Source organism: Panthera tigris, chromosome B1 (assembly GCF_018350195.1).
Source record: "Panthera tigris isolate Pti1 chromosome B1, P.tigris_Pti1_mat1.1, whole genome shotgun sequence".
Taxonomy (NCBI): Eukaryota; Metazoa; Chordata; class Mammalia; order Carnivora; family Felidae; genus Panthera; species Panthera tigris.
In genome coordinates, this window is record NC_056663.1 from 93509687 (window position 1) to 93581775 (window position 72089).

Consider the following 72089-nt stretch of genomic DNA (forward strand, 5'->3'; position numbering starts at 1 on the left):
CAAGCCTTAAGAATTGCTACTGTGAAGGCATTCAATAAGGGAAGTTAAGGCAATCCATTCACTAATCATAAATCTTTTACAGCTTGTATTCAGGGGATGTGTATCAGGAATGTAGACAGAAGCATAAAATATGTAGGCTTTTAATGTATGTATGCTGAGAACAAACACTGAGGGCTTATAAGGGGTTTTCTCGTAAGGACAATGTGTGAAGTAGACCTACAAAAAGAACAATTTATGATGATAGTATAAAGCAGATACAGGAAAAGAGGAGAATCTGGTCTAGATTGGGTTGAATATCATTTATTATAGTCTAGGGCCTAACAAAACCTCACAATTAAAATTAAACATTTTAAATGATGTTAACCTAACATTTTATGCATTGTTCCAGTAAGTATACTTTATGCAAATACCAGATTAATCTAGCAGATAGGATGAAATGACCAGCGCCTTGAACATCTAGATCTGTAGTATATTAGTTTCCTAGGGCTGCTGTAAGGCATCACACACACACACACACACACACACACACACACACACACACAGTAGCTTAAAGCAAAAGCCATTTGTTTTCTCGAAGTTCTAGAGACTTAAAGTCTGAAATCAAGGTCTCAACAGTGTTGATTCCTTCTGAGTGCTCTGAGAGAGAATCTACTCCATGCCTCTCTCTTAGCCTTTGATAATGGCAGCTAATCCTTGGCATTCCTTGGCTGGTAGATGCATAATTTCAATCTCAACTTCTGTCTTCACATGGAGTGTGCCTGGTATTTCTGTGTCTTCACATAGCTACCTTCTTGTAAGGACACCAATTATATGGGATTAGGGTCCATATTAATGGCCTCATCTTACACTTGATTAATTCTGCAAAGATTCTGTTCCCAAATAAGGTCACATTCCACATTCTCAGTACTAAGGATCATGACTTTCACATATCATTGGTTGAAAGAATTTGTTATTCATATAAAATTGTGTTGTTAGAAATAAATTCCAGTTCTCTATTATTCATGCCATCAAAAGTGTGCATTTTCTTATTTCTAAAATGGAAAAGTGGAAAATACAATGTCACTTTCTATGTAACCAAGTGATTTATCTGTAAGTCTCACAGCTTCCTATACATTACTTGGATATAAACTATCAGCTTTTTAAGTATTAAAGACTTTTCTTTGGGGCGCCTGGGTGGCTCAGTCGGTTAAGCGTCCGACTTCAGCTCAGGTCATGATCTTATGGTTCGTGGGTTCGAGCCCCGCATCGGGCTCTGTGCTGACAGCTCAGAGCCTGGAGCTTGTTTCAGATTCTGTGTCTCCCTCTCTTTCTGCCCCTCCGCCACTTGCGCTCTGTCTCTTTCTGTCTCAAAAATGAATAAACGTTAAAAAAAATTAAAAAAAAATAGACTTTTCTTTGTCATCATTTCATACTTTATTTACACAAATAATTACAAACACTGTATTTGTTTTTCCACTAGCTTCCTTCCTCTTAACTTCAATAAAGCTACTGAATTACAACTAAGAGAATAACTAGCATAACTGAGGTACAGCTCACATAGAATCACGGCAATGAATACTCATAGTCTTAAGTGGTCCTTATAATACAACTGATTTATCACTCAGTAAGAACACCACAACAAACAGGTGAAAAGGAAGAAAACTGATTATTTCAAGCACTTAAAAATTCCTTTCTAAAGGTCTTATCAATGGACAGTGCTACATTATTGTGATATTTTTCAGATTTGGCATTTATTCTTTCAAAATTGACCCAATTCTTCTATAATTTCCTAGGATTACTCTTTCATTTTCTTAGCCCTGAAGTACATTGTTAAAATGGATCTTTAAACACTCAACTATGATCAGATGCACATAGTTCCAAAATATAGATCAGTCACAAAAATTAAAAGATACCTAATCAGCCCTTGGCATAAACAAAATCAGATTATAAGCCAGTCAAATGCAAATGTAGTAAAACTAGATTTATACATTATAAGAATAATTCTCAAATAGACAATGCATAGTTTAAGAAACATGCCATATTTTTTCACTAACATTCATTTTTATTATTTTTGCTGGAAAATTGACAAGCTAGTTATTTTCCCTCTAAAATGCTGTTAAAATCAGGGTTAATTTGTGACCACATGCTTTGTATAAGAGAAAAACAGAAGCAAAGTGAAGACACAAATCTTTTATTTTATTAAAGCTTTAATGTGAAATCCTACAATTGCCAAATTTATTCTAATTTAGTTGATCATGTAAATATCAATTATTGAAAATTACTTAAACCATTAGTTTTTTAATAAAAATTTAGATATATCTTATCTCCTGATATTCAAGATATTATTATTTATTTCCAAGGTATTATTTTTAAGGCTATGTATTCTAGGAAAAAGCTTAGAATTTCTTATAGGTAAGTACAATTTATTCATGATGATTTTTCAAAATGCAGATTTCCTGTATTGCTTGGTTAGAAGCCATCTTATACTCAGGAGTCACTAACGGTTTAACATTTTTCTTGCTTGGGTTGTCATTAATGCACCACAGAAACTACTAAAAGCCAGAAACTCTTTTGGAAGGGCTGAGTACTTTCATTTGCAGCAGTTTGTAAGGAACCTACAATATTAACTGCTTTTCTGTGTATGCTGGGCTAATTGGAATCCAGGCTCGGCATTATAGTCTGTATGCCTTAACAAACAATGAATTTCTGGTTAGCCTCCAATGCACATTCCTTTCACATTGCTCTAGCTGCCAGTTGAATGTGTTTATTTTCTCATTTGGACTTCCATAGTAGCATTGACTCCTGCATTATAATCTTACTGTATCTCTTAATGACAACATAATCTGCTGGAGAGAATGCAAAACTCCTACAGAAATTACTTCTTATGTTAGGTAGAAAGAAGAGAGGTGGTGAGTAGCTAATATGTAGCTGGCATGAATCAGGTTAATGACAAAGAAAGAGGTTTGCAAAGAAAAAAATTGGAAGGAGGGAGACACAAAATTGCCTCATTACAAAATGAAAAATAGAACTACCAATTATTGTGCTGCTAAATCAAACCAGCTTGTGGGTGGGTGTGTGTACACATGGACAATATGTTTACTTGCATATTCTTATCCATGTTCTTTTTAATTGATTGTATAATAGGATGCAGTCCCATATCCTGCGATGCTTCTAAAATTGATTTGTAATGCAAGGTTTAGATAATAAGTAATATAACGACACTAAGTATTTTTTAAATAAGCAAATATTATCCAAATGCTAAAGTGCATATTTACAGGGCAGCAACAACTGATGAAACACCTTGAATAAAGAAAAGATTTCTGGGTTTTTGAATATAGTAACTTACAGTATTTCAGTTATCAATAAATCATATTGGAAATGTATTGAATATTTTAACATCTTAGATTTTAAACAGGCTATAGCTTGTCAAAACAAGTTCTTGAAAATTTTCATGAGGTAACAGTATCCATGTGCTTACTGGATTATATGAACACTGTGTATGTAACTGAATCAGTGATATTTTGGCATTCAGGGATTACATTAGCATTGCATAGGCAGAGACTTATTGAAATTTTATTTAAGTTATGTGAATTTTACCAAGCCTTGTGATTGAACATAAAACATCCTAATTTGTCATTAATCTTTTTTTCTAAATCAACCCTTGAAAATTAATTTCAAGAATATTCCCATATAATTTTAAGAAACAAAATTGATGAAAAATTGAAGAAACTCCACAGGGAGAGAGCATAGTGCAATAGTATATATTATTTTTGTTGTTTATCCACCATAGAACCATTGCTGAAAATTCACTGTTACTTTAAAACAAAACAAAAATCTTACCCCCTGAATTTGCATTTGGTCTTGATTATGCCATTATAACTTAAATGACATTTAATAGAAGGCTTAGCAATTGATGTTAATAATGCTCTGTTAACGTCCTAAGTATTCACAGAATTTATAAATAAAGTCATAGTAATTTAACGAAGGGAATTAACAAATTATTTACCTCCTTTTTTCTCTAGGTCTCAACTTGATATTTTAAAACCTATGATTTTAAAATAGAAGCAACAATGAAACAGAAAATATATCCTTCACTGCAATTTGATCAAGATTCATTTTACCTTTGTATTTCTAAGGATTAGCAAGCACAAAGACTGGCACTAAAAGCTGCCCCAGGGATGTAAAATAGCTTACAAAACACCAAACTGAATAGATAACATATACTTTTTAAAACTGCTTTTGAGATTCTTCATATATGGATGCTGGGAGTCAGGAATCCACACCAAAAGTTGTTTCCATTAAATCAAATGAAATGATCTTTTGACCTTTTCTTCAGAAATGATAATCTACCTCAGAAACAGAAAATCCACTCCTTGCTCTGAGACTTTTTTGCTTATTTTCCTCTCATAATTTATCCTAATAATAAGTGCATATCATCATATCATTCTTCTTATCACCTTGTTTAGATATTTGTAATAAACTTGGATTTATTTTGTATGTTTTTCAAGTATATTTAGAATGATAATTGGCTAATTAAAAATAAATAACTTTTGGAGTGCCTAGGTGGCTCAGCCCATTAACCATCTGGCTCTTGGTTTCAGCTCAGGTCATGATCTCCCAGTTTGTGAGTTCGAGCATTGGCTCCTCACTGACAATGTGGGGCCTGCCTGGGATTCTCTCTTGTTCCCTCTCTCGCCCTTCCTCTACTGACACACTCTTTTTCTCTCTTAAAATAAATAAATTAAAACAACAACAACAACAACAACTAAACAATAACTTTTAATATTGCGTTTTGTGTTTTCTTTCTTCTTCCTTTTTTTTTTTTTTAATAGTTCTCATTTCCTGGAAGATAACTTCTTTGGTACAATTTCTTCTTCTGAGCTTCCCCAGTGTTGTCCAGCATAAACACCCGATAAATATCTCTCCTTATCTTAATCCAGACTAGAGAGCCAGCAATTTTTTGACAGAAAAATGTGAGTATTTGATCACAGGTTCTGTGTATTAAGACTTTTAATAAAAGAAAGGAATTGACATGTTTCCTTTTTTTCCTTTCCCTTGTTATGTTAATGTGAGCTTCTCTAAGCTGAATCTTATATTTAATATCATAATTGAAGTAATTATTGTCTGAAAAACAGTTGAAATATATTTTACAATATTCATTACTCCCAGATACCTTTGTAAGAGACATACTGAAGAACGTACTATGTTACAGTGAGATTAAGGCAGTTACTCTGTTACAACACTCCTTGGAAACGCTTCCAGAGCAAAATATTTTTCCAGCTTTGAGATATAATTGACATGTAACATTGTGTAAGTAAAGGTGCACAACATGGTTTGATATACACATGTATTATGAAATGATTACTGCCATGTTAGTTAACATCTGTCACTTCACAGCTACAATTTTCAATTTTCTTTCCTGTGATAAAAACTTTAAAGATCTACTCTGCTGGCAACACATTTCAAATATACAAAACAGTATTTTTAACTACAGTCACCATGCTGTACCTTCCATCCTTAGAACTTATTGACCTGATAACTGGAAGTTTGTATCTTTTGGCCACCTTCACCCATGTCTCCAAACCCTTGATCACCACTTCTGGCAACCACCAATTTGTTCTCTGCTTCTGAGTTCATTTTTTTTTTAAATAGGTTTCACATATAAGTGAGATCACACAGTATTTGTCTTTCTCCGATCTGACTTATTCCTCTTATGCCCTTAAGTTTCATCCATGTTTTGTCACAAATGGCAGTTTTCCTTCTTTTTTATGTCTGAAACTGTCATGTCAAAATATTAAGACTTAATATGATGAAACTCATCTCTTTATTTATTATGATACTGCACATCAAAAATCTACATGGACATATTAGATAGTAATATGGTTTAATAAGCTATGAATTTGTTGTATGAGTTACATACAACAAATCGTAATACAATTTCATTTTGAGACAATGAAGGCAAGAGCCGTCAGCAACGTATTGTCATTTAAACTGGTTTACAATTTATAATAATCCACAGCAATCTGTTGCCACTTAAACCATTTTACAGCTTAATTTATAATAATCCACAGCAAAGAAATAAGACTGTGACTAATTTTAGATTGTTTATTTAAAGTTGAAGATGAAAATGTGTCTTTACATGTCAATTAAGGAAAACTCCAGAAACTATTTGGTCAGGTTTATCAAGGGTCCCTCTCCACTATATGTTATGTGCATACCTATTAGTGCATGTGATTTTGACATGAATTGTTTGGGAAAGACAAAATTAATAATATTTTCTGATTCCATGTTGTAGATACAATTTTTAAGTATGCCAAATTTTGAGCATGACATGGGTAATTGAAATAAAGTAACAACAGTGGAATAGATTGAGAAATTCTACACATGTTGAAATCCTGTTTTAGAAGCAGACTGTAGTTTGAATATTGACAATGGCTGTGATCAAATTTGTGATGAAAGAAACTAAGTTTATTGAAACTAATTATTTATTGGAAATAGCTATAACAGCACTTTGCAGAAACATGATTATAATCTTCAATACACTTGTTATTTGTCAATAGCTATCTCCGTGCGTTAGTGAAAAAGTAATTTTGTTGGCATCATCAGTGTCGTAATTAAATCTTTATGCCTAAACAGTGCACCTCGAGGAAAAATTTACCTTTCTCACAGAAAAAAATTGAGTTGAGGATCAGGTTCCTAAATTTATGTTTACTTAAATACAAAGATACATTTTTTCATCAATATTTTTGACAGGCTTGGATTGAATTCAGACCCACAAGATTTTCTGCAGATGTAAGGTTTCCAAAGCTATTGCTTTAGTGATTTTGCACAGTGTATTATAAATGTGTTTTTCCCCCTGACTTCTCTTTGTTTCACCCTATATGAAGACATTCTTTGCACATTAATGTGTTTCTTCTGAGTCCAGCTATTGTCAATCCAATCTTCTATGAACCTGCTTTTGTTTTTTATCAAGGACTATGGCTTTGAGTATTTTGTGCTTAAAGCAAGGATTTATAAGTAGGTTTTATTCAATGCTGTATTTAAATACTCAAAGCAAGCATGTTTGGTTTTCTTTTAGTACTTAGAAAAAAATATATAAATGAACATTGTGATTGAATCTATTCCCTATAAAATAATTACCTGTAGTATTCTGGAAAAATACAAATAAAGTGTCATCATAATCACAACTATTATTTCAATTTAATAATTATTTTAATTTAAGCTCAACCAGGATCATTAGGAGATTAATGAATGAGAAATTGGGAGGTACTTATTATAAGATGAGAAGTATACAGTTGTCTTCAAATATACAGATTATGGGATTTATGTTTATGTTTATGATTTCTGGAAAATTATGTAATGTATCTAAATTTCATCTTATGTAACTTCAATATTCTAATAACTGCCTAGAATAGTGTTCTGAGGATTAAAAAACTATTCTCAGAGTCCTTGTAGTCTAATAACATTTTATTAAATACAAGATTATCATTGAAGTGAGCCGATGCAAAATATAAATACATCACCCTATATATTTATTTATTACTGTTATACCAGTTATACATATTTTTGTATTGTGTCTACCACATATAAATATAATAATTTTTATTGATGTCAATATTTGTGGGCATCCTGTATCATGCCAAATGATAAGTCAAAATTTGACAGAATAGAGATAACAATGAAGTAAATGTCCCAGGAGAATCTAAGAATCAAAAGCAAAAGTGAAAAAAATCCTGGAACCTGATCAAAGTTTCTGGTTCAGTAAAATTGAAAAAAAAAATATTTTCAATAATCCTCAAATAGTTTGGGAGAATATTTGATAACAATGCAGTTATATTTTATTTCAAAAAATGTTTAATTAGCTTCCAGGAAATTCTGGCAATAAACTAAAGAGTCAAAAGTTTTTTGGGCCTTGCCTTCAATGAGTATTTTTCCAGAGATAGATTGACATTGATAAAGTATAACTTATTAAATTCTGTTTACATGCTTTAAGCAATGGACTTTGAGAACTTCATTTTTACTTATTAGTAGAATCTACATTTTTTCTTAGATAAAAGATCATTCCAGACTCATTGAAAATGTATTTTAATTGAGCAATATTAGATGTTAGTTGACCAACATTGAAGCTACTGTAGGAGATAGAAATGAGACAAAATCAATGGGACTAAATTATAAATTGAATATACACATTTAAGAAAAGCAAAGTGTCAAAGATTACTTTTGGGGTGAAAGTTTTTTTCTTCTTTTTAATTTCTTTAATGTTTATTTTTGAAAAAAAGAGATAGACAGAGCAGGGGAGGGACCAAGAGAGAGGGAGACACAGAATCCAAAGCAGACTGCAGGCTCCGAGCTGTCAGCACAGAGCCAGATGTGGGGCTTGAACTCACAGACCAGACCGCAAGATCATGACCTGAGCTGAAGTTGGACGCTCAACCACCTAAGCCACCCAGGTGCCCCTAGGGAGAAAGATTTTTAAATGGATAGATGATAATAGCATTTAACAAATCATGAAAGTTGAATAATTCGAGCTTTAGGATTCTTTTAAACAAGTACATTCAAATAATTTGGTCTAGAAGTCATAGAGATGTCCTAATTGAATATATAAATTGTGAGTCGGCTGAGCAGCTGAATCCACGAGCATAGGTAAAATGACCTTGAAAGAGAATGCAGCATAAAACAGAACATCATTACCCAGTATTGAGTCAGAGTGACTATTAGTGACCAGCTGATGAAAACATCTCACAAAATACCACTTATGTGGCACAAGCAGAGAGGTAGGAGTAATGTGTTCAGGAAGCCAGGAAAATGTGTTCAGAAACCAGAGGAAGAAAGCATTTTAAGAAACAGAGAGTGACTCTCAGAGTGGCAAGTAATCAAATGATGATTGAAAATATATCTGATCTGTTGGATATTTTGGAGGCTTTGTAACCATAATGAAAACTGCATTAACATGAATATCTAAATGACAGATAGACCTAAATGATATGGGAAGAAAATAGAAATTCAGAAAATGAAGAAATATCTTCCCCAAATTTTGTCTACGAAGACAGAGAGAGAATTAAATAACTAAAGCACCAGGGCCGAGTTTTAAATTTTGAAGTTTTTTGGTTAAAGCTTAAATGTGTTAAAACTGATGGAACAGATCCAGTTTATAAGGAGGAGTTGTCCAGAAGAGAGAGAAAAAGAAAGAAGAGATAAGGAAAGATGGTGAGAAAGAGAGAGACAGGGAAAGAGGGGAGAGAGAGAGAGCAAGAGAATGAAACAATACACAATTTCTAAGAAAGCAGGAGGTATTGGATCCAATAGGCCGATAGAAAATTTATTAAGAGATGGAGTTAATAACATCTGTCGAAAGCCAGATATTTTAGCACCATTGAATCATGGCATTTAGCATGTAGTGTTTGCCAAATTCATAAGAAAACTATCAGATTTAATTAATTGTCTTTTGAGTTTTTCCCCTAATATTGTAAATGAAGAATTCATTCATATATAGGAATTTAGAAGGAAATGACGGCTGACTATAGAATCAAATTATATTGTTGAAGAGGCAAATAAATAATTAAATAAACCTTATCTATTCATGATCAATTGCACAATGTGTGTTAGATTCTTTCTATATTACAAGTATTGTAGCCAGTGATTGGTGGCTTGTGAGAAACCTTCATTAAAATTTAATCATGTTAAGTTAATATCTCACCTCAATGCACACTTTTACCTTTCTACTATGCATTTTGCAATGTACTTTCAGAGTATTTAAACTCACATTATTTTATAGATAAGATTCATGATATCTTAGGAAAATAGAAAGGCCAAGTTTACCCTGTTACCTTCTTTCAAATAATATCATTTAAATTTGGTTTATGAAGGAACAAAATTATTAACAAGTATATTAATATTACAGATGATTTTGAAAAAAATGAATCAAGAGTTATGAATGAAATATTCTCAGTGAATTGGCAATTGGATTTTACTTTTCTGGTACTGGTAAGTTCCTGTTTTATTCACACACAGAATCATTCTGAGATAAATGCTGACATGTCACCTCTCCTTCTTTTAGACCAAAATAAAACATAGATTATTTAATATTAAGACATATTTGATTTGCTGTTTGTGATGTTCACTGAGAGAAAAAGTTTTTTTGTTTTGTTTTGTTTTTAGTATTCTCATAGGGTGACTTTCTTAGGGGTTGGAGAAAGTATGGAAACCAAACCTTTAGCCCTCAGCTCCACCCAGCTTCTTCTAGAAATAAGAATAATACTTGCACTCAAATATTCCATGAATATTATTGGCAGTTTCAATATGTATCTTAAATTAAACATCATAAATGACTGATTTGCTTCACAATAATGTATCCAGATAATTTTTATTCTCTATAACATTAAAAATATTTGAAATAAGAACCTTTTCTTGAGAGAATTATTGTATCTAATCCTCTTTAGTTGGTGCTAGATTCCAAAGCTCCTCCACAACTTCAAAAACTGTATCCTTTTGTCAAGATTTGGGGCCCTGGATCATTCAGTCTACGATTCTAAAACTTTTTCTAATTGCTGGAGTAGAAAATGGACTCTATTAGACTATAAATTCTGTACCAAACTCTTGGGTCAGATCATCCAAAGCTCGCCAAGAGACATTAAGTATAAATCTAACCCTCGTATGTTACCTAGCTTCATTCTGTTTTGTCATTCAACAAAAATATATTGAGGTACTATTTTGTATACATCATCGCTTTAACATTGGGAATCCATAGTGAAGAAAACCAACACAGCCAGGAGTTTGTAGTCTAGGAGATAAGACATACATAAAATGAAGTGTTGCACATTTCCTTATTTAGCTGATATTATAAAGGAGTAGTACAAGTGCCATGAGCAGATGTTCCAAGTTGCCGTGTTCTAGTATGGAGCTTCAGGGAAAGCTTCCTGGGGAATGTGGTTAAATTGAAATTCAAATGTCATTTCAGTAACAGGAAATAAATTCTGCATATATTCTGGGGCAGAAAGGAGTAAAGCACATTAACAAAGGGAGTAAATGGATTTTATTTATTATAAGCAAAGTCTTTCTGTATTTTCTAAAACTAGAGTACGCTGATGTTGAACAGCTAGATGGGTAGAATATCATATATATTCAACATCTTCTGATTTCTTGTAACCAACATTATGTAATCCACGACTTTTTCCTAATTTATTAAATTTCATAGGAACCAGAGAATACTGTCCTATTCTGGAAGATACATGGTTCTAAGGAGTTGCATGACACAGCTCACTGATACAGCCTGTTCTTAACAAGCACAGCCACTCTCCAGTTTTAACCAAAAGCCAATCTGGCAAAGATGCAAGAATGATGGGAAGTCCTTTCTCAAGAAGCTATCCTGGCAGCAAATAAAAGTTCCTAAGAACAACATTGACAGTGAGGATAATGTGTCACCAAAGATCTGGTGCCAGGAAGTAAGATCTATTGGGTGCTCAGAAAAGTAAAAATCAACTTCTCACTGAATGAGTTTTATGGGTATAATTTGGCTCAAAACTTTGAATGTGGCTGATTTTGTGTAGCTCTGATTGGTTAACTTCTTCCCTTCTTGAAGATTTTCTGAGACTGGTTTTCCAGTCTTCTTCACTAATTTAGTTATCTAAACTATCAATTCACTTTTCTGCTTAAATAGACCATAGTGAGTTTTTATTATTTCAGACTAAAGTTAATTCAAGAATTGCCAGCAGGGAAAGATAATGAAGGGGCTAAGAGAAGGTGATGGGGTGTTCTGACTTTATTGGGGCAAAATGGAAAATCCATCAATTGCTAAGGAGTAGAAAGCTAGCAACCATAACATGAAGTGGAAAGTAATTAATTCCTTTGTCACCAAATGTCACCTGGAATGATGTTCTCCTTGAGAATTAAGCTTTAAATATTAGCATGGCTGATACCTTAAAACTATATGAAAAACAAGAAAAATTCAGTAACTTTAGTTGGGCTGGCTATTGCTAATAGTGATACACATCATAGAAACTAGAACAGGACAAAAATATCCCCAAAGACATTTTATTTTAATACTTGAGGTATAGCCTGAAAGTGACAGACTTTCCTTTCATTGTGACAAAAAGAGTGGGACCCTGAGAAATATAATACAGAAGGTATAAGAACTCCGACTAAAAAAACAAAACAAAACACCAATTCTCACAGAGCTTTCCTTGTCAAAGCAAAACCTTCTCCCCTTTATTATGAGAAAAGTATTTTCTTTCTTGAACAGTATGTAACTTGGGTCAAAAGCTAAATTGGAAAAAGCAGTGGTAGCAGATAATCCTTGCTGAGGATGTTGTCTTGTGAGGCAAACTTGGTTCTCCTCCTACACTAACAACTGCTCCTCACTATGTCTATACCTAGTAAGGTGAGCCATATCCCAACATGTGTGTGTAGGAGGGGAATGGTGGTGAGAACTGACAAGAGAATGAAAGCAGAAAGGAGACCAGTTAAAAAGTGCTAAAAATGAACTAATGTAGAACCACAACAAGATCTTGGTAATAATTATACAAATAAATTCTGAGAATTCTGAGAGTAGTAACAAAAAAGAAGGTATTTTGCAAATGGCTCAATCTTAAGTCATTGGTGGACTAAGCTACATGATGTTCTGAGGTTGTTTATTAAATATGAGAAGCATAATCCACAAAGTTTGGGAAAGACTTTCTTTTGTAGGAATATTTGCCATGTTCAACTAGCTCTTAAACTCTGAGAAATAAATCCAAATATTTTTTGAGATCAATATGCTAAAAATTAAATTTGCTAAAGCCAGTGAGGCACATGAACAATTCCTAATATGTATGTTTCCTTCCACTCTTCACTTTCGTTGATTACTTGAATAGAGCTGGGCCGTCCACACATGCTTGCTCAGCTATTAGCAGTGTAAAAATGAGGGAGGCCACAAAGAGAATCTAGGCACTCTGCAGATTGGGGACCAGGTAATAGGGCCTAAGAACGATTTCTCCCAATCCCATTGAATTCTGACATGTAACTCCAAGGAATAAGAGAATTTTATACTCACACTTCGCTTTCCGTGTTGTTATGGAGGCATATTTGTCAGGAAGATAGGTTGTATGTCATCTAATTTGATTTGTCACTTCTAATTGTTTAGACCTACATCATATGGACCTTCTTTTGTATTCTTGCCACGGGCAAGGCATGTATGTGTCTACCATACTTCAGTCAGGGTCACCATCTGTGGGCATCCACCACTTTTGGATATCCTACACAGCATTACTTTAACCAAAACATTTATTTTAAAGTAAAAAGTAAGGCAATAAGCTGATACCCATCGATTTCTTGGTCTTATCATATTCCTTATTACCTAGGAGTAGAATGAAAAACAATTAGAATGGTTATATTTCCCAAAGTTGCAGTAAAGACGTGGAAATGATGTATAGTAGTGTCATGAACACTGAGGAGTACTATACATTAGCAACAAATGAATGGTGCTATGTTTCCCACAGACAAAATAAGGGGTACATTACAACTGGCTGAAGTTCCTAACACACTGGAGGAGTGAGAGAAAAAGATGGGTAGAGAAATGATATGTGGATAGATACATAGATGAGAGACAGAGGGTGAGGAAGGGGGAGAGAGGACAGAAATTTAAGTAGCTATTAATCACTTTAGTGTACAGATATTATTTGAGTCCTGAGTCAAAATTAAGCTCAAATAAAGAAACCTCACAAATAAAAATAATACAAACACAAAATTGGAAAGTTCTATCATCTGGATATTTGAAGAAGTGGAACTGCTTTAAAATTTTAACCATAGAAAGAATTCGTATCTTTTATACAAAAAAATAATAGTATGGATATCTTTCTCATAAAAATACAGGGGTTGCCAATTGGCAACTTCAGGCTCCTCATACCAATGGGTTAGCAAGTAGATAATGAGGTTACTGTTTTGGTAACGGATTTATTTCTGACTTTGAAAACAAATAGAATTGTTGCTCCCAGATAATGCCAGAGAGGAGATTAGGTGGAATTCAATCTATTTAATGAAATGACTCTTTATTTCCAGGGAAAAAAAGTTAATGTTAGAATCAGTAGAAGCATATGGTTCAGATTCCTCAAAAATAAAGTTTTGTTTTCATCTGGACAGTGACAGGCAAGCTAAAGTGCAGACAAAGTGAATATGCAAATTATTTTTTAGAAGGAGTTATAAACACTACCTTGGTGACCAAGTACAGAAATGAGAATTATAATAACCCATCCTATTCATGTTATTTTATGTGTTATGTATATATAATTTGAATTTATTTCTACATCATTTATCCACCACTTTATATAGGACATTTTGATCATGGTAAACTTGGCTTTTTTTTCCCCATAGATTTCAATCTATCAAGATATAATTAGGATGAACTATGGCTGCAATGAACATCACCAGAGATTCCGAATTAGAATTGAGAAAAACAACTGAGGATGTTACTTTTGGCATCACCAGAGCTTGGTTGTCCTGCTTGGGTTGAAATAAAAGCCAGTTTCTAGGGGTGATATTGGCAGTGAGGCCAAGGATAACACTCAGTGTCAGGTGATATTCGTAGCCTCTACTTCAATGAATTCCTTCCTATTCCCAGTAAGCTATCACTTAGTGAAAGTATTTGCTTGCTAGGAGTGAGGATGTCTTATCTGTCACAGTCAAGGGTTGTGAGGATGAGCGGTTCAATTTTTCAAGACAGTCATTCACAGTGATAGAGAAAAGGAAAAACCCTGCTTCTATTCTTACTTCTAATCTTTCAGTTCTTATTTTATTATTTTTTATTATTTATTTTTTTAAATTTTATTTTAAATAGAGAGAAAGAAAGTAGAGCAGAGGGGCAGTGGAGGAGAGAGAATCTTAAGCAGACTTCATGCACTGCGCAGAGCCCGATGTGGGGTTCCATCTCACGACTGTAAGATCCTGACCTCATGATCTGAGCTGAAATCAAAAAGTCAGATGCTTGGTTAATAAGAAAGACCTACGTATCAGAAGTGACCTGGAAGGATTTTTTTTTTTTTTTGAGAGAGAGAGAGGGTTCAAGTGAGCAAGGGGCAAAGAGGGAGAGAGAGAGATCCCGCAAACGACAGAGAGAGAGAGAGAGAGAGAGAGAGAAGTGGGGATCACCCAGGGTTCGTGCTTTACCCGAAGCAGGGCTTGTAGAAGTGAACTGGAACTTTTAGTCTTGCAAACCTACAGATTCTAAATGTCTAAAAACACAGGTTTGCATTTTTTACATTATTGAGTCTGTAAAAGAAAACACTATATTTAGTACATGGATTTTTTTTTAATAAATGGTTTAATTAAGTTTCAAAAGCCACAGAATCTGTTAAAGTGAATTTAAGTTACTAGACAGTGTTCTAATGATTGTAATTTAGGTGGTTTCGAATTAACTAAATATAAGATAATTATATAGTTTTAGAAAATAAGAGTAAGAGGGTCAAGCTGCTTCATTCATTCATTTCTTCAATGCCTACAACATTCCTGGCATTGTTCTAGGCATTGGTTACATAGCATAATTAACATATTTTCGGTCCCCGTGGAGCTTATATTCTCCTACCAATATTCTAGTAATAATCTCTTCATGAACATATGAATAAATAAGTGGATATAAAAGGCAAGTTTTATTGGAAATAAATGGAGACAAAGTATAAGCATCTGTGTCGATCATGTATTTAGACAGAGGTTTTAAGAGAAAAAAATATTTAAGGAATTTAACGATACATACAGAATTTAGCAATATAAAACCAGAAATTCATTCCCAACACAAATAAGTGAAACTTTCTTAACAGCCAATAATTCAGAAGTAAAATTGGAAGATATTTAAATTTTTCTACATGTGTATTTAAATGTATTTTAGGGAGTTAACACCGAAAAACAGTCCTCATCTTGTTGCAAAACATTATTAATAGCTTCCAAAATTGATTATGGGTGATTTTTAAAGGATGGGCACATGCCATTTTCAGAATTTTGAAGTACATTGCAGACATATGTATTCATCTGTTTTAAAAGTTGTTTTGGGCCTAATCGGTATCATATGAGCTAATGATTTCATATGTATAAATCAGATAGTCTCTCATAAATCTGCTTATGAGTATGTTTAGCCATTAATCAATAACTGTATGCTGATGGGAAAAATTCACTTATTTTTCCATAAGCACAGTTTTCAACTCTAACACTTTTATATAAACTTTTCACTTACATTGGTTCCATTGTCAAATTTTTAAGAATTAAAGAATAACATTTTAGCATAGGGAAATATTCCTTCATCAAGTAAGTATTTGTCACAATGTCAGTCTCCATTGCAGTTGATGTTCTAAAACTTTTATTCTTATTTATTTATTATTACAGATTTTTAATAAGACAAATGGGTACTTGACAGAGAGAGAATCTATTGTTAAATTTTTTTCAGGCATTAATATAGAAATTACCACTTATGAAGAAAATCAATTTGACTATTTTTTAAATTGTAAATGCTCACTTGTCATAAAACCTCAGGAAATATTAAAATGAAAGAAACACAATGATGAAGAAATGTAAGAGCTATAGGAAGGATAAATGTTTTCAAAGATGCAGAGAACCACGTGTAGAAGAGGAAAAGACATCTACGATTGTACATACAGTACTTACAGGGGGAATAATGAAAATAATATAGAATAGAGGGAGAATCAGGCAGAGAAGTGGACCGAACAGGTGCCATCAGGAAAAGGAATATAGCACAGACCTTGCATCCAAATAAACTGAGTTTGTGTCTTAAATTTGTCACTTTAGGGGCACCTGGGTAACTCAGTTGTTTTTGTGACTCTTGAGTTGGCCTCAGATCTTGATCTTGTGTGAGATCGAGCCCAGTGTAAGGCTCTGCTCTAGGTCTGAAGCCTGCTTAAGATTCTCTCCCCCTCCCCCACTCAAGCTCTCTCTTTCTCTCTCTCTCTCAAAAACAAACAAACAAAACAAAACAAAACAAAACTAAACAAAAAACATGTCATATTAACTTCATGATGTTTAAATGAATCCGCATCTGTAAAGACCTTAGAAGAGGGAATGGCAAACTCCAGCCTGCGTACCAAATCTAGCCTACTATTTTCATAAATAAGGTACATTTAAACACAGCCGCATTACTTACTTATTGTCTATGGGTGCTTTCAAACTACAAACTTTCAAATTATACATTTACCTCACCAGAACTACATCTTTCTTTGCCTCAAAACCACGAATAGATTTTAATGATTCTAAAAGCAGACAAGGCTTCTACATTCATTATATTCTACATCTGTGATAACGTCCTGGAAACCACTTCAGAGGAAATGGACACTAGTTTGGTAGCACAGGTGCAACTATTCACAATCACCAGGGATTTCTTGGTGAATCCAAGATAGAAAATCATGCAAGTGGGTCTCACGAGTAATATTAAATTCATAACACATTCATCTTCTTTGTGCTTTCAGAGTCAAAATGGTAATGCATCTCTTTTAAGCTTGCTGTCTATTCTAGAAATATTGTCAATACTAACAAGAATTTAAAATGTTACCACATATAATACACCGACATCAGAACAGAAAAAGATTATGCCATCTCCTTGAGATTTGCTTTTAAGTGAAATCATGTTCATACTGAATTTAATAGAAACAATTTCCTAACCCCCCAAAAAAGGTTTAACAATATTATAGACATGATGTCAATAGTTAGCAGTGCTGAGCAGAATTATAATAATTATAATAGTATTTTATTAAAAGTTTATTCTGTGGCAAACTTTACTAACCCATCATAAATGAATTACTTAATTTTTACTCAAGATTATATTTTGAAATTGGTATACTTGTTATACATATTGTACACTGTGGACCTAAGACTTAGAGAGGTTATGCAAGCTTTCCAAAAACATAGAGCTAAAAATATCAAAGAATCAGAACTGGATATACTTTTATTAGATACGAGAGTGCAAACATCATTGAGCTATACTTCCTTTCTAGAACAAGGCATTTCCTTCCATGTGTCTTCTAAACATTTTTAAGTTCTTACTCACTATGTCAAAAATTCCTTATTTCATTTGGAGAGTTTATGTTAAAAATACCTCAAGGATAAACTCTTCACAGTATACTGAGCTTTGGTAAAAACAATAGGCTGCTTGGTAATTTTGTATTGCTAAATTACTTTTACTAGATATGAATTTATAAAAATGTATGTGAGGTATAAAATATTAAGTTACAGCAAAACTGACCCATTCAAAACCCAGTTAAGAAAGAAAACACTATAGGTACCTTTGAAGAATCCTGTTGGTTTTTTTTAACTTTTTTAAATGTTTATTTATTTTTGAGAGAGAGGGACAGAGCGTGAGCAGGGAAGGGGCAGAGAGAGAGGGAGACACAGAATCTTAAACAGGATCCAGGCTCTGATCTGTCAGCACAAAGCCCTACACGGAGCTCAAACTCATGAACTATGGGATAATGACCTGAGTTGAAGTCTGCCACCCAACTGACTGAGCCACCCAGGTGCCCCTGAAGAATCCTGTTCTAAATGGACATATTCAGTCTCTTCCATTGTCTCTGTATAAAGAGATAACCATTCACTCCATTTTCTTTAGATAAATTGATAAATAGAATAACATAATAGATAAATAACATGTATCACAGTTACCAAGATTGTATATGTATCTATCTATCTATCTATCTATCTATCTATCATCTATCTATCATCTATCTATCTATCATCTATCTCTCTTTGGGGGATACAAATCTATATATAATCTTGTAGTTACTTATGATATTATGTTTTTTAGCCTAAAAACTACATTATTAAAATTCCATTTCTTTCCACATGTAAACTAGAGTTATCCCCCCACTCTAAACAAACAAATAAGACATTTGTAAAATATGCAAACAAACTATTTTCAAATATTTCTCAACATGCATGCAGGGCTATGATCCCTATATAAAGGCAAACATATAAGGAAGCATTATGTCCTCAGGTTAGAAGCAATTTCTAGACATTAGTGTAAAAATTGGAAATGTAAGTAGAACTGGGCAATTTTGTGGATTTAAGGAGTCAGAAATTAAAATCCAGGGAGGCCGAGGCAGCTTGATTTGCAAGATGTTACCTCAGAGAGGAAGCAGTTACACACACTTTGATACCCTTTATATGAATATGTCACATAAACTTATTCAGGTTCGAAGTGTCCTATAAATTCTTCATATACATGTGGAATTTCATAGTTTTAGTTGCACAACTAACCAGGCATGTGGCAAGCAGTAGCAATCAGGAATTCAAATGAAAGTTAAAATTAAACTCACAGTGATTTGTCTAATGTAAACAACTCAACTGATGAAAAACTTGAATAAATACATACTTTGTAGGCAAGGCCAGTCATACTTGTGTAATAAGATAATGGCCCCTTCTGCTGCCAAGCCCCTGCCAAATTCCCTGGATTCTGTTTAAAAGGTGAATTTTAATTTCAGAATCAGATTTTTAAAAAATCCAACCATTTGGATTTCATATATTGATGCAATTAATGTCTAAACAGTGTTGACAGATGTCTAAAAGTACAAGGTCCCAGAAAACTCTACTTTATCAAGGTCATTGATTGTTGAATGAAATTGTAAATTATGATAGCATGAATATTTTACATATTATATATAGACACATATATATATATTTATATTATGAAGTGCACATACATTTGTATATATGTGTACAAATTGTACACAATCCGTGTTTATATGTAGAATATCGGCTCCACAATTATCGCCTTATTCACCAACATTTGTACCTAGTGTTTTGTCTATAACATTTCATAAATTGATATACTTTTGCTTCTCTCTCCATCTCCCTCTGTCATTCACTCACTTATCAGATACAGAAAGATATTAATAGACAAATATAACTCACTGTTTTAAAGAGAACATTTTAGAGAGAAACATCATTAGTCAAGTAGTACAGTTGTGCCTGTAGCCACCAATGAACTAACATCCTTACATATTCATTGTACAGCTTAGTTGTCCTATGTGTACTGATAATTCTGAAGCATTTGTTCACATAGTATATTGTGGTTTGTCACTGTTTGTTAACTTGAGATTTCCAATACTAAGTAACTAAAAAGAAAATATTTTAATTTTATACTTCTTAATGTTGTAAACTTATTTATATTTTATAGTTTATAAAATATATTGATGAAATTGTGCAAACAATATTTTCACCTAAATTTTCATATCATAGGATTCTGATACTTATTTATTCAATAATATTTTCTACTGTTAAACTATATGATAAACTGTAAAAATATTTGTTCAATAGTACTTACACAACAGGGATATTGGCAGGCAACATTTTAATAGAGATGACTAATTTTTAGGCAAACCAGTCAACTGTTGCATTATTATTGAAGAAATATTAAATGTGGAACAAAAACTAAAAATAAGAGTGACCTTTTAAAAAATTATAACACTTATTTACTTAGAATTCTAAGTTAAAAACTTATTTTGCTTATCCCTTTGAACAACTGAGTGAGTGAGGCATACATGCTAGATTACATTAGCCCCATTTTTGCAGACAAGAATGGAAACGGTATTCCTGTATTTAGTATAAAACAGATCTGAGACAGAAACTCTGGGCTTTCACACTCACAAATGCTCTTTTCCCGTTGCTTGTTGATACATCGTTTTTAAGTAATTTGATTTCACAAGGCTTTAAAGTATAAGTGTAGGTTCTAACATCTATTCCTAGCAAGTTAACTCTTGGGCCAACCAACCTAATTAATTCCCTCATGGGCACATTTTAAGGCATTGTTATACTTATTTTTTTTTTTATATTTATTTAAGTAATCTCTACCTCCCAACATGGGGCTCAAACTCACAACTCCAAGATCAGGAGTCACATGCTCCTCCAACGGAGCCAGTCAGGTGCCCCCAGCATTGTTATACTTCTAACTCAACCTCACAGCTATATTTGAGGGCCCCATGAGCCAAAGGTGCAGTAAAGCTTATCTTAAGGGATCAGGGGGCACAATATTTAAGCATGTTTTCAAGTCTTACCCTATGCCTGGCACACCCTCAGCAACTACTCAGATGTCAATTGAGGAAACAAAGTGAAAAGATCAGAGGAAGGCCCACCTAGGAGTTGGACGCTGACGATAAACACAAGCAGTATCAGATCCTCTTTTTAGGTCCAATGTCTCAAGGAGCCCTAGTGTTGGTCTACTACATTGTTACCCACAAGTTAGAGAGCAATAATACTTTTGGAGTCTAGACTATGCAAGGAGAGGATCCAATTAAGACTGCCTGGGGACTAAAAGACCTAATAGTACTAATTTCATCTATGCCAAACCAAGAAACTACCATTCTGAAGCCCAGCAGAAATAAATGATGGGCATTTCCCTGAGGTAGGATCAGGGGGCTCAGGAATCTACCACTCTGTTTCTAGTAGGAAACACCAAACTGGCTCCAAGGGAAATAAACTGTATTGGTAAGCTTTGGTCTTGCACAGGACATGAAACCAGAGGAGACTAACAAGGTTAGGGCCCAGGTGATCAGTCCATATAGTGCTGGACTTCCTCACATAAGGTGCATGAGTCCCGAAGAAGGTCTATGTATGAACTTCCACACAAAAATTTGAGTGTGTCTATTTTCCTGGGAAAGCATCCTTCCCTTTTCATAGACTCAAGAATAAGTAAAATCCTGAGCTAGAGAAAAGGACTAAGCCAATGGCAGGCTAGGATAAGGAAGCCACCAGATGTACTTCAGTGCCAGCCAAATCTGTGAACTCGCAAATCTGTCACTGAAAAGTTAGAACGTGGATTCACAGCAGAGACAACAGAGTGGTGTCTTTGTGTTCTTCTTTGTAATTGTATTTCAAGTTCCTTCCAAAACAAGGTCCTGGGAACCCCCAGTTTCAAGTACGTTCTTGAGCTTGGTCCACTGCTGTCTTGTATTCATGCTTAGGAATTCATTTACCAATGTTAATCCCCAGGCTGGAGATGTGACATAGCAGGACTCCCTCTTCCATGGCATGAGTCCTTTGCTGAATTCAACACAGAAAACACACTGGAACTTTTCCTTGGAACTGGGCTGTGATGAGAAGTGCCTGCCTGGAGCATCATCATCTTTTCTTTGGCCCCTCACTCTAGTTTCTGAAGATAAAGCAGAAAATAACAATTCTAAAAGATAAAACACATGCCTCCAACGTGCTGTGCTTTCAGATATTCTGGGTTTAATTCAGCTGCCTAGAGAGCTGATTGATGCGTTCACCTTGTTAGGCAGCTAAGCCCACTTCCATGAGGAAGCCCACTCTATTCCTGGTAGCATGACAGGCCACTGAGAGATAGAAAGTACATAAGAACTCAGAGGTCACCTGGAATTTTTCCCCGTAAAGGCAATTTCATGAAAGAGGTCTTCTAAGAAATAGCACCATACTTTCCCAGGTACTCCTCAATCACTGTGTTGTCTGTCAAATAGATGGTTTTATTATTTTTTTAAGTTTATTTATTTATTTTTGAGACAGAGAGAAAGAGAGAGAGTATGCACATGCACATGAGTAAGCGGGGTAAAGGCAGAGAGAGAAAGAATCCCAAGCTGACAGCATGGACCCCCACACAGGGCTCAATCTCAGGAACACCATGAGATAATGACCTGAGCCAAAATCAAGAGACATTTAAGTGACTGAGCCAACCAGGCAAACCAGGGATGATTTTATTCTTGATCTTGGCTTGTCCACATTTCAAAATGAGTTCCCGGAAAGAGTTCAGATTTGGAAATCCCTAGTTCACATAAGTTTCCACTATATGCAGCATTTTTATGGTCTGGTGGGGTCACTCTGACAAAGATACCACTGAAAATCTGCAGGTGAGGCTTTACAATGGTCCTCTACACCAGTGAACTCACTCTTAATCCTTTGATGTGTACAACAAAGGCCAAGGAATGTTTATCTGGCACTTCCAAGCCATGAGGTTTATTTCTGGTCATCTAAGTCACATCCTGTCATGTTGCTGCCTCCAGGAATCATGTAGGAACCATTCCAGTCATTTAAACTTGAGCTCTTTTCCTCTCTTCTGCTCTTTCTTGTCCAAAAGTGCCTGCTTTGCTTGAGTGGCTTTAAGGGCCTGATAAGCCTTCCTCTTTTTCAGGAGAGTGTCTGGAACCAAAGAGATCTTTTTTCTCCACTTTGATTCTAAAGCTGCCAAGAGTGAGCTTTTAATGATGTTATAGCCCACATGGATTTAGTCATCAGCATTCATCTTGCAACAGGGCCATAGAAGTCAAGTGACTACAATAAGAGACGGAAATCATTTCCCAAGTTCTTACATTTTCTTTTCCTTCTATAATGCATACCTAAGAAAAAGAGATAAAAGCAAACTTTCCCCCTTTTCTCCTTCATCACTTTCCAGATTTCATCATTTTACAAATTTTATTATTTCTATGTAATTAATGAACTGTTTTGTGCTTTGGTAATTATCATTTGAGCCTCTTATATCTAAACCTTTTTATACTCCAAGAGCTTATGCAAGACTTTAATTTTATACTTTTTTATTCTAGTAATGTGGGAGTAATATTGCATGCATTTCACAGAATACTGAACTCCAACCAATTTTTATGTGCCAAAGATGATCCTGTCAACTGTGTTAAATAACAGTATTGTTTTTAATGTAATTTTTAAATAACTTAGTAAAAGTTAAGCACATAGAATAGAGAACAACCATAAGAATATAAATCCTGAGGGCTTTTTAAATATATTAGTTGGAATATTATGTGCAACAGTTAGCTGTTTCTATCAAAAAACAGACATATTAAAATAAAAAATAAGTTGGAATAAACCATATGGATGAAAATTTCTCATCTGTTAAATAAGATTATCCCAAATAAAATATTTATAACACTTAACTGTTTTCTTTCAATACAAATGGATTCTAGCAGGTAAAAATGATATAAGCTCATAATGTTCGCTCTGTGAAAACTGAGTAAAATACCAGAAACATAAGTAAGGAAAAAATACAATAGTATTTCATATGAAAAGGACTTAAATATATGGACAAGGATTTAAAAATGTCTCAAATAACAGAAAATGGATATACATCTTTTATTTATTTAGCTCTGACCAAAATTATGTATTTCTTCAGAATTACAACTTCGTCTTAACAACACACTTTTATTTTCAATTGGCTTATTCTCATGCTTTTGTTTCTGACCTTCGAAACATATCTTATTGTACCCATGTAGTAGTTCTATTAGGAGAAACATCAAAAACAGCGGTGTTCAGCGGGTCTTTTAAAAATTATACTATTAAACAAATAACATGAAAAGACTAAACAGATCAGCTAACAATGAGGTACTGGAAGCCAGCCAGTCTTCAGGCAATAAAGAGACGGTTATTAGTTCACTTGCCTACTAGGCTGAAGATTTACAGGGAATAAATACAAATAAAATCCAAAAGCATTCCTGTAAAACATTATATACAAAAGGTGAAATGGGGGTAACTAACAAAGAGAGAAAGTGTAAACATTTAAAATATATATTGAATTATGACCTCTAGCAATATGACAATGCTATAACCTGCTTGGCAGGAACAATGGCATGCAGAATTACCAAGCTGCAAAAATAGAACAAAAAAAAAAAAAAAAAAGGAAAGAAAAAGATTGGCCATGTTGAACAAAGACATTAAAAACAACCGACTGCTTTAATAAACATAATTCACAAACAAACATGCTAAAGAAAGAGTAGCTTCTCCTGCCATACACAATATATTTTATATATGAAGTGATTGAGTTTACCTTGGTCTTTCTTTTCTTAAGCACTTAACAAATGCCCTTTTAAATATAGATAGATTAGATAGATTAGATAGATAGATAGATAGATAGATAGATAGATATAGATATCCACTACCAGAACTCTGCATTCTATTCTGGAGTGAGAAAAGTATAATGTGATATATGTTTTTTTTAAATACTTTTGTTCACTTTTCTGTTAAACAACTAGAAGGAAATATCCAATTGGTTGTTGAATATGTAGCTCACAAGCTTGAGCAAGTGAAAATCATGATGACGATGGTGATAAAAGGCATGAGCATGAATTAAGAACTGAGAGTGAAAGTAAGAGTGAAGTAAGAATTGAGCCCTGTGATACATCTACAGGTAAAAAAAAAATAGAATTAGAAAAAAAAATCCATAAAATAGAGACTAGACAGAACAGAGGCACAGACTGGGAATAAATGAGTAATATAAAAACTAATAACTCTTTGGACCTATTTAGGTGAATCAAAATGTTGCAAGTTTTGAGTTGTACATAATGCACTAGAGGGCTCTATAGCAGGTCAAGGTCATGGTTAAAATTGCACTCTTGCATGGGCTATGTCAGCCAGCCAATCCAGTGATGTTAGAGCTATATCGACTATAGATGAGGTTGTTATATAGAGTCTAACACAGATTGCAATAGAAGACTCACAGTGCGGACTGCTGTGGCTGAGAGAAAGGCTGTGTCTTATGTAACAGGAACTATTCAACATTTTCAAAGCAGAACCTTACTTGTTACCAAACTCTAATAGACATAGAGCTTCTGATCAAGTGGCCAGCCTCAGGAGTATATGAAAGGAGCTGACCATAAAAAAAGCAATATTCTCAGATATAAGGATCCAATATGATGTAAATGATACTTTTGAGATAAGAACTTCATGTGTAAAGAAGGCACAAGTAAATACTATGAATGAGTGGCCTAGTCTACCCCATCACCCAACTCTGTTACACTGATGCCCAGCCTCATGGAGTTTCACCATGCAACTGGTGAATGATGAAAAAACTCATATCCAGTTGACAGATGAATCAGGTTCCCATCTTAGAATAAGCTGAAGATAAATTGCTGCCACACTGAAGCCATATTCAGGGTGGAACTAAAGAATAATAGTGAAGGAACATTTTCCTAGCATGCAGATCAGCAGGAAATATACTTGATCATTTAATTTTCATAGAAAGATAAGATTCCCAACATACAGCTATCCTTGGATTCCTTTTTAAAAATTAACTAAATGGATTTGTCTTTTCTCCTTTTTTGTATGCAGGGCCTCTGCCTGTACCGCCAACAGAAGATTTGCAGAATTGTTATTTATTGCCATGAAATTCCTCACAAAATTGTCTCACATCTAGATGTCTTTAGGTGAAACACCATGGAATTTATTGGTCACACCATATTTCATAGACTGAACTGTTCTGGCCCAATGAAATGATTAAAGACCCCTAAAAGACTACTGAAGGTACTAGCATCCTGCATAGGAGGGATAATATCCTCTAGAACACAATATATATAGTATATATGTATTATATATATGTAATTTTAAGCTCATCTTACACACTGAGGCACTGGACGCCAACCATCCACTATGGCTGATGCAGTATACATATTGAAAACGTAGTATGTGGTGCTAGGTTTCCCAAAGCTATGGTTTAATGAATTAATGGAAATCAATCATTCCCTTTGACTCAATTATACAAATTTTACTTCCTATACTGATAAACACTGGCTGTGCTGGATTAGAGGTCATAGTTCCTTGGAGGGAAATTTCCACCAGCAGAGAGATTAAGATTTTACTAAACTTGAAGTTGTAAGTTATACCTGATCACATCAGTCTCCTCATACTAGTAAATATGAAGAAAATAAAAGAAGGAGGGTGCCTGGATGGCTCAGTCGGTTAAGCGTCCGACTTCAGCTCAGGTCATGATCTCGCAGTTCGTGAGTTTAAGCCCTGCATCAGGCTCTGTGGTGACAGCTTGGAGCCTGGAGCCTGCTTTGGATTCTGTATCTCACTCTCTCTCCCCCTCACCTGCTTGTGCTCTGTCTCTCAAAAATAAATAAATGTTAAAAATTGGTTAAAAAAGGAAGGATCTAGTGGTACATTTAATTTTTCCTCATAGCTATGAGAAACTAAGGTAGATTACTAAACAATAGAAGAGAAGATTAATAGGTTATTTTTGGACTTCCACTTTTGATAAAAATTGTGAATAGGCAATTGAAGAAATCAAAGCCGAACAAAAGCAAGTTACCCTGAGGTAACTCAGGCTCCCTGACCTCAGGGAGAAAGTCTTGGCCATCCCTGTGGTCTAACTAAAATGTTTATTGACTCTAAAGGAACTGATGAGAAGAGGAAGATAATATCAACAATGTCTTCAGGGCCAGTTGCCATAGCAAGAGCTTCAGCTTGTTATCCCCCTGCATTGAATTGCTACGTGGAGATTGTAGCTTGTTGCCACCTTGAGTGTGTGGTGATTGCTTGGATTCAATGGACAGCAGATGCATATGTGAACAGTTCAAAGGATAGACTGTCTTAAATCTTTGCTGTTAACTGCCTCACATCTTCTCAGCCTCGTTCCTGATTACAACCCCAGATAAAGTGCATTTTTTTCTGTGCAAGATTTTATTTGTTTTGTTTATAGAGATTCAAGTACACACCATCATTTCTTCCTCACAAAGCTTCTCTAACATCACATTGTGGTTCCTAAAGCGGAGTGCACTCCCTTGGCCCTCTTAAATGCGCAAAATGAAAATGTAGTGTCCTTAACACAAGGGAACAACTCACAGTTAACTGTAAAGGAATCTAAGGAATAGATGTTTCTACTTTTAGTTTTCATCACAAAAAATTTTGAGATGTTTTTGATACAATTCCTCAGAAGAACCAACAAAAATAAGAACTGGTCTCCTATGGTAATTGCTAACTCAAGAACAAATCCTACATTTGTATTCCCTCCTTCCTGGTCACCTTCCCCTCAGTCCCCGGCCTGCTAACTGAAATAAAAATTTTTGTCTCAGGTTCTGCTCTGGGAAAGCCAAGCTAATCAAGCAGTCATCATACTAGAAATGTATACATACCTAATCTAGATAAGAGTAAAACAATCTTTTGTTTATGAAAAACCTTCAGACCCTGGTATATTTTTAAAATTGTGATTAAGCATAAAATTTTAAACATACTTTAATCAATTGTCTCTCCAAATATGGTAGAATGCATTATAATTCAACCATTTTTAGCAGGTATTTGCTAAATATCGGCTACATAAGAGGTCTTATATAAGTCAAGACATACTACTTTATACTATTTCCAAAGTATTTCCTTTAGGAGATTTCAATTATGTTTCCTGTGTCATCAATTATTCTTAATGGATAAAATATAAAGTGATGATGAATTATTTTTAAAGGTGTAGGAATAAAAACAAAACAAAAGCAAAAAGCAAAAACAGCAAACAATTAAGCATAAAACCGAAACTGATACCACGACTACCACTATATCCACCCCGACCACCACCACCACAAATCTTATTAGCTAGTGAAATGTTTTGATGACTAATCAGATACTGATATATTCACTGAAGACTCAAAATCATATTTTCTATGAATAATGAAAATAAATTATAGCTCAGTTCTATATACTTGAAATCAGTGAACACAGAACTATTTTCAACCAGTTTTAATCAAGAGAATGAAAGCATAAAACACACACACACAAACACGCCAACCTTTAGGGGTGCCTGGGTGGTTCATTCGGTTGACTGAATCTTGACTTTGGCTCAGGTCATGATCTCACGGTTCGTGAGATAGGGTCCTGCATTGGCTCTGTGCTCAGCATACAGCCTACATGGGATTCTCATTCTCTCTCTCTCTCTCTCCCTTTGTCTCTCTCAACGCCTCTCCTCTGTGCTCACTCTCTCAAAATAAATAAATAAGCTTAAAAAACTTGGGAGGAAAATTTTTTAAAAAAGAATAATTAAGATGCTATTTCTTTATATTAATTATAAATATTGATTCTAAATTTGGTTACCGGACAGTGCTTTTATTTATTTTTTTCAATTTTTTATTTAAATGTTAGTCAGTTAACATACAGTGCAATACCGTTTTCAGGAGTAGAATCCCTGTAAGTGATTCATCACTTACATATCACACCCAGTGCTCATCACAAATGGCAGTGCTTTTCTTCCCCAGTGAAGACTACATCTCCAGTATGGTCCTATCAATTGGCTTATTATATATTTTTATTGAAAAAAAAAACAACACTAATTTCTCAGAGTTGAAAGCAAGCAATAATACTAAGGCTTTTAAAATTGGAGACAATGGGGTGCCTGGGTGGTTCAGTCTGTTAAACATGTGACTCTTGATTTCAGCTCAGGTCATGACCTCGTGGTTTGTGGGATCAAGCCCCATATTGGGCTCTGCACTGAGCCCAATTATTGACATTGGCACTTCAAGGTTAAGTTACCAAACTTTGTACTATTCCAATTCTGTCAGTAAGTTGACAATTACGTCTGGAAATTTGAGGCCAATGTGCATATATTTTGTTGATATACAAACTGATTTCAGTAAAGGGTGAAAGTGAATACTAATATAATGCAGTCAAGATTATTTCACAGAATATAAATTGACCTAAAATAATTAATATACGGACATTCCTTAAAATGTTAGAGTTAATAGAATTTGAGTTACAGGTGTAATAGATAGAGGTTGTAATGAATAAATTATTATAAAGAAGAAATAATGATTATTTTTTGAAAAATTCACCCATCATTTATTTCAAGTGATATTTATTAAGTGCCCATTATGTGCCAGATTGGGTCCTGAGGATATCATGGTTAAGTAAATGGCTCTTCTCTTTAAGTCATTTATAGATAAGTTGAACTTATGTCCAGTTTTCCCAGGAACGTGCATATTTATGTCTGTTTTAAAATATTATTTATTAACAAGACTCTTTTTGCTCTCAAATGTACCATTGTATACATTATAATATGATTACTCTATTTGCAAACCTGATAAAACTCTTATATAGAGAAATATTGAAAGAAATTTAAGTCACTAAAGTAGATCCTTTTTTTTTTTAAAGTAAATTAGATCTTTAGTTCCTTTTATACTTTCAATCTTATCTTACCTGCATCTACTGAGGCAACTTCTTTTAAACCGCAGTGGAAGCTGAATAAATATCTGATTATCTATCAACAGAATCAATCTTACACCACAGAAGTCAGTAAATTAATTTCATCCAGCGGTGTTAAATCCTGTTTGGAGAAAACTGTGTAAAGAGGATTATGACAACATATTATAAATTGACTGTAAATAAACTTGTAGCCTTCTCACGGGGAAAGACATATTTGCTTTTACAAATGAGTGTTCTATCATGCTCTGTTCCCCTGTTTTAGATAAAACTGAGATATAGGGTATTTATCATTAGCACTTTGTAGATGTAGAATGTATTTTAAAGATATTTATTAAATAAATACTCTTTTGAAAACAACACAAAGTCCTAAGATGTAAGTCTCAATATAAATTGAATTCTATAATGTGATAGAACAGGAGTGGAGTCCAGATGATTAAAAAAAAGTTTGCTCAGAACTCCAAAGAAATAATTAAAATTCTCACTGGCCTAAAACATTATTCTTTAACTGTGCTTAGGTTGGATCTATCTACTAGGAAAGGAAAAAAAAAGGAGACGTTTTGATAATTCATTTTTTAAAAATTCAAATCACCACATAACATTTTGAGGCACAGAGGTATTAGAAACACATTTTGCTAATTTAATGAAGTTTTCACGTATTTACAAATATGTAAGAGAAATATAAACAACAATGAAATCTATTTCTCCATAGAGATAGTAAAGATAAAAATTATAGCTCTTCAAATTACATCAACAATAAACTCTCAAAATAATTTGTTTCTTATTCCAATGAACAAGATATTACTAATCCTAATGTAAATAATCTGAATACTTTTGCTGCATATTTAAGGAAAAAAAAGCTTCTATCATATTTCAGAGTGAGGAGAGAGTGGCAATGACTTCTTCACCACTCTTCCTACACATAATTCCTCTCCACCATGCTTCGTAAAGTGTATTTCGTATAGTATATGCTCATTTAATATTTGATGGATTTTGAAATTTAGAAAATAAACTGAGAAGAATAGCTGAGCATTTGTGATTCTCTTGGGGAAAAATGAAATGATAAAATGGATACAACAGACTTGTCTCTACATTTCTAGATTTAAAATAATAATAATAATAACAACTTTGCTAATTCTGGTAAAATGAGTGAATGGAACTAGATCATTTTCAAACTGTCTTACACTGTTATTTTTTAAATGACTTCCTTTCCTTGGGGGGAAAACAACAACAAAATTTTTGAGTTATGTTCATCAAAGAGACCTGGGAAGTGCCACAGCCTGCAGCTGAATTTAAATGGTTTATAAGGAGATAACAACATAAAGGTTACGATTCAAAATTAATTTTTTATAATTAGCCAAGAGGATTTTTAATTGCCTTAAAGATAAATATTATAGTGTGCTACCTAAGGCAAAATGAGTTTCCTTTTTGAGATTAACCTTTTTTCTATATTATTTACTAAGATTTTCAAACATTTATTAACAAATTTCTATTTAAAGGTCTGAAACTCATTCTCAAAACAAAAAAAATGCATGTTGAGTTAAAAATTCATGTGATTAAAGTCATATTTATTTATGTATATATAGTAGTATCAAAAATACTTAATAGACAATACATTTTGTATAAGCTTATGATTTTGAGTGACAAGATAATAGCAAATTAAAATTTTTTCCAAATAAAAACTAAAATCATCCTTCATTTTTATGAATCACAAGGTAATTATTTACCAACTTTACAACAGTCTACCTATCTACTAATCTAGATGAATAAATATAAATATATCTTCATGATAGTTAATTTTCTGTGTCAACTTAAAGGGTGTTTTTTGATGAGGTCAAAATTTAAATCTGTGAATTTTGAGTAAGGCAGATTGCTCTCAGAAATGTGACCTCATCCAATCAATTGTAGCCTTGAATAGAAAAAATAATAATAATTTGAGTCTTTGAGGAGCACATGAAGAAATTCTCCAGATGACTGACCTCAGATTTCATTGCACCACCAGCTCTCCTGAGTCTCCAGCATTCAGCCACACTGCTGATTTTGGATTTGCTAGGCAGCAAAGTAATGTAAGCCAAATCCTTAAAGTAAATGGATAGATGATAGATATAGATAGATGATGATAGATGATAGATAGATAGATAGATAGATAGATGATAGATAGATGAGAGAGAGAGAGAGAGAGAGAGAGAGAGAGAGAGAGAGAGAGGGCTGACCTTTGAACCATGTAGAGTTTAAGGGCACTGAACCCCCATTATGGTCAAAATCCATATATAACTTTTGACTCCCCCCAAACTTAACTACCAATAGTCTACTGTTGACATCAAACCTTCCCAATAAACAGCTGATGAACACATATTTGGTACGTTATATGTATTATATACTGTATTCTTACAATAAAGTTAGCTAGAGGAAAGAAAATGTTATTAAGAAAATCATAAAAAAGAGAAAATGCATTGATAGCACTGTGCTGTATAAGTGGACCTGTGCAGTCCAAACCCTTGTTGTTCAAGAGTCAACATATACACACATAGGTGTTGTACATAATACATATATATAATATAATATAATATAATATAATATAATATAATATAATGTAATATAATTATGTATCATATAATGTATATTAATTTTGTCTCTCTGGATAACCCTGGCTAATACACTCTTCAAAATCAATGTGATTTAAATGATGTGTATTTACAGAGACATCATCTCTGACCTTATAGTAGCAACATAAATGATTACAATATGAACAAAAATTCAATCACAATGCCATCAAAAGGAATTTCTAGATAAATTTCTTAAATCAAAAATTTTATTTCTCATCCTATGCAGACTATCATAAAAAAATAATCTGACCTTCACAATAAAGCAAGTTCCATCACTTCTTCATCACAAAAAATGTGGTGCCACACTAAGCTAATTTTTATTTTGTTCCAAATTGATTTTAATAAAGTTCAGTTACAACATTTGTTAGTATGGATATAATATTCTACGTTGTGTTAATAAGCAGCTCTAAGACTTAATGGTCTATGAAAAGAAATTATTTTTCTATCTCATGCTAAATGTCCATTGTGAAATGAATGCACCCCTACTACAAAAAGAGAGATAAGTTTAGGTAAGAGAGATAAAAGAGATAAGGTTAACTGTGAGCTTAAAGCTTTAGAAGTGACACATATTCCCTTGACACAAATTTTATTGGCTAAAATGATTTACATGACCTCTCTTGATTTCAAACTCCAAGGATGTACAGTTCTCTTTCTAGATGGATCATCACAAATCACAATTACTAAGTCTGAGATAATTGGCAGCGATGGAAGGATTATCATTCTGCAGAAAGAGTCACCGCAAATTACGCTGCCAACATTGACATTGATAAGGTGCAGCAGTATAATCCTTCCCCAAGAGGAGCAGCAAATATTTTGAATCGTAATACAATACCACACCTATTTGGTGTCAATCTTGTAGAGAGAACTGCACACATTGTCAACAGACAGAGGTAATGGAAAGTAATATATTGGTGTGTTAGAAAGATATTTTTAAGTGAGTGGTGTAACAACAAAACAGTAGAAGTGTGAGTTTTTTGGGTAGTAATAAATACCTTGTCTCTAAAATATTAAAATATGAACCCAAAAATCATACCTCAAACAATGCTATTTTAAAGTCTCCTGGAATCAATAACCTCCAATTCCCATTATATGGCAATTGCATATATTCCTGATTTGAAACACTTCTTTGTTCTTGAGAAGTTTGCAAAGAAGAATGAGACCGAGAAGAAGAACTTGAAGGGACAAATAAAGAAGAGGAAAAATAAGACGGAAAGGAAATAAAAAGAGAAATATGGACTTAGAAATACAATTTTTCTTATCAGTACCATTTTTATTTCTCACAAATATGTGATGTAAATTAAAAAAAAGAATCACCATTTGCTGTAAGGGAATAAAATTTTGATAGCATCATAGTCAAACCTTTTTATTTAAAAACACACAAAAAGAATTAACAGAAAATATTTATGTAAATTAAAGTTTTATAGTGAAATAACATTATGATTTGTATTTTTAAATGACAGTGAAATATGCTTTTTCCTAGTAATGATGAAGATGTGTATGTGTGGGAGGGTGGTAAATCTTTTCTTTTTCTGATGGCTTCAACTGAATTGTGAATCTTACCAATTATCCAAAATTGTTTTACATGAGATGACTGGACATTTGGGAAAGTGCACATGTTTTGGAAAGTAGATTTGAGTTGCAATCTTGACTCAGAATGGTAGCTAGTGATTACGGACTAATAGTTACCTTTTCTGAATTTAATTTAATGTATAAAATAATGGTAATCATAGTGAAATCTCTTGTCATGATACTTTTTCTCCAGCCTTATGAATACATTGAAAACTATCAAAACACATTTAAACTATTATTTAAAACACATCATTTCACAAGAAATAAATACATGGTTTCTTCTGTATTGTTTTAGCTGAAAATAAGACCATTTGAATTTTTTGCCTCCTTTTTAGTAATTTCTGCTTCAAATGTACTTATACAAAGTAAGATTCTATAGATTTGCTAATTAAAACAGTAAAGTTAAGGAAACATGTTTGAGAATTCAAGGAATGTTTATGGGGACTTTGTACTTAGTATTTACAGTGTAAATTAACCATATACTTTGGTTCTAATCTGTTGTAAATTGAAAGCTAAAGTGCCATCTTTTCCATATCATTTTTTCCCTTACAATCATTTACTTATCAGTGATAGATGGAGCATTTGCTTGTCTTGAATAGCATGCTATACATCTATTTTAATGAATTTTAGCCATCAACTTAATTGATAGTTTCAAACAGAGGGATAGATTTATTCCCGCAATGAATAAAACTACTTAACATTTGCAGCCTGAATAAATTATGTTAACACTTCTATTGGCTCTCCATTTCAGCCTAATATACTGCTAATTTTAAAAGAAATCAATCAAACAATATATAATATATCACTAGACCACAGTTTCTATATAAAGCAGAGTAAGTTTTTTTTTTTTTTATATATAATACTTTAAAACTATGTGTTAAATGATTTTGCCAGGAGCCTTCACTGAACCAAGAAGCTTTTGACTTGTCTGATGTATATCTCTGTGGGCTCCCTTTATCATTTTTTACTTTAGACTATTTGTCTTTTTCTGGCATCCCACCTGTACAAGTGAGATGTCTCTATTGTAATAATTTATTATACAGAGTTTCAGAAAATTTGTCTTCTAATTAGAAACATAAATGAGTCTAGTCCATATGGTTTACTATAGAGAATGAAATACAAGGAGAGTGAAGATTAAATATTGACTTCTGAATATATATATAAAAATTTTCTGATATAAGTGAAAACCCCCAGTCAAATATATAGATCCAGTACTTATGTTAGTGTGATATGGCACTTACATGAGGAAATATTATGGTTCAAAATTTATATAATATAATCATTTACCTATCTTAATATTTTGTTATATAACTAAATCATGTAGGTTATTTACTTTTACTGCATTATTAAGATTCATTATTTTATTTTATTCTAATGAAGAACTGTAATTATCACTGAATAATATTCTCAAATAGATTAGAGTTAACATGCTGCACAGAGGCAGAAGTTTCATTGATCAAAATTGCACTTATAATTTACCACAATATTTTATTATATGATATATAATATTGTCCTATGAGCCTTTATTTTTTCGTAAGTGAAATTATATAACCCTTCTATTTTCATTTCTGTAATATTGTTTTCTTTTAATGAAACTGCACAAAAATTTATAAATTGAGTGCCTCACTTTAATTTTATTTTAATGTGTTTAAAGAGAAAAAAAACCAAAGAAACCATAGGGTGATGCTCTAAAGTTGTTAATATTAATACTATAAAATTAAGATACATTTTATAAAACAGAATGTAATCAAACATAATTTCCACAAAAAGAGTTATGAAAAAGAATGGATAAGAAAGTACAGCCTACTGGAGGACAGCAAATTCACATAAGATCTAAACATAAGTTGTAATGTCAACTGTACTAGATGGAATCTAAGACATACATATTATTTATTCCATGTAATGTAATGAAAGGACCTCATTTGAAATTATTTTTGATGCCTATTTATTTATTTTGAGAGAGAGAGCATGAGCAAGTGGGGGCAGGGGTAGACAGAGAGAGAGGGTTGAGAATCCCACGCAGGATCTGTGCTGACAGCACAGAACCCTACGCAGGGCTGGATCCCACGAACTGTGAGATCATGACATGAGCGGAAAACAAGAGTTGGACCCTTAACTAGCTGAACCATCCAGGTGTCCCTAAAATGACCTCTTTTTAAATGCTCTGAACAAATATAAAAGGCCCACCTGGCTTGGTCATCACTGATATAAAGAATGGACCAGCCAGCATAGCTGAGTTTTATTTTTTTGTTTCCAGATATCTTCAGTTGCATAGGTATACATGTGGCTAGTCAAAGTTGAATCCAAGGTTGGAATTTTTACCAGTTTTGTGAAATGATCCAGGAAAGTGACAAGCATGTTGAGGTTTTACGTGAGGCAATTATTCTACTGTTGGACAGAATCTAACGTAGGTCATTAGAGAAGTAAAAACTTGATAATGATGATTATCAATACAAAGATGACATACTTCAGGCACTGTACTAAGTTATCCTAAAATTTATTGTCACTAAATACCCATATTGTTCTTATCAATCAGAATACTGAAAAAGGCAGAGTGGGGATTCCTTGTATAAGCTCTGTGATCTCTATGGCCTGAGGTTGAAGAATCAAAGATTGGGTACTGCAATCATGTGATGGCTCATGAACTCACTTGTCTAGTTGTTGATTGTTACTGTCAAACTAGGAGCACAGTTTCTTTGTTTATGAGCCTTGAATTGTGAAATCAGTTCAAGAGGTAGTTTGGGTTTCCCTGCAGCATGATATGTATTTCCAAAGACAAGCACTCTAAGACAGAAAAGGCCATGTGGAAGTCCTATGTTTATGATGTAACCTTGGAAGTAATGCAGCATCACTTCTGCCATGCTCTTTTTTATTCCCCCAGAACTTTACATTTTTAGAGCAATTTTAGGTTCACAGAAGAATTGAGGGAAAGGTATTGAGATTTCCTGCATACCCTCTAAATTACACATGCATAGCCTCCTGCATTATCAATATCCTTCATCAAAGTGATACGTTTCTTACAACTCATGAAACTACACTGGCTCATCATTGTCATCCAAAGTCCACAATTTATATTATAGTTCACTCTTGGTGTTACACAATCTTATACAAAACTCATGTTGCCAATAAGTTTTGAAATACTGGGGCGCCTGGGTGGCTCAGTCGGTTGAGCGGCCAACTTCGGCTCAGGTCATGATCTCACGGTCGGTGAGTTCGAGCCCCGCGTCAGGCTCTGTGCTGACCGCTCAGAGCCTGGAGCCTGTTTCAGATTCTGTGTCTCCCTCTCTCTCTGCCCTTCCCCTGTTCATGCTCTGTCTCTCTCTGTCTCAAAAATAAACGTTAAAAAAAATTAAAAAAAAAAGAAATATTTATAAAGGCATACATCCACCATTATAGTATCATACAGAGTAATTCCACTCCCCCAAAAGGCCTTCGTGGTCTGCCTACTTATCCCACCCTACTCTCCAACCCCTATCCACCACTGATGCTTTTCATGTATTCTTAGTTTTTCCTTTTCCAGAATGTAATATAGTTAGAATCATACTGTATGTAGTCTTTTTGATTAGCTTCTTTCACTTAGTAACACGCATTTAAAGTTGCTCCATGTCTTTTCATGATTGGATAGATCGTTTCTTTTTAGTGCCTAATAATATTCCACTGACCGGATGTACCATAGTTTATTCATTTATCCACTTACCAAAGGACATCTTTGTTATTTCTAAGTTCTAGAAATCGTGAATAAAACTGCTATAAATATCTGTATGCAGGTTTTTTAAAAAATTGTTTTGAATGTTTTGCTTATTTTTGAGACAGAGAGAGAGAGAGAGAGAGAATGAGCAGGGGAGGGCTGGAGAGAGAGAAAGACACAGAATCCGAAGCAGGTTCCAGGCTCCGAGCTGTCAGCACAGAGCCCGACACGGGGCCAGAAGTCATGAACCACGAGATCATGACCTGCATCGAAGTCGGACGCCCAACCAACTGAGCCAACCAGGAGCCCCTGTATGCAGGTTTTGGTATGGATAATAAGTTTGTAATTCCTTTGGATAGATATCAGAAAGCATGAGTTCTGGATCATATGGTAAGAATATGTTTGGTTTTGTCAGTAACTGCCAGACTGCCTTTCAAAGTGGCGTGCTATTTTGCGTTCCCAACAGTAGTGAATGAGAGCTTCTGTTACTCCACATTCTCACCAGCATTTGGTATTGTCATGGTTTTGAATTTAGCCACTCTAACAGGCGTGTGGTAGTATTTTACTGTTGTTTTCATTTGCATTTTCTGAGGACATATGATGTGAAGCATCTTTCCATATGCTTATTTGCCTTCTGTGTATCTTTGGAGAGTGTCTGTTAAGGTCCTTGCCCATTTTTTAATTCTTCAGAATTGTTTTCTAATTCTTCAGTTTTAAGATTTTTTTGTATATTTTGGGTAATAGTCCTTTATCACAATCCTTTAGCATATACATTTTTTGCAAATATTTTTCCTTTAATGTGGCTTGTCTTAGTCTCTTCATATTGTATTTGTAGAGCAAAAGTTTTAATTTTAATGAAGTTCATTTATTAATTATTTTTTCTCATTATCATATCTTTTGCGTTTTATCTAGATAGTCATCATTATATCCAGTGTCATTTAGGTTTTGTCCTATGTTTTCTTCTAGAGTTTTATAGCTTTGTGTTTTACATTGATGTCTGTGATCCATTTGGAGTTGATGTTTGTTAAGGGTGTAAGATCTGTGTCTAGGTTCACTTTTTTGCTGTTGTTGCATGTGGATCTCCAGTTGTTGCTGCACCATTTGTTGAGAAGACTGTCTTTGGTTCCTTGTATTGTCTTTGCTTCTTTATCAAAGTTCAGTTGACTATATTAATGTGGATTTGTTTCTGGGCTCTCTATTCTGTTCCATTGATCTATTTGTCTGTTCTTTCACCAATATCCTGCTGTCTTGACTACTATAGCTTTATAATAAGTATTAAAGTTGGGTAGTGTCAGTCCACCAATGTTTGTCTTCTTCAATATTGTGTTGGCTATTCCGGAATTTTTGCCTGTCCTGTAAGCTTTTGAATTAGCTTTTAATCACCCACAAAATAGATTGCTGGAATTTTTGTTGGTATTGCATTGAATCTATAGATCAAATGTGAAGAATTGATATCATGCTAATATTGTATTCCTATCGATGAATATGGAATATCTCTTCATATATTTAATTGTTCTTTGATTCTGTTCTTCTGAGTTTGTAGTTTTCCTCACATAGATCTCACACATATTTTGTTATACTTGAGAATTAAGATGTAGACATGTTTAGAATTAAGGCATCATTCTGTGTACCACGTGAAGCTTCAATCTTTCCATTCCTTATTTATTCAGTTTGGTACATGACTTTATCCACAAAATGTGTTTATTTCATTTATATTTTTAAGCTACCTAGCAAAAATTTTTGACAGTAACACACCATATTAATCTTTCCTGTATTTATATTTATATATGTTTCTATCCATGATATGATTCTTTATATTCATTTTGCTCAACATTTTTCCTCTGTTAGACTTTTCTCCTTCCTCTCAAGCCATCCTCCAATTTACAGTCTGAGTGATTGTTAAATATATATATCTGATTATTCCATTTACTTTATTAAGATCTTTTAGTGTTTTCCCAATATACTTAGAGTAAAGCCCTTATATCACTTTCAACACTTCCATTATATGGTTCTCACTTAACTATGAAGAGTTTCTAACCCAAAAAAGTTTTCAAGTATATCTGCTTGTGTGTGTGTTGTGTGTGTGTGTGTGTGTGTGTGTGTGTCTGTAGGATTTTAGAACTGCTACTCCCCTATGTAGAAAATGTATTTTCTTCTTCTGAACTGTTCTTTTATAGGAATAACTACTATATGTATTTTAGTTCTCTATCTTCTTCATTCTCTTCAACTGGACTTTATTCTCCTTTTCTTACATAACATCCTTATTTTGATACCACAGAAATCATCACATTGTATTCTATTTTTTTATTAAATTGATTGTATATCCTGGATGACTGACTATAAATTCAATTAGAGATCTGTAGCAGTGATCATTTTGTCTCAAAATTTAGCAGAGTTCCTGTAAAAAGTAAGCAATTCTTTAATTAATCAATTATTTATTTGATGGAAGGGCCATTGATTATAACAGTATAATGTATACATATTTTGCTGTATTTGTGTTCAAAGATAAATTAGGAGTGAGGATGAGTGAACTAGGAGTGAGGATAACTCAATTATATTGTTTTGTCTTTATACAACTGTAAAATTTACAAAACCATGTACATTATAACAGTCTAGGAAAGTATATTTCTATATATAAAGAGACAATTTGAACTAGATAAATTTTCCCCAGCATAAAATGAGCTTGATAGAAAACCAATTTTCCTTCTAGAAAATTTTTTTCATTTCCATACCTATAAAATAGAGACAACTTCACTGTCTTGCAAGATTATGGTTAGAATGCTATAAATATTTCAATGTCATATGTAAACTTTTTTTTTATTATTTTAGAGAGAGAGTGCACAAGATGGGGAGAAGGGCAAAAGAAGTGAGAATCTCAAGCAGGTTCCACTCTCATTATGGAGCCCAATATGGGGCTCAATCCCAAGATCCTGGGATCATGACCTTAGCTGAAATCAAGAGTCAGATGCTCAACTGACTGAGCTGCCCAGGCGCCCCACACTTTTGTTTTAATGAACAATAGAAATTACAAGTATTTACTTGATAATATAATATTTTGCAAACTTGTGTAGTATTAAGTAAAATAAACCATTCATTACTAACATAAATTATATTTTTTAAATGTCCTTTTTTTGGGAAAATAATACTCAAGAAAAACAGTTGCTTAGTTTAGCTCCCATGTCAAATTCTGGGTTTTGTTGGATGAGATAATATGATTGGCAGCTTCATAAGAACCATTTTTGGCAAAGCTGTTGCCTCCCAAAAGGGATGCACTTACCAGAAAAAAGGCAAGAGAATACTAAGTTTAAAAATTAAATAGATTCCTTTCAATTACATATTAATTACTTCTAAGTGATATATTTGGTTTATTGGTAAATTACTCAGATACTGCAACTTTTGGTGGAGTCAGATTTTTTTTTCTAGCTCTGTCTTTCCAAAATCCAAATCCAAATGATCTTCAAGTGTTATTCAGAAGAAAAAGGAAGAGAAGAAGAGGAAAAATGGAAAAAGTAAAAGAAAACCTAATTTCTCTGATTTCTCTCCTCTACGACTTTTCTTATATTGAAATAATAAAAACCTGGGGAGGAAGAGTAAGTTTATAGGCTCTGTTTTGATTTATCCATTTTTATTTTGGGGTCTGTCTTTTTGGCTCTAGTTACTCCTATTGTGAAAATAAATAAAAGAAACCTCATTTAAAATGGAGTTGGGAAGCCCTGAAGGCGATTGTTTTAAGTGCTTCATCTTCAAACAGATTCATGAAAAAGACTTTGATGAATACTCTAGAACACAGGTTTTGATACATTTAAGATCATAACCCTGAACTAGTAAGAATTTCCAAAACCCTAATGGAAAACTGATTGTTACAAAGTTTTGTTTTCCAGATTAAAAAGACCCCTTTTCTTCTTCTCCTTTAAGTTGTCTTTAACTTAACTGAGATTTGGTAAAGTGTATCTTTACAACAAAGTTTGAAGCATTTACTCTTTCTTCTTACCAAATTTCTCCCAAATTCTGAAACTCTTATCAAATATTCTTATTTTTCATGACAATGTGTCCATTTGCATAAGTTCTGTAAAACTCCCTTCTTGTAATAGGATGCCCAATGAACCTTGTTCCTGCTTCTCTTAATACACAGCCTATAAAAAGGACATATACTTCAATATTGTAAAAACCTAATTGTTTCTGTTAACCGAATACAGCAATATTGTCAGTGTGATCCTCTGAAAGAGAGACCTTAAACATCATTCTTTGCAACTCTGAGACTTCATCTACTGGAAAAGACATCTCCAGATAAACTTTTCTGTGACCCCGTTGGAAAGACCCCTATCAGTTACTGTTAACCAACCCTTGTGCTAACAAACTCCAAGGAATAAACTCTTGGATTTACATGTTATATCTAAAGAAAGTACCAAACCCAGACTGGTCCTGCACACCAACTAGTGACCTGAAAGTAAAGATTTCCAGGAACTGAAGCATACAACAGCAAAAGGAGACAACTTTCCCAATCTGAGCAGACCAGGACTGTCTTTTTGCTTTCTTGCTGCTGCTGCTTCTTACTTTGTTTGCTTGTTTTCCCTTTTTCTCTTGGAGAGACAATGCTTTTATCTAAATTTCTCAGTCTATTTATTGCAAAAGGGGGAAACATCTCTGACTGCTGGATCTGTCACCAGAAACTCTGTTCTGTTCATTCAGTGTCAGAGACTCTGTGTTCTTAACCTGTAGCTAATGTCTCTTTAGTCCCAAATGTCACTGCCAGTTATACTTGCGAGCCTATGGGTGTTTCCTATCAGATTAGGTTTTTACAACTTGGTGTTCCCATACCTTGTTTCAACCTTTTCCCAGTTATAACCATGCTAGCTCAACTAAACACCTCCACTTTTGCTGTATGACCCTTATCCCTCCACATTCTTTTCTTTATCTAAATATGATCTGTTTCCCTGAACCCAAGGGAAGTACAAATGGATTATACCTCTTTGCAAGGTTTTAAGAAAAGATCTCCTTAGGAAGGGATAGGCTTTCAGAATGTTATCTCAATTCCTTGGACCCATCGCTTGAAAGGGTCAGTCAGGAAATCCCAGCTAATGAATCTATCAATAACCAGACCTTAGCTGGAATCCTTACACTCCACCTGGTTTCATTTCTGTTTGAGGTGGACAGCATTTCCCAAGGGCATGAGAATGTTAAGATAGCTGACAAAGCAGAGGTCCATGCTTATCGGGACCTGTCTCTGTTAATATCCATAGAAAATCAGAAGCTCCCCTTGGTCTACTCTATTGAACATCCGTAGCCATCTTAAACAGGAACTTTCAGGAGGCATACATAACTCTGGATTTGCTTCCCTAAGGACAGCCTTTCTCCCATGCATTGGAGTAAATGCAAGTAAATGCATAAGGAAAAATCTTTCCCTAATATTAGGAAAGCTAGCCCATTCCACAGCCAAAGCAATAACAGCTTGACAACTATCACTGGACTCATTGGCTAAAGTAACTTTGCATAATCAGATAGCTCAAGATTATCTACTTGTTGAGTAAGAAATCATTCATGTGATAGTAAATACCACCTGTTGCACATGGATAAATTTCTCTGGGTAAGTAGAAACCTAACTGCATAAAATCAGAGAATGACCACACTGGCTAAAGTGAATGTCACATAATAGTACTTGGACCCTTGATTTATGCAGCTGGTAACCTTCAGATTAGGGGTTCTGATTTAGGACTATTTCCCAAATTGGGGTCATTATTCTGTTCCTGTATAATCAATTTTATTTTATTAATTTACTTATTGAACTCATGAAACTGAAAGATCATGACCTGAGCTGAAACCAAGAGTGGGACACTTAACTGACTGAGCCACCCAGGCACCCCTCAATTTTTTTAAGTAAACTCTACCTACAACATGGGGCTCAAACTCACAACCCTGAGATCAAGTGTCATATGCTGTAATGACTGAGCCAGCCAAGCACCCCTGTTTAATCAATTTTAAATTTTGTACTTGTTGCCTATCAAGTTGCTGCAGAAATAATGCACCAAATTGGGTGATGCTGGCTCAGGCCTTTGAGATGATCTCCAACACTTACGACATTGATAAGGCACAGATTTTAGGTGGAACACTCCTGAGCGTTCTTCCTCCTACCTTCCTTATCGCTAGAATGTGCTCTTCGCAATTTCCATTCAGTACACTTTTCCTCACGTGCACATGGGACAGGACAACCAGGAAAAGTCCATTCTGGCACTGAGAGACAAAACCACTAAATGTGGTAAAATGACCTTAGATCCATGATGCTTTTGAGGAAAGATCTTGATCAAAAGGGGAAAATGTGAAAAGAAAGAAAGAAAACTTCATTTATCATGAAATTGAGAAGATCTGAAGGGGGTTCTCATGCACATACTACTCACTGCAGCCTGCATAACCAGAAGGAAGAAGGAAGAATTATTTTGACAAAAAAAGGGACATTTATCACATAGGGATTTTATCTCTTGCTTTTAAGAAAAATAAGCAAAATCCCTTTCTCTCCCCCAGCAACAACACACTAACCACTGCTGGCAGCCAATGAGAAATCTTCACAATCTCAAACTCTTGTTCTTTTCCAGTGAACTTTTGTTCCAAACAGTCCTCCTCAATTTCCTCCTAAAACCTAATAAAAGCTGACCTTGCCTTTGTCTCTTCTGATTTGCCATAGCTTTCATGTCCCAAATTAAAATTCCTCTGCTATTCCCCAATAAACTCTTTTTTGCTGGTAAAAATAACTGGTTATTGCAAGGATTGACATTATGTTAAACTTGTTGCAAACTCCTCACGGAGTCACTAATCACAGAACATTTCTTTCTGTAGTAGCTGTAAGTTAACTTACCCAAAATTAGACCAAATACCCATTTTATAAATCTTAATGTATTTCTGAAACTGAATATAAATTTATGGCACAGTTTAGTTAATTCAGTTAATTTTTCTCACAGGCATATGTGTGTAGTCTCAAAGTGTAATTATAGTAACTCATGATTTTTGTGAATAGATATTTCAGAAGCAAATTATATATCTAATCACTGAATAAAAGAGCTTTTTTTCAAGGATTTAATTCATTGTTTCTTCTTGTGCACATTTGACTATAATGAAATGAAACAAAATTCAAGTTGAGATTTCATAAAATAGCATTGAATGAATTAATTAATGAATTTCTATCTTTCATAACTAGGAAAATATATCATTTTCTGGTTTAATGTATACAATTGTTTCATGTATAAAATTTGAAGAGTATAATTTCCAACATCATATTTAAAATGTTATGAAATTATAAACCCTCCTTTTTTCCAGTTCTATTTGAATTTTGAAACACACAATATTGATATTTTAAATGTGTGTCAAATCCTTTGAGTAATAAGGTAATATATGGTGTATAACATATCATATATGAAACTTATAGTTATCTGTTCTTAAAATACACATTGCCCTGGCCCCACAATGCCCTGATAATGGTAAGTCAATAAATGACTAAGTTTCAAAGTTGACTCAATGCTTCTTTTGATTTGAAGTTTTCCTAATTGTTCAACCGGATGCAATTGTCCACTACTTTAAGCACCATGACATTCATAATTTACCTAGAATTATGATGTTTATGCTTATATAATTTCTCTGACGTATTTTCCACTGTAAATTCATCTTGCTAATGCACAAAAGCATTAAATTGAAAAATACAAAAATACATAAACATAGCAAAATGTTTTACAAAAGCAAATAAAGCTTACAAAAGAAACACAAATTAAGATATTGCAGAAACTGTACATTAACAGAAAATGCCAGAATAAATAATTTTGATTCTTACTGAAGAAGATAAACTTCAAACATATTTAAGTAACTCTGTTAAAGGAATAAAAAAATGGAAAGGAACAAAGGAAGCTGTAATTTTAGGACTGATTTTGAACAGAGGAAACTTAATTTTAAAATATTCATACACATGTAAACTCATACACATCTTCGCACATATACCTCATACAAATATACTTTTAATAGGGTGCCTGGGTGGTTCAGTTAGTTGGTCGTCCAACTTGTGATTTTGGCTCAGGTCAAAATCTCGAGATTTGTGAGTTTGGGCCCCCCATCAGGCTCTGCGCGGAGAGCTTGGAGCCTGCTTGGGATTCTGGCTCCTTCTATCTCTGCCCCTCCCTCACCTGCTCTCTATCCTTCTCAAAATAAATAAAAATAAAACTTAAAAAAAAACTCAAAATCACCACGTTTTATGAAATTTCCAAGGCTCTATGTTACAGGAAAAAAAAAATGAACTAGGCTGTAACTTTTGGGTAACTTTTTCTATATCCATTGAAGGCATAATAAAAGAGGAAAAAATCTGCAACAAGTTTTTAGTCACTTATTAATAAATATGGTATAATTGTGAGAAAGTTGTAGAATCATTGAATCCTGGCATGTTTATTTTACTAGAATAACTCTAAAGCCTGTTTCAGTTCTATCATGAGGAAATTTCATAGCATTTTGATCAGGGTCTATCCTTTCCCTCATAGGAGAGCGAGATGGAGAGACAGACAGAGAAAGGGAAAAACTTGAAGAAAGAAGCCTAAGGCCAAGGAATGACTTCATGAAAGTATGGAAAAAAACACAACTTGTTTTATGAAAATTTCTGTTATTTTGTTATTTTAAGAAAGTATAAAGTCACTTTGCAGTTTTTCTTATTTCTAGTCATAAATTAGTATTATCCCACCTAAATTGACTTACTGTAGTCACATAAATAAATTTTCAGATATTATGTAGGCTAAACTATAGATGTTTACAATAGAAGTAATTAAAAAAAACTCTCATGATGTTTTTCATCTATGATTATTATAAGTTTCTGTTTCCTTTAACCAAAGTTTTCCTATACCTTTTTCATATTTTTTTAAATTATTGAAAAATTCTCACTGGACAAGGTGACAATAGACACCTGATACGTACTTAGTTAATCAATATATACTTTCTTATTAGTAAACAGACCACAAAACAACATAGAACAAGTAAAGACTACTAGATCATCAGTATTAAAAAGACAAAAAGTAATAAAAACTTTTTCTTCATTTCTCAATATTACTTTTTTCATTTAGCCTTGAAAAATGGGAAACAGGGGAACCTGCATGGCTCGGTTGGTTAAGCGTCCAATTTCAACACAGGTAATGATCTCGTGGTTCATGAGTTTGAGCCCTGCATTGGGCTCTGTGCTGACAGCTCAAAGACTGGAGTCTGCTTCAGATTCTTTGTCTCCCTCTCTCTCTCTGCCCCTACCCTCCTCACGCTCTGTCTCTTGCTCTCTCAAAAATTAATAAACATTTAAAAAAAAGAAAGAAAGGAAAAATAAAAATTCTTAGTATTTTTAGCAACCTAAGGAAAAGATAGAAATATTAGTTTATAATTGTTAGCATACCTTAATGTCAAGATGGGTTGGTTCCTGTGTGTAATGAAATAGGACTTGAAGATGAAAATGAAAAATAAGAAAAAGCAATTGAACAAAAAAAAAGAAAAAAAGAAAAAAGAAAAAAGAAATAGGGCTCTGGCTCTAATAACTAGCAATAAATAAACCAAAACTAGTAAGACTTTGTTACTGATATAGAAAACTTGCAAGAAATGGAAAATTGAGGAGGAAAGTACATTTCTTTTAGTAGTAAGAAGCATAAAAAGATTATGAAAGCAATAAATGTTTGTCACAGGCAAATGGTGACACAGTTGATTACTGAATGCATCCTGTGTGGTGGTCTGAATAAGAACTTCCCAACATGCTCATGTCTCAATTCTTATAACCTGAGGCTGTTAACTTACATAGCAAGAGGGACTTTGCAAATGTGATTAAGAATCTTGAGATTATACTAGATCTTTAAGATGGGCCCTAAAATAATCATAAGTGTCCTTATAAAATGGAAACAGAAGGGAAATACAAATCAAAATCACAATGAGATACCACCGTACACTTGTCAGAATGACTAACATTAATAACTCAGGCAACAACAGATGTTGGCGAGGATGTGGAAAAAGGATCTCTTTTGCATTGTTGGTGGGAATGCAAGCTGGTGCAGCCAGTGTGGAAAAGAGTATGGAGGTTCCTCAAAAAACTAAACATAGAACTACCCTACAACCCAGCAATTGCACTACTAGGCATTTATCCAAGGAATACAGGTGTGCTGTTTCGAAGGGACACATGCACCCCAATGTTTATAGCAACACTATCAACAATAGCCAAAGCATGGAAAGAGCCCAAATGTCCATATATACAATGGAATACTATTCGGCAATCAAAAAGAATGAAATCTTGCCATTTGCAACTACGTGGATGGAACTGGAGGGTATTATGCTAAGTGAAATTAGTCAGAGAAAGATAAAAATCATATGACTTCACTCATATGAGGACTTTAAGAGACAAAACAGATGAACATAAGGGAAGGGAAACAAAAATAACATAAAAACAGGGAGGGGGACAAAACAGAAGAGACCCATAAATATGGAGAGTAAACTGAGGGTTACTGGAGGGGTTGTGGGAGGGGGGATGGGCTAAATGGGTAGGGGGCATTAAGGAATCTACTCCTGAAATCATTGTTGCACTATATGCTAACTAATTTGGATATAAATTCTAAAAACTAACATTAAAAAAAAAAGATGGAAACAGGGAGAAAATTGACTATAATAGAGGAAACTCTGGAAGCAAAGAGTGGAGTAATGTGGCCTGGAGCCAAGGAAAGTCATAGCCTCTAGAAATGGAAGCAGCCAGAGGCACCTGGGTGGCTCAGTTGGTTGAGCATCCGACTTCGGCTCAGGTCACGATCTCACAGTCTGTGAGTCCGAACCCCATGAAGGGCTCTGTGCTGACAGCTCAGAGTCCAGAGCCTGTTTCAGATTCTGTGTCTCCCTTTCTCTCTGCCCTTCCGCCTCTCATGCTCTGTCTCTCTCTCTGTCAAAAATAAATAAATATAAAAAAAATAAAAAAACAAAAACAAAAACAAAACAGAAACGGAAGCAGCCAGAAAGAGGTTCTCTGGTTTCTCAGCCAGAAAGAAGCCTCTAGAAAGAACACAGCCCTGAGGACACTTTGATTTTAGTTCCTTAAGATTCCTTTTAGATTTCTGTCCTCTAGAACTGTAAAATAATACATGTGCCATTTATGTCACTGCATTTGTGATAATTTGTGAAAGCATTAACCAGAAAATTATACACCCTGGGATTGATTCCACCCTTTAACTTTCACTTACATCCAAATCTCTGGCAGGTACCTCAAAGCAACCAAACTGTTGTTCAAGAGAAGCCAAAACCATTGTGCCCATCATCAGTCACATTTGACCTAGAAAAGATTGTTTTATATACCTGGTTATCTCCCGTGAGGTCATGGAAAAGAGAAATGAAGAATGGAGCAGGCAAAGCCCTTCATCAATTCATCCAACAGATACTCAATGAAACAGGACTAATTGGGGTACAATGGAGAAAAAATACACAAGAATCCCTGATCTCATGGAGATTGCATTCTAACTTTCTTTTTTATAGACTGTTTCTTCTATAAAAATGTGACTGCTTTTTAATAAAAGTTATGAGTATGGTGCACTTGATGCATATTTAATTTTGCTTGCCAAATGGGTGATAAAAGGAGCGGGAAAAGAAAATACAGTAGCAGATACATTTCAGACAGGTTTTTCTGTGAGCTCTGCATCAAGTATAATCTCTGGGAATAAACCCAGGCATTGTAAATGGGCTGAGCAAGAGAAAAATGAAGCCACAGAAACTATTTCTTGCCAGATACTTGCTTCAGTGCAGATTTAATAAGACTTGGATCAGGTGTTGGAAATTCAGTACTTAGAGGGACTTTGTAGGTGATGTTTATGGGTTGTCCACAGTGTCTCAGTGGCAATTTATTAAAACTATCCTTTAATTTAACATTGTATCTCCCAACTCATAGATACTCCCTGTGTTCAACTATCTAAGCGGAGTCATGTTTAAAAGGAACTAATTTAAAATGCTTAGTTTTAGTGATCTAGATTGTTATTCTAATTTACTTATGTATTATGAATGAAAATTATACTGGCTTAGAGCTCAAATCCCTCACCTGCAAGATTTTAATTCACTAGGCCTAACCTATAAAATTGAACCTATTCCACTGTGGTAAATTCTTTAAATAAATATAAGTGATAAAAACAAACAGAGAACACATATTTTGGGTTAAATTTGTAGATTAAACTACCAGATCTTCCTATAAAAGATTATATTACATAATAATAAATGAGTATTTGGAGAATTGGGTGCCTTGGTGTTAACCATAATTATAACTTTATATTGGTAAGTCACCTTTATAGAAGTTTATGTTTATAGAAGTAAAAAAAAAAAGTTTATAGAAGTAAAGGTGTAGCCGTGCTTTTGTTTTTTATTCTAACTACACATTCAACCACAATAAGAATTTTAAAAAAGCAAACTCTTGCTTTTAAACAGATTTATTTGGAATTTGTCATGATAATGTCAAGAAACTGAAGGAACCAAAGTTTGAACAAGTTTATTCATGAGGAAAAACTGTAAAAGGAGAAAGTTTTGCTAGAATAAAAATGAACAGAAAAGCTGATGAAACTATCAACAATACTTTTACTTTTTATCAGAAGTTGCACATCATAACTCAAATCTGTTTCTAAAGAGTTTATTCTGTTTCCCAATTTGAAAAATGCTTAATCAACACTTGTTTTTTTACCTCTTTTATGGAAAGTTTGACCAAGGGAGAAGGAATTGTGTTATTTTCCGCATGTATATCTCAATCTTTTCACACGTAAACTTCTATATTTTCCTTTTTTCTGGAAAATACTGTGACTCCCTTCATCAAAGTCAATCAAATTGAGTTTAATTTTTACTTACTTGAGAAAAGTGATGTTTAAATATTGATAATATCTCTAATAATAAGAAAACTAAGGAAATTATAAGATTCTGTGACCAAATAAACTTAAGGTATTCTAAAATAAATTTTTCAAAATAGATTACCATTAAATGATAAATTACGCTTGCAAATGATGGCTAAGTATAAAAATATATAATCACCGTACTGAGATATAGGCAATATTAAGTAATAATTTCATAGTACATTATTGTTACTACTATTTATTTTCTGAGTTACTTATTCGCCCTAGTTTACAAGCTGATCTTAATGTTCAGAAATCCTTAGCTGTATCTCAGATGATGCAAATCAAACTACATTCCTTCCATTGCCAACATCCCCTAGGTTAGTTTATTCATTCTAAAGCAGTCAATCAACAATGCGATGAGCGAGAAATACAGCCGGGGATGTCTTATTTAAATGTGAAAAACTTTTTGGTGTAATTGGTGCAAATTCCTTGCAAACTTTCGAATCTACCTTCTTGGGAAAGTTTATGGGAAAATAAAAATTTGTTATTTTCTGTTCTATAAAGTACATATTTGTTTAGGTAAAGGCAGAAGCTAGGTCACCTGTTATTTTGAAATGCTTTAAATCATTCTGTTTGCAAAGAAGGAAAAGTTCGAAAGATGTGCAATACAGTATTTAAAGTGACAGTCCATATAATACAAGGTGGAAAAGATTACTTGCCCAGAATTCCCAATCTAACTGCCAATATATCTACTATTTCTGGGATTTAATTACATCCCACTTTGATAAATTTTCATGGACACTAAAATATAGTAAAGCAATTTTGTGTGATTCTTTCTAATAAACCTGAGATGCATGTCATGCACAGTATGTATCTACTGATAGGAAGGATACTTACCTATTTCTCTGTAAGAATATCAAGAATTTGGCCAAAGCAATTTCCTGAGGAAGTTTATACTTAGAACCTGCAAAGATATCATACAAAGAAAAGAAAAGAAGGGAGCCAATTTTGGCTGAGGTGGACTGGCCTAAAATGGCAAGGCAGCACTATCAAGGAGTAAGCAACCATTGGAAAGAGCTTGGACATCACTGCCCATAATCTAGTGACTGCATATAGAAATATGTACACCTCAAAGTAGAGTGTATGGTCTTTGCAAGTGTGAAGAAATAGAGCTCTTTTTACAGGGAGTCTGATTTACAACTCTTGATGTATCACAGGTAACAATTTGCATTGGGCTGGGTGATATTTCTTTCTTTGTTGTTTTCTAGACTGTAAATGTGTTAAGAACAACATATTTTTAAAAACTTGCAAATAAGAGTAAAAATATAAATTCTTCAATTCAAAATTGTAATTCAGCAGTATTCTTTAAAGAAAAATCTTTTTCTCAGATAGCAGTGTTAAACAGTATATCCATTTTTCCCATTATTTCCACCAAATGAAAAATGATCAAAACAATTCTCTTTATCCATTTCTTCAGTACAGAACTAGCACAGCACAGAACCAGCAGCTAAACACAAGTCTACTAAGGATACATTTTTTAAAAAAAAAGAACTTTTTAAATATGGTTTCAGAAACCATATTTCAAAGACAACTCATTAATAAAAACTTTGAGATAAATGTTGACAATGTGTCACTATAATCAGAATTTATACAATAAATAAAATATCATTATATATATCAATTTAATACTTAAAATTACAGGTAGTGATAACCTGTGTAAAATACAGATTTTTTATTTTAACCTATTTCTTCACATTTTTAAAAAATGTTTATTTATTTTTTGAGAGAGAGAGCACAAGCAGGGGAGGAGCAGAGAGAGAGAGAGAGAGAGAGAGAGAGAATCCCAAGCAGGCTCCACACTGTCAACGAGGAGCCAGTGTTGAGGTCTGATCTCATAAACAGTGAGATCATGACCTGAGCTGAAATCAAGATTCAGATGTTTAACCAACTGAGCCACCCAGACGCCCCGCATTTCTTCACATTTTAAATAAAATAACAATAATGCCTCTTTTCAGGATTATGGTGCCATATTACAGAAAAAATAGGCAAAGTGTCTAGGAACATATTTGATATAGAATACACATAAATAAGTGATAGGTGATTTCACCCAGACCAACACAGTGATGAAGACATTCTGAGTTTCAGTAAATATGTTTGAACTATCAAACATAAATCATGTAGGTGAATTCTTTTAAATTTGGTACCTCTATTTGGCAATATAAGTTACATCTTCTACAGATTGCAGACAATTTCATACTGTTTTCTTTATTTCCTATTAAAATGAGGCAAGCTAACTAGCTCTCTCTTAGTGTACTGCAAATCGACTTACTGATTTCAAACAGGTATTTCAATAAATGTTCAGATCAACAAAAACCAGGGTATAATCTGTTTCCTAGTCTGGATGCATTGTATATATACATATCTAAATTTTTATATAGATATAAATACACACACATTCTTGATGTATATATTTTTACTCTTACCTCAAACCCCTCTCTCTCTCTAACATAGTACCCCTCAGGTTTTTTGTTTATCTGTTCCCATTTCCTACCAACTTTACCTGGAACTATTAATATAATTGTTCTTATTATCAGATCACAGAATATTTAGAACCTAAAAGATAATATTGGAGATAAGAAATAACCTTTCAAAAAATTAAATGCAGTCTGAGTATCTTGTGTATTATATATTTTATTAAGGTCATCTAGAGCATAATTGAATAAGTCAGAAATGCAGCATTATCAAATTATTCACAAGGGTTATCTAACTCATTAGAAATAATTGAAAATATCTTTAAAAGGTTGAAGATACGGCTGATGGAAGTTGGTGTGAGCAAAAAGAATACAACTACTTAATCAAAAAACTGGAGACTTTAAAGTTGCCTTGTGGTCTTGCAGTGATTTCTTGGATAAGACATGGACATCACTGTCAACAACTATATCAAATAGAGAATTTCTGCACAGCAAAGGAAGCAATCAATAAATTGAAAAGGCAAATCTACACATTTGGGAATAGCAAAAAAGCAAAGGACTTGAGTAAATATTTCTCCTAGTTAATACAAACATATGCACATAAGCATCACTGGTGAATTCTACTTAATATGCTACCTATTTTTCCATAAAAGAATGCTTGAAATATCGCTTCTCGGCCTTTTGGCTAAGATCAAGTGTAAAAGAATGCTTGAAACAGACTCTTCATGATTTTACAATTTTCTTAATGTAGCTCATAATTCTTTTAAAATGTATAAGGACATTTAACCCAACATACTATTCAATTTAACCTAAGCATTTATTGTTTTCTTTGAACCTAAATGATCCTAATAATAGCATAGTTGACAAATAGCAATACATATATAATATACATGTATGTTTAGTATAAAATGATAAACACGTCTTAATTAATTAATATACTAGATACAACAGATATAAACACTTTATACATCCTAGTCATACAGATTGGAAAAATGTATTAGAATACAAAAAATTAAAAAATATATATATTTTATTTTCACTTCGACCTTCTTAATTTGTGATTTCTCTCTCTCTCTCTCTCTCTCTCTCACTCTCTCTCTCTCTCTTAAATAGTCTTTCTTTTGAGGAATATGAAACTCACTTCATCCCATGGATGGATACAATTATATAACACCTACATCAGTGTAAATAACCTAAAAATCGACTGAAGCCTTGCAGAACAGACTCTCCACAGCTAAATACAGAGGAGTCCACATCTAAGAGGCTAGGAAAGGCAGAGATGTGATCTAGAGCCAAATGAACTGTGGGGCTATCCACCAGAGGAGAGGAGAAAGCCAGACCCTATACCAGGCAACTCAGGCATAGGAGTTCAAGATAATTCCCATATTTGGCTTTGAAAACCACAGGCGTCTAACAATCTGTGGGGCCTGACACCTGTCACTTTAAAAACTAGTGGACTCAGCTCTGGGAGTGCCTAAGAGTGATAGGAAACTGAGTTTCCACACTTAAAGAGACAACACAGCAAACAGACTCATGGAGATACAGCAAGATGCAGAAATTTGAAACACACTGAGGGTATATGGGAAGGAGATTTACTTACTAATCTCAGAGCATGTGCTGAAGGGGCGGAGGTCTTTGGGGGACTTGAAAGGACAAAAGAACTAGAAGGCAGCATTTCCCTCCCTTGCAACCCAGCCTAGATACACAGACACCTGTTGGAACCAGTATATAGCCAACAATTGTTACATACTTGCTAACAGCCAGCTCTTCCCCCATTCCTCTGCAGACACCCCTGCTCCAACCCTGCCTGGGAGCAGCTTTCTTGGGCAGCTGCAGCAGACCAGTGTGGACCTTGCTGGCACTGTATGCCCTTTTCCCACATTCTACTGTGGATCTGCCCCCTCCAATACAACCCCTCCAATATGCTCTTGGCCAGAGCAGTCCCACAAGACTGTCAGCCCCAACAGGGGCCAGCACCACTCTGCCCCAGAGAGAACAGAAGATAATCACAAACACCAGTCTAAGTGCAGTCCCAACAGTGGGGGCAGACATTAGGTCTGACTACAGGCTCCCACCCACCAATGAAAGCATTCAGGAGACAACACAGGGAGAGTGCCCTGAAGTTTGGTTCCACCGCATCTCTGGCAAATACTTGGTCTTACTCAATTCAAGCCCAAGGCAGCCTCAGACTGGCCCATTGACAACACACGGACCAAACTATGACCAAAGCAGGCAAAGAGAGCCGCTAAAGACAACTGGACTGAAAGCAAACACTGTTCAGCCATAGTAAAGCACATGCAACACACACAGGAGACACTCCTGAAGCCAGGTTCTGGTGAACAGGGAACTTTGCACTGTAGCGCACTCCAGGACCTCTTCTTCACAAGGCCACTACTTGTAAGAGCAGAAAACATGGCTGATTTACCTAACACACAGAAACAGACAGAGTTAGACAAAATGAAGAGATGGTAAAAAAACAAATCGGAGACGAAAAACTCAATAACTGAAATTAGAAATAAATAAACTAGATGGAATAAATAGCCTACTAGAGTAATCAGAACTGATCAATGACCCAGAGGAGAGAGTATTGGAAAGCAATAAATATGAACAAGAGAGATGGAGGAGAAAAAAATTATATATAATATACATTATATATATATATAATATACATTATATATATATATATGAAAATAGACTAAGAGAACTCAGTGACACCATCAAGGCAATAACATTTGCATTATAAAGGATCCCAGAAGGAGAAGAGAAAAAAAGGAGGGCAGAAAATGTGTTTCAATACATAATAGCTGAAAACTTCCTGAATCTGGGAAAGGAAACAGAAATCTAGACCCAGGAGGCACAGAGAGTCCCCAACAAAATCAGCCCAAGGAAGTCTGCACCAAGACACATACTAATTAAAGTGGAAAAAGTACTGATAAAGAGAGAATTTTAAAAGCAGCAAGAGAAAACAAAACAGTTACATTTAAAGGAAACCCCATAAGGCTATTAGCTTATTTTTCAGCAGAAACTTTGCAGGCCGGAAGGGAGTAACATGCTGTATGCAAAGTGCTGAAAGAAAAAAAAAAAAAACTCTGCAGCCAAGAATACTCTATACAGCAAAGCTATAGTTCAGAATATGTGAAATAAAGAATTTTCCAGACAAATAAACGTTAAATAAATTAATGACCACCTAACCAGTCCTACAGGAAACGTTAAAGGGTACTCTTTGAGTGGAAAGGAAAGACCATAACTAGGAGTAAGAAAATTAGGAAGAACAAAAGCAAAAAAATTAACTACATTTATAAAAATCAGTCAAGGGATTCATAAAATAAAATAAAGTGTAACATCACATACTTAAAACATGGGGGGGTGGTGAATAAAGAATGTATTCAAACTTAAGTGAGCATCAACTTAATATAGACTGTGCTATGCACATGTTACATATAAACCTAAAAGTAACCACAAATCAAAAACCATTAATAAATATGCAAAAAATAAAGAGAAAGGAATCCAAATATATATGGATATGCAAAAAATAAAGAGAAAGGAATATGCAAAAAATATGCAAAAAATATGCAAAAAATAAAGAGAAAGGAATCCAAATATATAACTAAAGAAGCCAACTTATCATTAGAGAGTAACAGAAGAAAGGAGCTGAGGAAAACTACAAAACCAACCATGAAACAAGTAACAAAATGGCAATAAATGCATACCTCTCAATAATTACTTTGAATGTAGGTGTACTAAATGCTCCAATCAAGAAAAAAACAGGGTAGGGGTTTCTGGGTGACCTAGTTGCTTAAGTGTCTGACTCTTGGTTTCAGCTCAGGTCATTATCTCACAGTTCATGAGAATGAGTCCTGTGTCTGGCTCCACACTGACAGCACAGAGTCTGCTTGGAAGTCTCTCTCTTCTCACTCTCTGCTCCTTCTCTTCTTTCTCTCCCCCCTTCCCACCAAATAAATAAAAACTTTTAAAAAAGAAACAAGGTGAAGGATTGTTTAAAAAAGCAAGATCTATCTATATGCTGTCTATAAGACCTAAAGACACATGCAGATTGAAAATGACATCATGGAAAGGCACTTATCATTCAAATAGAAGTAAAAAAAAGTCAGGGCAGCAATACTTATATTAGACAAAATAGACTTTAAAACAAAGACTGTAACAAGAGGTGACAGACACTATATAATAAAAGGAAAACTCCAACAAGAAGATTTAACAATTAGAAATACTTAGGCACCCAACATGCAATCACCCAAATGAAGCAGCTAACAACAAACATAAAGGAAGTAAGTCATAGCAATACAATAATAGTAGGAGACTTTAACATCCTACTTACATCAATGGATAGATCATCCAAACAAAAACTCAACAAGGAAACAGTGGCTTTGAATGACACATTAGACCAGATGGATCTAACGGATATATTCAGAACATTCCATCCTAAAACAGCAGAATGCACATTCTTTTCAAGTGCACATGGAACATTCCCCTGAACACATTGCAAATTACACCACAAAACAAGTCTCAAAAAATTCAAAAAGTTGGTTATACCATGAATCTTTTCTGACCACAATACTATGAAACTAGAAATCAACCACAAGAAAAAATCTGGAAAGAACACAAATACGTGGAGGTTAAATAACATGCTACCAAGCAATGAATGGGTCAATCAAGGAAGGAAAGAGGAAATAAAAAACGCAGTGAGCCAAATGAAAATGAAAACACCACAGTCCAAAATCTTTGGGATGAAGGAAAAGTGGTCTTAGGGAAGTACATAGTAATAAAAGAGTACCTCAAAAAGCAAGAAAAATGTCCATATTACCCAAAGCAATCTACAGCTTTAATGCAATTTTTGTCAAAATACCAACAGCATTTTTCACAGATTTATCCATTCTTCCCAAATTATTTATTTATTCATTCAATCATTCATGTGACTATGAATTCAGTCGTATCTATGTGAATATATATATATATATGTATATATATATATATTCATGTATACATATTATCTATATTTGTGCATAAATATTTTTAATATGGACTGCTTCACAATTTTTGGTGTCATCCTTGTACAGGGGCTGTACTAGTCTTGTCTGTCTCATTCCAATTTTAGTATATGTGCTGCCAAAGTGAGGACTTATTTTATATTTTGAGTTATAATCTAGTACTACCTAATTTAATTACTCAGACTGTTTCAGCATTGGCCTGAGGGAGCTTTTTTATTGGTTCATGTATCCCTTTGTTATTTTTCACCAAACTGGAACAAATAATTTTACAATTTGTATAGAACCACAAAAGACCCCAAATAGCCAAAGAAATCTTGAGAAAGAAGTGTTTATAGACTGTAAATTCATCAAAGAAAAGAAAGACAAGACTAGGGCTAATCAGACTCTGAATCTAAGACTGATTTGTTCTCCACACCTTATTGTACACTGAGAAAATTTTCAGGCTTACATTGTCTTATCTTTTGTAAAGAATTTTGAAATAGTAATATCTGTTGTAATTAAAAAAGAAATGAATTCAGTGAACCTGAGAAAAGATAGCATTATATATTTTTTTCTTTAGACACTCCAAATAACCTGAGTTAGAATTCTCAAAACTATTAAGCTAAGTACCACATTAATGAAAGTCATACTTAGTATGTTCCCAGAAAACATGTGGCAAACACTTGTTTGTCAATGATACTGTACTTTGTACTGGACATTTAGTTTTAATTCTAGGAGTGTACTGCTTTGAAATAATCACGTTGCAAAAATGACAAAGACAAATGAGTTTAATTCTACTAATTCAAATAAGATTTCTCAAAGGAAAGTAGAAAAATAATAAAAGTATTTTAACATTTTATTTAGAATCTTAGATATTTAATTCAGAATAGGCCAGGTAAGGTCAATTAAGGCCCACATGAGCCTATGTGAATACACATAAAATTAAATTTCAAAAAATTATTATAAGAAAAAATTAATTCAGATTGATATATGAAGATAAAACTAAAAAAATTCACATCATATTCAAGACTTAAAGATTTTTAAAACAATTTAAAGTAGAAATTAGAAATAAATGGGTAAGCTAAAAAGAATAATTAACAACTGTTATGTTAATAAAACAGTATTTTATTAATTGCTTTAAAATCTGATTTTAGGGCTAAAACGTGTGATATATTCATGAGGCTTCTTGAGTGTTGTGTGATTAAGTCACAACTCAAATTACTACTTCAGACTATTTACAAAATTGACCTTGAAAGTGATACGTCCTCAATTTTGTTATGGTCATTTCCTTTGTTCTTTTTTTTACAGAGAATTTTTACTTTTGAATAAAGGCAGGTGCCTAACGTTTTCTTTCTTTAGTAATAGATTTGCATACTGGTGCCTTGCTTAAAAGTAAGGTATTCATCGATGAGATCTAGACCCATAATTTATCATCTAAAGAATTTACATGAATGGGTTAAGAATATCTTCTAGTTCTACTTTTTAAAGAGTGCTGTGATGTACTTTTTGCTAATTTTGAATGTGCTTTGGCAGGAATACTTCAAAATTTTTTTGAATAAATTCCCAAGGGATTTCTTAAATATAAATATTCCCAATATGTATACATAATGTATCCTTAGGAATAATTGATTATAATGGATCTTTCAATAAACAGTCCAAACAATTTCATACACAGATACACACACACACACACACACACACACACACACACACACACCTAGGAATGTTGAATTAGAAGATTAAAGCACCAGTATTATTATTTCTAGGATTTATTCAGAGACATTTAGAGTGACCTTTAAATTCCGTGGATTTCTAAATTGTATTATTCTTAATTGTTCTTACCTTTTTGTTCTTTCTTATAAATGAAAGCATCACTTTGTTTTGTTAAAAGGGTTGATCTCATGTTAAGTGTTCTTACCACAATAATAATATGAAAAATACAGCCATTCGTTTTATGAAATATTATATGGCAATTTAAAATAGTGGAACAAATACACATTTATTCACCTTAAAAAACTCTGAAATCTCATAATCTACATAAAAACTCATAGATTTTATTTTATATATATATATATATATATATATATATATAAAATAAAATCTGTTTTTTAATTTAAAGAATAACAAAAGTAGAGTTCATGTGAATGAGAGTCATTGTCTGTGTCCACTACCAGTCCCTTAATTGTCTCTATTTCATAACCTGCTTCACTCAAAATAAATTTTCAATTGTCAATCAGAATGATTAGTCTACAATATAAATGTCATTACGATGCACCCATGCTTGAAGTTATTTCTACTTATAATTAATTTTAAACTTGGTTGGAATGCCCTTGCTTAAATAGCTTCAGCTTCTACCACATCATGCTATTTGTACCCACATGAAGTTTTACTGTCTTGGATAAATTTTCTACCTTTTGCTTTGTGGAGTTTTTGAACATATACCATGCTCTCAATATGAGCCAGTTTTGTGAGACACTTTGCCTTTCACCACAATTACATTGGATAAAACCTTCCTGAACCTATGATTTACATTGTGCCCCGTATGCTCTATCACAACTAATACTTCTTTTATGATAAATTTGAAACCCTTAATTGAGTTGCATATTTAATCGTCTTTTTCTTCTGCTAGATTGTAGACTCCTTAATGGTTAGTACTGCCATTTTCTTGTTCAGCAATTTATTACTGGTACATGTCAGAATATATTAAATATATATTACTGAACACCTAAATTGTGGTAGATTTCTTATATGCTAATGAAAGGAAGAGAGAAAAAAACACACAAAATATATAAACGTGATAAAGACCAAAGATATGACAAAGATAGTGATGTACTATGATGTAAATTTTACAAATACTAAGATAACAATAAGATAGAGAATAGTTTAGGGGCACCTGGGTGGCTCAGTCAGTTAAGCGTCGACTTCGGCTCAGGTCATGATCTCGCAGTTTGCTAGTTCAGGCCCCGCGTTGGGCTCTGTGCTGAGCTCAGAGCTTGGATTCCGCCTCAGATTCTGTGACTCCATCTCTCTCTGTTCCTCCCCCGCTCACAGTCTCTCTCTCCCTCTCTCTCTCTCTCTCTCTCTCAAAAATAAATAAGGAATAAAAAAATAAATTAAAAAAAAGAGAATATTTGGATTGGGAGGGATGGAATCTCTGAAGACATGATAGCTGAACTATCTGTGAATACTAATACTAAGAAGAAGAACTATATAAGGATTAGAATACACAGTAAATAAATAAAAAGCCCTGAGAAACCATGCTCAAAACTCATGTATATTAAGAGAACAAACAAAACAAACAAACAAACAAAAACAAGCAAATGAACCAAAAGTCAGGATACTGCATCAGGTCCTTGTGAGATAAGGGAAAGTGACTGGGGATAAGGCCAGGGAGTTGGGAAGAAGTTAGCTTGTAAAACATTCTATAGGCCATGGTGGAAATTTAGATTTGTTTTTGCTTGAAATGGAAACCATCAAACGTTAATAAGCAAGACTTTCCTATGATAATGTTTATTATATAAATGAAAGATCTTATAACTGCTATGTCAAAAATAAAATGTACAGTCTGTTTTTATATAAACGCACACACACACACACACACATATACATGTATATGTGTATGTATATGTATATGTATATGTATATACACGCACTCTGTTCAAAAGATGATGGTGGCTTAAAATAAGTTGTAAAATGAAGACAGCAAATGTGATTAAAATTGGAAAAAATATTTTTGAGGTTGAACCAAAAGAAATTGCTTATAGTTTGGCTTCAAGTATGGGGAAAGAGATAAATAAATAGTATCTTCTATTTTGTTGTTAAAATTTTCAGTGAACTAAATGACTGTTTTTATTACTTATGCACTAGAGAAGGAGCAGATTACAGCAGCAACTGAGAGGTACATTTTGTCTGAATTACATTTGAGATGCCAGTTAGTCTTCAAAACGAAGATGCTAAACAGATAGTTTCATGTGTGTGTGGAGCCCAGGGCTAGATCAGAGATGAAGATTTAGACTTGAGACCCATTAAGATACATATGGCAGCAGATTTATGAGATTTTTCTGATTGCCTAAAGTAAAAAAAAATGATTAGCTAGAACCTTTAACACTGAATCCTGTGTAGTTTTCCACTTTCTAACTATAGCAGAAGAAAGAGACTAAGAAAAGACAGGGAAGCAATTAAATTTTCATGGAAACTTAGAACAACCAAAAAAAAGGCTTTCAATTATAGAAGAAATATACACCAAGCTAAATATTATTGAGAGTTCAGACAATTTTAAGGAAGATAAATGAATACTGCATTTGCCAAGGTTGAGATCTTAGTGAATCTGAGAATTATTTTTGTGGGTCATGAGAATGAGTGACCAAATGGAATAAAACAAAGAGGAAATAAGGGAGATGTCATGTATCAATTACTCTTTGGTGGGGGGTGTTGTATGAACAAATAGGGAAATGTAAAAGATAGTAAAAAAGGACACTAGAAATTAATCTGTTTAAAGCAAAACAAGTGATATCTGCATACTAATTGAAATGATCCAGCAGAAGCAAAAGCAGTAACAGTAAAAAACAGAATAATTATAATAGTAAATGTTCTTGAGTAGGCTCAATGGTGTGAGATCCAGACATCAAGAAGACTGGCTATTTACAGTAGTCTGGATAATTCTTAGATAGTAAGAGAAGAAAAGATACAATAATCACTAATGGATTTAATAAACATTTAGTGAGTATTCCACTAAATATTTACTAATAACTCAAAGTTGTCAACAAATCCCCATCTCTCCCTCCTTTGCAGAAACACTAAATTTGAAACATACATATGACCAAAATGGTGGAAAGTCAGAAATTACTCTTTGATGATATTTTCAATGAATAAGTTTGGTAGAGAGGTAAATAAGAGAGGTAACAGTTTGTAAAGTAAATAGCAATACCTAAGAAAGTAACCAGTGGCTTTGAGGAAGGTATGAGGACGAACGGTTTGGAAGTAGAAATGAAGAGTAAGTCTGTCTATAGCATATACATATATATATATATATATATATATATATATATATATATAGTGTGTGTGTGTGTGTGTATCAAAAGAGAGAGAGAAAGGGTTTATAAGTCAAAAAAACTCATCAGATTAACACAGCTCTCAGAAAAATAGTAAAAATGGGTTGTGTCATTGGAGAGAAATAATCTCTCAATATGGAAAGGAAATAAAGGGAATGTTTCCAGAAATCTGAGGACATACAAATGTTTACTTGTGACTGATTTGAGATTCTAGTAGGCATGACAGAGAGCCTGAAGTCAGAAGGAAGAACCGAAAGGTGAAAGGAGAATCTAGATGTGACACTAGATGGGATTATCCTCATGGGATATGGTCTCCCAGTACTGTGAGGTCATAGGGATGGAGCCAAAGCTTTGAATGAAGAAGCTAAGCAGTGCTTCTGTCTTATTCTTCTTGAGGTATGAAGTTGTGACTCAGCTGGAGCCAAGGGTCCTACACAGATCTCAGGACTCACTAGCAATGAGGTGGAATTAAGCCCCTTTGCTTCCTAGAAAAATATTACCAAAAACATAGTGATACCACTTCCATCTGTGAGAAGATACAATATATAATCTGAGATCTTAATTTTAATTAACTATCTTAGAGAATTTAATTAGCATCTAAATTATGAGAGATTCTTAGCAAACGTTTAAAGACTTCTAGTCCTAGACAATACAGGGACAAGTCTCGGTATAGAATAGTCCATTTAGGCCTGAGATTCAGTGAGTAAATAAATGGTAGAGAAAGTATAATACAAAAGGGTAGAACTTTAAACATGAAGACAATAGACATAAAACAGTCTGGAAATTTCAGTTAAAGGGAAACACTCAAAATACGACAGTGGGCTAACATAGTATCATCACTACAGCATTATTACAATGGTTTAGGTTTCTAGAGATAATATTTAGTCATCAAGGCAAGGAATAAGTTTCATTAGCATAGTAAGTTAAAAATCTTTACCCTTAAAACTATTCATTTCATACAGGCTCATGTTCAAATTTGTTTAAAATTTTCCTGGGTGCCTCATGAGCTAAAGCCTCAGTTTTCTGGAAATCACAGCTAGCCTGGTAAACAATATCCAAACATCTCTAGGTAATTTCACTCTCAGTTAAGGAACATCTTCTATAGAAATCAGTAAGAGAGCAGATATTTACCAAATTTTATTTTCAGTATGAGTTTTTACTTTACTTGATCATTTTCCTTTAATTAATTTCTTGTTTCCACACCCCTCTTGACTAATTAGAAGGAGAATCTTGGTTGATGCTTTGAACAGCTGTTACTGTAAATACAAATTCAACTGAGTTTTTTAGGAGACAGATAATATGAAAAGCAAATAGATTTTTGGAACTTAATGTTGTAAAATACAAGAGTAATGAAATGTATTAATAATAAATCAAATGTTTACCTCATAACCTGTGAACCTGAAACAAATGAGTTTCTACTTAGCTCTTTTGTTTATTAGGGTGAGATCAGACATTTTCATTTTAAGATTACATAGAAACCTTAAAGTGTTCCACAGAACATTGGTCTATACATCTTTAAAAAGTGTTGTGCCGAGCAGATTTATGATTTACAAAACAGGGATATGATTAGTAAAACAACTAATGTTTTTATCTCATAACTTCTCAAATCCTTTATTGAGTAATGTGCTGTTTGATCACAGGATCTATTTTTCAGGACATTTCTCTTAGATTGATATTCCATGGAATATACTTTGAAGCATATTGTTATATTTATTTAGTTAGTAATCCACTCTGAAAAATTAAACAAGAAATAATGAAACAGAAAAATCTCTTCTCTTATTCTTCAACAAAAATGACAGAGAAAATGCCAAAAAATTTTAAAATAATATATCTATCCCCACGCTACAGTTATGGAAGGTCAAAAACTGCAAATTATATCATATGATGAAGAAATTATCTTTTGCTTTATACTTAAATTTTATCTCCTTAATCTCATTTATTTTTTCTGCTCTATCACTTTGGCCACCTTCTTTATAATGAAATTATCTATAATTGAAGTGATTACTACTTCCTTAAACACAATGAAATGCAGCTGGAGGGGACTAAAGGAATGAATAATTAATACTGAAAATATAAGTAAATGACATCATTACAACTAAAAGGTCTCTCACCTGAATTTTAATATTAGACAACACTTACTTCTTGTGTGTTTTCCCCAGCTTTACTGAGTTACAACTGACATACAGCTACATAAGAGCTTAAGGTATTGATTTGATCCTCTCACATACTGCAAAATGACTGCCACCTTTTCTCTGGCTAACAAAATTTATCAGGTCACATATACACTTGAAAGTAGCCAACACGTGTATGACACTATATATTAGGCACAGCCTTAAGTGTTGATTTTCTCGCTAAATTTTTACCACCATCCTATGGAATTTCATTATGATAATCTCCCCATTTTATAGTTGAAGAAAGAGGCTGATTGAACTGAAGCTGTTTGCTAAGGGCCAAGGTAAGGACATGGTACAGCCATGTTTGATAGTAGATAGTCTGCCTTCAGACTCCAACTCCTCAAACCTTCCTTATTCTCCAGATCATCATAACGATAAGGAGTGATCATTCGCTATACTAATAATACTTTTGCTTGGGCTGCTATTCACCCTTTTAATATAAATTCACCCTTTTAGTGTAAAAGCATGTATTTGGCAAGAAGATAGCTATTGGCATAAGTAATTTTATTAATGATCATAAAATTATTTCCTTGCTACATGAAAGAAAACCTTATCTTTATATAGAAAAAAAGAAGAAAGCTTAACACAAAAATAGACTCAATCAGGGCTGCGAAAATTTGTCTTTATAGTGGTAAAATCCTGGTTAAATAGTTAAATAGATATTAAATGATTCACTTTATTGTTTCTAAAATAATAAACACTGTGCATTTTTGTATAATCCATCACTCTATTTAACAAATATATGATATGTGTTAAGTGAGCACACCAATTATTAGTGCTTAAATAAATGTTATTAAATAAAATCATTCTTAATATCTTTTTTCTGTTTAAATGCTTCTTTGTACCATCCATAACAGAAGGTTAATCCATTTTAAACATGGACAACATCATGTTATTATTTTCTTATTCAAGCCTTTTTCATGATTTTCAGTCTTTTTCTAAGTACTGTACAAAGAAATGAGTCACCCATTCAAACACTAACGGGATAAAATGAAAAAAACAAACAAACTACAGACAGCGTGATATTTACACAACAGTTGAAACTTCTATCCTCACAGAAAGAAAATAGTGTTTTGACTTGTAAACAGAAAAAATAACTAGGGATGTCAGTATTGGAGAATAATACAGACTATAGATGTTATGTTCTTACATTCTCACTTTTCTGACCATAATCACAATTTAAAATGAAACTTGTGAATAAAGAGTATTTGAAAATAATGTAAGATATAATGATGATAACACATTACAGGCAAAATGACTACATTTGTTTTTCTCTAAGATTTGATCACCCCTAATGAACCCCCCAACTAAAGTTATGGATTTAAGAAATTGTTAAAAACTGTAGTTCTGAAAAAAAAAATTGGGGACTGATGTACTTACATAGCATACTGGAAACCAAATTGAATAACCTGTATGTCCAGGAATTATTTTTCCAAGATTCAATTTTTAAAGGAGCAATGAATTATTTTTTGAAGTATTTTATTCCATAAGAGCAAAAAGGGTAAAGATACATACCCTGCCACCCTTTTTTAAAATTGCCATTATATTCTCCTAAGTGCCATGTCTATAATTAGATGGACATTGCCATTTACATCTATGGAATGTGTAAGGAGATTCCTAAATCTCATCATCATATATCATTTTAATTATTTTTTTCAAAAACAGGTGATCTATTTATTATTAGACCTCTGTGAACAAAAGTGTCTCTATACCTTTGGAACCCAGTCCATTCAATCACTTTTATCATCAGTATTTATCATGTGAAAATATTACCTGATAAAAGTTAAGAACTTTTATCTCACTTTACCCTTTGGTGAGATTAAAGGTAACTAGCCACCAACTTTGTCCTAAAGGTCCTTAATAAGCAGAGGCAAGGTTATTCATTAGCACTAGATAGTAACAGGCAAAGGAATCCTCTAATTGCCAAATTATGGTCAGAATGAAAAATGTATTTATTAATATTTTTCTTAAATACAAGAGAATAATATAAGCTTAAGGGAAAAAAGGATAGAGGAAAAAAATAGAACACTTTGACACATCTACAATTTCACAGAATGAAACATATGACCTGAAATATTATGTTGTAAAACTGGGATGGATAATTATATCTAAAAATTTTTTTTATGTATATTTGTTTATTTTGAGAGAGTTGGGGCTGGGGATGAGAGAGAGGGAGAAAGAATCCCAAGCAGGCTCCACACTGTCAGCATGCAGCCCACCTTGGAGCTCCATCTCACGAACTGTGAGATCATGACTTGAGCTGAAATCAAGAGCTGGTTGCTTAACTGACTGAGCCACCCAGGTATCTGTGAGATGGATAATTATAAATGCAAATATATCTATGTAGATTTAATAAGATTTAAGGGAAAATAATGCACACTTCCAAATAGAAGCAATACTCTGTATACGATGTTTCTTACGAAATTGAGGCCCTTTATGTCTAGGAATCCTGATAGCAGTTGACCAAGAAAAACAGTCCCAATCTGAAAGAATAATCTAAGTCAATACTTTGTAACAACTACAAAGAAGGCTATTTGACAATAATTATGTTAACAATTTAAAATGAGAATTATATTTTCTAACCAGCATAATTATGCACACCAAAATATAATTTTGGATATGATGAAAATCCTTGTAGTAATAATGGGAGGCAATTGTCTCTGCTCTTGTCCCAGGGCTATCTCCTCTTTTTTTTTTTTTTTTCTTTAAATCAAGAGAATTTTTCTCTTCTGATCATTTTCTGCTCATACCATCTTATTCTTTCATGTGTCCTTCTGCCCTGGAATGGTTGGTAATATCTTTCAGCTAATATTACCAGAATATTCTTCTATGTCTGCATAAAAATATTTCAAACTTGGCTTTTAACGACTTAGTTTTTTATCAGTGACGTGCTCTGGAGGATTTCTTTGCTCCCATTTGCTCTGAAGAAATTTTAACTATTACTTACTTATTAAGGAGGAACGACTTCTCATTCTATTTAGGTTATCTCACATCTATAAATGTCTTTAATATGAATTGTACTTCTTGAACAAGTTGTCATAATATTTTACCTAATTAAAATTTTGCTCTATTACAGCAGTGGGTGAGATGCCACATACTTGTTTTCCTTTGGATGAAAAACAATAATGCCTGGTCTGTTCTGATACTGGATACCTTACATGATGCACAAAATTACCGATACCACAGGTTTTTGTTTGGTTTTGTCAATGAAATGTTAAATGTCTCTCTCATACCAAATTAGCCTTTAAAGTTTATCTTTTCGGGGCACCTGGGTGACTCAGTCAGTTAAGTGCCGACTTTGGCTCAGGTCATAATCTCATAGTTGATGAGTTGCAGCCCCAAGTCGGGCTCTGTGCCTACCACTCAGAGCCTGGAGCCTGCTTCGGATTCTGTGTCTCCCTCTCTCTCTTCTCCTCCCTACTCTCTGTCTATCTCAAAAATAAATAAACATTAAAAATTAGAAAAAAAAGTTTATCTTTTCATTCCAGCTTGGTGATGGTAGTAAAAGTTGATAAGAAAGAATTCTACCCTTGAACGCACAAATCAGTAGGTATAATCAGAAGTAACTGTATTTTTTTCTTCTCGATACTTTTAACGATTCTATAAACCTGTTTAAATGATATGATTAAAATTGCGTGCAATTTTGTCTCTCACTTATCCAACTTTGCTCTAGCTTCTTACAAAGATACTCTCATTCACATAAAACCAAGTTATGCTATGTGCATACAACATACTGCATATAACCAAGTACCCAGTAAAAGGACAATGTTTGGCCAATAAGACAATACAGCTGGGAAGGTGTCACTCTTATTTTGTGATAAAATGATTTCCAAGTCAAATATCTTTCTGAAATGTGATTCTAGATCCAAGACAAAAGAAAATCATTTGCAAGAAAATGGAGTGCATCTATTCTCACTTATGGGCAAACCGATCCAAACTCTAGAAAAAGCATGGAATCAGTAGTATCACTGAGTACTTACAATGGCAACAATGTGTAATGTGAATGTAATGAGGAAAGCTGTGTGACAGTGAAAAGGTAGGGTTTCACAGAGCTTAAACTTCCATCAATAAACTTTGAGTTGGACACAGCTATAATTGAGTTATTTCTCCTTTATTTAATCACTTTTAATGTGTGTTAAGTGAGGTTAAAAATACCTATTTCCATGTGTTAAAATTATACTAATGAAAGTAAGTAAAGTGTAAAAATGTTTACTCACCAGTCATGGTTACTTTTCTCAGTTAAAGTCCAGAGACCATTGATAAATGAATTCTTAGGTTTTAGGAAGGAAAATTTTCCACTCAAGTTTTTTATATTATTTTTTTTAAATCAGACAGGGTGCAGTTAAATTGTACTGCTAGCCACTAAATTGTCCATGAGTGATTATTACTGAGTTTATATGACTTAATATATCTACACATGTCTCAAAACTATAGAAACTGTATTATGTGAAAAGCTTATTGACAATTCCATGTTAAAATAAGTAATGGAAAAATCATTCTATTTAAAAGAACTTCACATACGATTAAAATAACTATTTCAAAGCCATAAAGTTTAAAACTAAATTCATTTTACTCATGCCTAGAAGGTATTCACAGTTCATCACATATCTGATGAAAGCTGTCTTTGCACATTAACTATTTCATTTTTCCCAGCAACAAAACCATGAGGAAAAACAAAAAAAAAGAAACAAAAAAACAAAAACCCTCTAGGTGTGAAAATCTTGGCATTCCAGCTGTTCTCAAGGATAAGCCTATGCATTTTTGACCTTTCAATTGGTTCCAAGAATTTTCAACCAGCTCTTCCCTGCATTATTTTCTGGAAATTTTATGATATGGCATTCTTGTCTTACTCATAATATGGCTCAAAATGAATAAAGCGTTCATTTTATTTTTTCTTACATTACATGGAATAATTAACTTTTTCCAAAAAATAAAATAGCAAGAGAATGAATGAAAACACAAAATAACAGATTTTGAATAATCAGACAAAAGTAAGAAAATAGGTTCCCAGTGAGACTGGATCTCTTTATATCAGAATGGAAGTGTTGCTTTAATTTTTGATATTCTGTCTTTATTATTTTTACATTTAGCCTTTTTTTATGGATGATGAATTTGCATAATTGAATCCTACAGTGAAATGCACACTTCTCTCCCTGTGCTCCGGCAATCTGGAATTCCCACAGATAATTGTATTTGTTTCTTATCTGTCATACCAGAGTGTCTTAAAGAAAATTCTTCCACTTGTGAATGTATGCTTACCCTCCACTTTTTATGCACAAAGTAGTATACTGTATACATAAACCTCATCTCCTGATTTCTCACTTAATATATCTTAGAGTCTATGTTCATATAAGTAAACAGAGAGCTTCTTTATTGACTAGAGTAGCACATCATAATATTATTTGCTGTAGTAGCAATGTATTTTAACATTATTTTCCCCAAACACATTGAGATTATTTTATTTAATTATTGCTTTTGCTGTTATAAACAATGCTGCAATTAATGACTTTAATGCAAAAAGCATACATGTAGAATATTTCTCAATTGAGTCAGAGAGTGAATCCATTTGTAATTTTAATATTAATATTGTAAGTATAATGAAACTAACACATCCTCCCTACAGATCTAATAGTTTGCACTCCCACTAACTTTATAAGAGAATGTCTATTTCCCAGCAGCCTCATTAACAAAGCACATTGTCATTTATGTTTCAGGTTTAGATGGAGTAACAGGGACAGGATACACTTCTGGAACTAAAAGACCTTGTTCTGGCTTTCCTTTGATTAGTGTTAGCATGACCTACAGCTTTCAATCACTTTCCTTTTAACCTACAAGAGTCTTTGTATTTACATTTATACTTTAAGTGAGTTACTTGTAGGTAGAATACAGTGGGTTTTCTTTCAGATCTCCATTTTCAACCATCAGCAAATGCAGAGGTATTCCAATAGAGAAGAATTAGTGATGATGGATGTTTCAGTGCAATGCTGCTTATATTGTAGTATTTGTTATATTATGTCTTGAAGAATAATGTGTGATATGTATACTGTCATAGAGTAAATAGAACTGTGATTTATGGTTCACCATTTACATAACTATTTTAATATGCCACCCTCTATCCTGCTTTAATACATTTCAAAGCAAATTAATCCTATTCTCCTTTACAATTCTTCTTTCTGCGTTGTGGGCTACGGAGGCATTGTTAAAGAAATTATGGGGCTCTGTGATAGATTTCTGATGCTGTGTTCTCCCTCCCCCCTTCCTTTTATTATGTCTCACTACAACAATGAACTTGAAGATGAAGTAACAGATTTGTGACTTTCAGATACTTCCCATATTTATACCCGTAATATCTTACTTAGGTAATGCTGGCAGGAGGACATGGAATCCAATAGAATTCTCTTTATTATAAAACATTTTGTTTTTCACAGGGAGTCCGTTTCTAATTGCTAGTTTCAGGCAATGCAGATCCGCTATTTGGATGAGAAAATTTTTTCAACACAATTTATGAAAAGTTTGCAAATTTCTAACCTTCTATTTTTTCATTAATTTAATTGGGGGAAACTTAGAAATTAATATTCTTGTTATAAAACATTATTTTGAAAAAAAACAGGCTGTTATTTGAAGAATTTCATTATTGGGACAAGATGATAAAGATAGAGAACTTGAGTGTTTGGGCAAGTACTAATGAAGCAGCACATTTTTCTTTCAGGACTATGTTACTACCACTATTACACCATTTAATCTCCAGATATTAAAGACATTTTTCTCTAGAGAAAATGTTCAGTTAATCTCATAGGTAAATTTGACATGCAATCCACAATTAATTCAAGTTGAGTATACTTCAGTTTACACCAACATGTGTTGGAAT

The 72089-nt window shown here is 33.6% G+C and overlaps 1 non-coding gene and 1 pseudogene across 1 annotated transcript; both read right to left on the reverse strand.

Annotated features, from left to right (window-relative positions):
* Positions 1–22167: 22167 nt before the first annotated feature.
* Positions 22168–48983, reverse strand: LOC102957427 (annotated as a pseudogene).
* A 9058-nt stretch (positions 48984–58041) lies between these two features.
* On the reverse strand, positions 58042–58148 carry LOC122238217. The gene has a single exon (XR_006217177.1). It is a non-coding gene; the product is annotated as a U6 spliceosomal RNA (small nuclear RNA).
* Between the last annotated feature and the right edge of the window lie 13941 nt (positions 58149–72089).